We start from the raw sequence: 72089 nt of genomic DNA on the forward strand, positions 1-72089 counted from the left end.
TGACTGCTTGGTTCAGGACAGTTTGTTTTGACATGCCCCTCCGTAGGGTAACCATGGCATTTCACGTCTTTTTACAGACCGGGAAACTGAGGCACACAGGGGTGAAGTGACCAGATCAAGGTGACACAGTTTATGAGGGGTAGAGCTGAGACTAGGGCACCCTGTGCGATTTCCCTTGGTCTTGGCGTTCTGCATTTCCCCCGATGGGGGAGGGTCTCCTCTTGTGCACCCGGCCCTGTGAGGTTGGGAGACCCCAAGAGATGCACGGTGCTGACTCAGGCAAAGGCATCTACTTGGCGCCTTGAGGCAAGGCCACAGGACATTAGCTGAAGGCGGCCTGACTGCTGACCCCGCCTGTGTGGGGACAATGAGGACACTGAGCACCAGAATCAAAGCATGTGTGACATCACGTGAGCGTTTGGGGGACACAGAGTCTGGCTGGGTCCCCAGGTGACAGTGGCCTGATCCTCCCTGCCCTGCATCTGGGGGTCTGGTGAGATAAGCCTCAGAATGCCGTGTCCCAGGCTCCTGGCCCCCCACGTGGAGTGGATCCCTGGCCCCGGGCAGGAGAGAGCAGTGGACAGTGCAAAGCCAGCTCTGCAGAGGTGAGCACGGGCTCTCGGCCCAGCCCCGCCCCTCCCCCGGCACCTGAGTTGTTTCACAGTTCTTCCCACGTGAGCCTTCATGTGGCAGAGAGAATGGGATCTACCTGCTTTTAAAAGGTATTGGCGGTCCAGTGGTTGGGACTCCACACTTCCATTGCTGCTGCTGCTAAGTTGCTTCTGTTGTGTCCGACTCTGTGCAACCCCATAGATGGCAGCCCACCAGGCTCCCCATCCCTGGGATTCTCCAGGCAAGAACACTGGAGGGGGTTGCCATTTCCTTCTCCAATGCATGAAAGTGAAAAGTGAAAGTGAAGTTGCTCAGTCGTGTCCGATTCTTAGGCTACAGTCCATGGGGTCACTACCAGGCTCCTCTGCCCATGGGATTTTCCAGGCAAGAGTACTGTAGTGGGGTGCCATTGCTTTCTCCCTTCCATTGCAGGGGACTTGGTTTCTATCCCCGGTCAGGGAACTAAGATCCCACCAGCTGCAGGGTGTGGCAAAAAAAAAAAAAACAAGATTGCAATTTACCTGCATGACTTTCCCTGGGACTCATTGGAATTGGAGGCTGGGGAAGGTAAGTGCACCACCTGAGCATCTGGGGGATGCCCAGGGATGGGGTCTGTAGCTCTGGTTCACTGCGGAGACAGCGGCTGCACCAGGGTGAAAAGCTCTGCCATTGACAGCTCTGGCATTTTATCTTCTGATTGGTCTGAGAAAGGATCTAGGCCCAGGCTGCACTCGAAGTTAGGGTCACATCCAGGACTAGGGGCTTTCCCGAGGGATGACATTCTGACCCAACTCCCTCATTCCCCCAAAGCCTCTAGTTCTAACTTTTGGATCCATCTGCAGATGAGGTTATGCTCAGAGGTACGGATGGGACGGGGGGGAGACGTCTGTCACATCACCATACCCATCTCCACTTTAAATGCCTCCAGAGCCCTGCAAGATGAATCTGGCCTCCGCCTCTCGGGAGCTCCAGGGCTTGCAATGAGGCCCGGTTAACGCAGACCCACTCAGGAGTGGGGTGTTTGTCACCCGTCTGCCTTGTGACAACAATGATGCTCCTCACCTTACTTGGTCCCACCCCCTGCCCGGGGCCCCCGAGGTGTGGGGACTGGCATTGATTGAAGCCACAGCAAACTGGGCTGGCACTGCCCGTCACACTGAGCAACACACCCAGCTGCTTTCAAAGCGCCTTTCTCTCCTCTCCTTCCTAATGAAAACCCTCGTGTAATCTGTTAGTGCTGCGTCTGCTGGAGCATGAATTATTCAGAGAAGTCTCTGTTCCGTTATCTCCCCTCCCCGGGGACGCCCCTACCATTGTCCGCCCTGATGGGTCATTATGCACTCTGTGAATTTAATCTTTTAGGCTATCCGGCCGCACAGAAAAAATGTATGAATAACAATTTTCCTGTAATAACCTTCAACTAACCTTTCAACCAGAGTGAGTCATTCCAATCCTATTTTCACATCAAGAGGAGTCAGAGGCAGGCAATTACCTCTTATCTGTTTCAGGAGCTGCCCCTACCTCTGCCTCACCCTTAATTTTTAAAGGGGTGTTGAAGAATGTTATGGGAGCCAGGGGAGGGTGTGGTAGGGGTTGGGTGTTAAGGGGTGGACTCTGAAGTCCAGACACAAAGTCTGAGTGAGGGGTCCCGAGCCTCAGCTTCTCCCTGTGGATGGTAGACCGATCTGCCCCATCCAGCTCCCAGGACACTGCGTCTGGCTCTCATTAGCCAGCAGCCTGATTTTCTGTTTTTTGTTTTGCCCCACTGAAGGCAGCCTCTGCCCAGAGACTTCCCCAAAGCCCTTCCACAAATGGCGATTTCAGATCAGTTTTAGCTCCTGGTGACAGCTATGGGGTCACGATGCGGCTAACTTGAGAGAGGATGGGAGAGGGTGGGGGTCATGTGCACACCTAGGAGCCTGAGCACCCCCCGCCCACCCCTGGGCTCCCACAGTGCAGAGATTTGGAAGAAACCTGGAGTTTGGAGTCAGGCAACCAATTCTGAGAGCTGGCTCCTCCTGCTTTGTGGCCTCTGGTGAGTCACTTTCCCTCTCTGAGCCTTGGAAGGGCTCCAAGGCAAAATGGGAGTAATAATACTTTGCAGGGTTGTTTTGAAGATCAAATGCGATGCTGAAACTGTCTATCTGGTGCAAAGCCCTGGGCCTGGGTGGATTTCTTTCCCCGGGGCTGAGGCACCCCACCCCACTTTCCCCATCTCCTTTTCCTGTTCCTGAGTTTAGCTGGTTCTGAGCAGTTTCCCTTCCTCCAGGCTCCTTGACTTTGAGGCAGGGTCTGATACACTCATCCACACTCAAGTCTGAGAACAGATGCTCCCAGTGGCTCAACAGACCCAAAGAGGGTGGAAGAGGGGACAATGCTCACTCCAAAGGGGCCTTGACCCACTGGGATTCTGCGGGATCACCTTTGACTATGTCTTTTCAGTTGGCTTTTCTGGTTTGCCTCATACCAGTCTTCTTCCTTTTTTTTTTTTTTTTTTTAACCAAATGGGAAAAAGCAAACCCAGATGTGAAAGAATGTCTTCAGGTCATAATTCAGAGGGTCAAAAACAGACCCTAACAAGGACCCTGTGTCCTGACTGCCCCCTGGGCTCTCAGATCATCTCACTACCCCTTAAAGCACTTGGTTGGCAGCAGCTGTACAGGCATGGGGGCCTCGGGCAGGAAGGGGACACTTGATCTCCCCCAAATCACCCTATGCAGGCCAAACTTTAGCAAGTTTCTTCTTTGGGGTCACAGACATGGTCAGGGAGCTGGCCTCGAGTTCTGATAGGCTCCTCCATGGGAGGCGGGCACTCTGGGTGATCACACAGACTCTCTAGTCTTCAGGGAGACCCTCGGGGGCTGAGAGACTGGGTCTGCACAGAGAGAGCGAGGGGGTAAAAGGAGAGAAAGACAGGTGAGCAAGCACTTAATAGGAGGCATCTGCCATTAGTTTCCAGACTGTCTGAGTAGTTCGCCATGCTCCTGGCAGGCTGACCTGCTCTCACGGCGCAGGGACATGCAGGCGCTGCCCACACATGCCTCCCTGCCTGCTCCTGGACCCCACCCAGGAGGCTACCACGCAGTTCTTCCACAACCCAAATCCTGCACGCTGGCTTTGGCGCTTTGAGAACCTCCCGTACTCTTACCTGGAAAATCCCATGGACAGAGGAACCTGGTAGGCTGCAGTTCATGGGGTCGCTAAGAGTCAGACACGACTGAGCGACTTCACTTTCACTTTTCACTTTCATGCATTGGAGAAGGAAATGGCAACCCACTCCAGTGTTCTTGCCTAGAGAATCCCGGGGATGGGGGAGCCTGGTGGGCTGCCGTCTGTGGGGTCACACAGAGTCGGACACGACTGAAGCGACTTAGCCGCAGCAGCATCTCCCACTTGACCTCTGCTCCTCCAGAAAACTCGCTCACTTGGTCTCTGAGGACTGCTGCTAAGTCGTTTCAGTTGTGTCCGACACTCTGCGACCCCATAGACGGCAGCCCACCAGGCTCCTCTGTCCCTGGGATTCTCCAGGCAAGAACACTGGAGTGGGTTGCCATTTCCTTCTCTAGAGGGAGGCAATGTGGCCCCAACCCTTCCTTCCTCTTCATTCCCTGTTGGATTCCTGTTCAGGCTTTTCCTCCTGTGTCCCTCTGGTGTATTTGCCAGGCTCACAACCCAAGCCTGATTCCCCTGAAAAAGGATCTTCATGAAAAATTGGTCCTCAAGGGCTAAAAGGAAATACAGAAAAACACAATTGTTGCCTTTGGGCAATGGGGTTCTAAGTGGGTTAAGTCTTAATTTTCCCCCTACTTTTTAGTAGCTTCCAAACTTTAAAAAATGTTTATGATAAAAGTTGACAGAATTTAAGAGAATAACCTTTTTAACATGTTTCCCCTACACACCCCCACCCCCAGATCTGACAGTGATGTTCCATGGCCCATTTGACACAATTCTGGAGAACCTACCGAACGCTGGGCACCCAGGAGCACCCAGGAGCACCCAGGAGCACCACAGCGTTGTGACTGGCAGGTGCTGCTGTTGGTTGGTTAGTTCAGAAGCTTCTGGAAGACACCCTTGTAAAAGAATAAACCCTCCACCTGCCAGCTGGGCCCTGCCCCTCAAGAATTCATACCTGAGGCACGTGGGTTGCAGGTGAAGCAGCTTTGCTAAGCTGCATGAGACTCTGGGTGCAGGCAGTCATGCTTTGGGCTTTTTGGCCAGGCTGTAATGAAAAATGAAGTTGTTCTTCACGCCATAAAAGCAGCCTGGGCTTCTGAACTTCCCAGGTCTCAGCCACGGTAGATGGAAGAGTAACAAGGGGCCGCAAGGGAACTGACTGCCAGCTTGGGTAGGAATTGGCAATGACTGAAGACAAAGGCCATAGCACTTGGCGGACGCACAGAACCCGCAGGGAGTGGGTCCATTCACTGCGCAGAGGACCTGCCATCCTGGTTTAGAGGCGCGTGGGAAACTGCCCTGGGGCTCCTCGAAGTGCTTGGCAGTACAGACTTCCCAGAGAGTGGCTGTGTTGTTTCATGAAGGAGGTCAGGAGAGCAGCAACATCTCTGATGATAGAAACCCAAGCTTGGACAGAGGGTCCACAGGCCGCTGGGCTGCAGCTCTGCGGGTTGTGCGCCTCTCTGCCCCTTCCCCTGGAGCAACTCTTTCAGCTTGAGGGCCAAGGCTGACCCTGCCCTGTTTCCCCACTGTGCCTCGTTAGGGCCCTGGATCTGACAGTGTTTATTACACATGTGTAGCCAGCAAGGTGGAGAAGACAGAGCCTGTCCCAAGGGCAAATGTGAGTGGAGGGACTGGGGCAGCAAGGAGTGCCAGGGCCTTTGAGCTATTTCCGAAGGAGGAAAGAAGCCAGAATAGCAGCAGAGAACACTAGGAACAAGGCACAGGGGCTACCAGTAGGAGATGGCCCGGACTCGGGGCTAAGCCGCTGCCTCAGCATCTTCACAAGCTCCCTGGGGAAAGGAGGCAGTCCCCCAGGGAGAACCTTTCCTAGGTTAGAGTTCTAATGCAGGGCCATCTGTGTCCGAAGCCTGCTTGCCTGATCCATACCAAATCCTTTCCTATACACAAAGACGGTTCTCAGTCCCTACATACTTGACCTTAGCTTTGTTGATTTCTCCACTGCCCATGTAACAGTCATGTTCCTTCACCTCCACTGTCCCTGTCGCCTCCCCCTCCTCTGTCCCATTCATACTTCCACCTTTTAGTTTTTCCTGACTGCCCGCTCTCATGACCCTATGTGAACACGAGATCCTTCACCTTCTGTGCCAATTAGTAAACCCTCCCGAACGGTCTCCACTGCTGGAGAGCTTGCCTTGGAATCTGGAGCATATTCTCCTGTAAGGAAACCACAGAGCAGGGCTAGGGGCAAGTGCTCTGAGCTTCTGGTGCCTGTGTGCTCAGATGTTTCCCATTTTGAGCATCTATAAAAGAGCAAAATGAGCTGAAGAGCCAACATTTGTGCTACAAAAACATGTCATATCAACAACAGCAACCTTTTCCCCAGAGAAAATTAGGTTGTATATATGTGTATGTGTTTTTTTCCTGGGGGCGGAAGTGTTGCATTTTAATGCCTGATTTTGGCACTGGGTGCAGAAAAATAGTTTTGAGATGCCAATGGCCAAATTTTCCTCCATCCCATCTCAGCAAAACTCAAGTTTATGTTTAAATTTCTTGCAACCAAGTTATATACACAGTGCATGAGGGCGGCTGTTCAAAATGTACACATTTATAGCTCCACTGTATTTTATCCCCTTTGCAAAAGAGAACTGAGACATAAACACCACCCCCGCCTGACTGCACACAAGGTATGTATGTATGCGACAAAAATAAACCCCCCAGGATCTCTCCAGCCAGGTTTTTTCGTACACACAGGCACGACACATGTCAGTGCAGATTGCCAACAGGTGTGACTCAGGGGGAGGATACAGCCAGAGACAGGTGGGATGACTGTGCAGAAGCTGGGGAAAGGCTGCAGAGAGCGTGCGCCACCCGCTCTCCCACAGCCCAGCCCGGTCCTCCTCCCAGACCAAGTGCAAGGCACAATTGCCAGCCTATGGCCAAAATGTGGGATTCCAGGCAGTGTTACAGCTCTAAGACTGGCTTCTGTAGGAGAGACCAGGGCACATCAATGTCATCCTGAGTTTGGGGAGTTGGAGTAGCCAATCTGTGGAAAGGCCTGATCCATCCCTCACTGTTTAGTGGTTGAGAAACCAGCTATTGGGGACTCTGTGGAATCCAGGGTGATGTGTACTGGGGTGTTCCAGAAGCATGACTTGTGTCTGAGCCCCATGAGATACGACAGACAGGCATTGCCCTCCCATTTCACAGGAGAGTACCAGAGAGGTTGCGTCACTGGACCACCATCAAACAGCCAGCTGAAAGTGGAAGGGAGCTTTGGAGTCTTTCCCAACAAAGGCAACAGACCCTGAAGAAAGTCTGAAGGGAATGGCATGGGCTCAGGTCAACGAGGGACTGAGGAGGTCTTGCTTTACCCATTTGGAGACCTGAAATTCTTCTGGGGAGAGTCAGCTATTGGGTTTTGATGAAATTTCCTGCAGGTGGTGGAGCGTGAGATTCTCAGAATATGTAAAGGGTGAAAGGGCTTGGTGCCCAAAGAAGTTTGGGAAATGCTGATTGAAACAAACGTAGACTTTTCTACCTTGCAGGACTTCTCAGAGCCTTTAATGTGCTAATAATCCAAGATGTGCTGTGGGGGCATCAGTTGTAGCCTTTAGGGTTTCCCAGCCCTGCAGACTAGGGAAATAAGTTCACTAAGCCCTTAATAGGGGTCTGTAGACACAACTGATAAAATACTAGATTGTGACAGTGATGTGTTTAGAAAAGTGTGTTTCCTTGGGGAGGAGTAAAATATTATACCGATATTGGTTAAATCCTCCAGAATGCAAAGTTGTTTGCAAAATTTAGCTTTAAATCATCTGGAAGGCTCAGAGGAAACGGGACACAGCAGAGGTAAATTTTGATTAGAAGAGCAGAGGGAAGTGAAACCACCTTACAACCAACTTGAGAAAAGCTTATTTAAATATGTTGCTGAAAAAAAACAAAAGAGGTTTCATGTTTTGGAGAAGTTAGATTTGACACCAGGAACTCTTCAGCTGAGCTATAAAGGAGCTGACCCATTGCTCTAGGGGCCCGTGTCCCTGCAAGCAACACGTGGCCAGAGGCATCATGGGAAACATCTGTTGGCTGGGCATGGAGGGAGGGGGAGTTGGAACAGGGAGCGGAATTTTTTTTTTTTTTTTGAAGTTTGTACACATTTTTATGTTTATTTATTCACACAGAAGCCCAGGATGCACCTGCCAACTTCCCCTCCCTCGGAGGGTCCTTGGGCTCAATGTCATGGGAAAGGCTCTCATTTCAGGACTGTACTTTGGGGTTCACTGGGCAGAGGCCAGACCTCAGGCTGAGCGACAGAGCATGCTGTCTGTGCTCTGTGCTTTCACGGGTTCCACAAAGACGCCTGCCCCCAGATGCACTTCCAGCACATTTGAAAGGAAGTAAAATTGCACCACTGGAATTTTCTTCTGTCATTCAAGGATTTATTATCTGTAGGGATACGTTGTTTTATCAATCTCTTCCTTAGCCACACAAAATTCTGTGGGTGATAGCTTGAAAGCGATCCTCCAAATCATATTTTCAAACATTAATTTTCTTTTCACTCATTTTTAAGGTGTGAGAGAGTTCTGTTTCCTTTTGGAAAAAAATATAGTGTTTTTTGAGCGGTGGGGGAATGATGCCATGATTTGAGAACACATTTCTGCTCCATCAAAGGGTGGGTTTTTGTTTTTTTTTTTTTAATGAAATCCTAACGTGCTAGCTCCCAAAGGCAGGGGCTGGATCCCTGTTGCCCGCCTGCTAGTTTAGGGTTGATGGATCTAAGGCAGTGGTCACCAATCTTTTTGGCACTAGGGCCTAGTTTCTTGGAAAGCAATTTTCCCAACCAGCAGGGGAGGGGGATGGTTTCGGGATGATTCAAGCACATTACATTCATTGTGCACTTTATTTCTGTTACTATTATCTCAATTCCACCTCAGATCATCAGGCTACATGCCAGAGGTTGGGGACCCCTGATCTAAGGGAAGTAGTGCTGCTGAACTGGACATTTGACTCCTGTCTTTGAAGAAGGAATTCTAGTGAAATAAGTCAGTAAACCTTAGTTCACACATAGTTCTTTCTGACAGGATTGTCCTATACTTCATGTTGCTGTCCAGAAGACCCTCGGGTAGGGGAGATGACGTGGGGGCCCACACCTCCCTCGGCTTCTCTGCAGCTGAGTGGCCACAGGCAAGTCTCTTAACCTGTCTGAACTTTAGTTTTCTCACCATAAAAAAGGATCCTGAAAGTTGCCTTGCTTATCTCAGGTGTCAGAAGCATTAAAGTAGCAATGGAATAAACACATGTAAAATTAAGATGCCACACAAATGCCAGTTATTATTACAGCAGCATTTAAACAATGTCAGGAAGGCCTCCTTGCCTATCTTGAAATATCTTTTGTCAAGGCTTGTCAAGGGGCTTGAAATTGGATCATTAGAAATGCATTCCCTGGGATGTTAAAGGCTTTTAGATCTTTAAGACATTTTCACTAAAATGCTTTTGGGAGGCATCAATAGGAAGCCATTATCTCTGGGTCCCTGAGAGCCCTGCCAAAGAGATGGCCTTGTCCAGGCTGGCAGCAAACCGGCTGAGGTCGGGTGGGGAGGTGATAAAGAGAAGCTGGTGTTCCAGGAAGGGGGTCCCCAAGAGTGTGACAGACTAGGGGCTTCTTAACCTTGACTGTGCCCACAAATGACCTGGGGATGGAGTTAAAATGCAGATTCTGATTTAGGGGGCCTTGAGAGGGTTCCGAGGATCTACCGACGCTTCTCACAAGAGTCCGGGTGATGCTGATGCTGCTAGTCTGAGGTATTTTGGAGTACAAGTATACCAATACCAAAAATAACTAACAGCAAGTCCAACTCTCCCAAGAACACCTCTCCATTGTGAGAGAGTGACTGAGACACGAGGATGCTGTTTGTTAATTTGAATCTACAGTTTCACATGGACTTGGGTAGTGAGCTGTGTGCTCTTAAGAACGGTTAAGATGTACACGGAGGATGGGTGTTGAGACCTTGCCGAGCTCCACCCTCCCACCTGGCAGTCCAGTGAGAACTAAACCTCCCTGCCTACCCTCACCCCTTGCCCCACTTTCCCCAACCCGAGCTTTGTCACCTCCCCCCAGCTCAGGTTTTCTTAAGCCTCTGGGCTCTAACCTGCCTGTGCATGTTGAGTGGTGTGTATCTATATACATATATTTCTATCTCTATCAATCATTCCCTCTTACTCTCTCCTGCGTCTCCCTTGCCCTCTTCCTCCTCCTCATCGAATCACTCTCTCTGTGTTTCCTCTCCCAGGGCTGGTTCCCAGAGGATGGGTGATGTATCAACTCACCAGGTGATCAGTGCTTACTCCCCTGCAATCCTGGGCATTTTAGCCCCGGATGATGAGCCCCTGAGGAAAGACGCAGGTGTTCTCTCTTTGGAGCTCCACGGGGCTAACCAGGCATGGACCAAGAGGTCTGAGAGCTTTCCCACTACTTGTAACAGCTGCCTGTGGGGATGGGCGTGCAGGTCTCACAACAGGCAGCTCCGAGGCCCAGGAGAAGTGGACAGTGCTCCCAAACTCTGGCTTGTTTTCCCAGATAATGGAAGTTACCATTCAAGGATGAATAAGGAAGACTCCAAATGAGGACAGTGAGACCAGTCATCTATGGCAATGGGAGCCCAGCTGATTATCTGTAGATGTGTGCTTGAGGGACCTCTCCCACCTGCATGCCTGGTGCTTTCTGCAGATAGAATGACTGGGGTGAGGCTAACGCCAGGGGGAAGCCTGGGCCACCAGAAGGGAGTGAGCTTCATGGCACCTCTGAAGAGGGGTGCTAAACATTCTGCTTGAGACATTGGTCTCCCAGCATCCTGGGCACACGGCACCTGATGAGGGGAGACCTGCCCTTGCAGGGAAGGTGCAGCTGCAAATACTTGACTTTTGGAGCTCAGGGATGGGCGCATGAGGGCTGCTCATACTATCCCCTCTATTTATGTGTAGATGGCATTTGCCAAGATAAAAAGGAAAGGAAAGGGCTCCCCTGGTGGTCCAGTGGTTGAGAATCCCACCTGCCAATGCAGGGAACACAGGTTCGATCCCTGGTCTGGGAAAACCCCACATGCCATGAGGCAGCTAAGCCCACGTACTGCGCTCTAAAGCCTGTGCTCCACAATAAGAGAAGTCACCGCAATGAGAAGTCCGTGCACCGCAACGAGAGAAAGCCCTTGTGCAGCAGCGAAGACCCAGCACAGCTGAAAATAAAATTTTTAAAGGAAAGGAGAAAGAGAAAAGAAAGAAAGATCAATACAAGTCGTGTTTCCCATACGACCTCCTGATTACAATCTGCCTACCCATTTTTCTTCTGGTGAAGGTGGTTCTGACCCTGGCCGCATGGTCCTGGTTTACTTGGTGATTGTATTTCCCTTTGCAAATGAAGACTGTAGCATTCAAGTTTGGATCAGCACTGCTCTGAGTGTGGGGTGAGGATCAGAGCTCGTGTGTGACTTGTTACCAGAATACAAGGTCATCGAGAGTAAATATTTAGAAACTCCTGTAGCCATTGACTTTGCCCTGCCATCCAAACTCAGGGTCAGTGACTGGGTCTTGTGAACAGGGCTTGACGGTAATGAGTTCAAGTGGTGACTGTCATGTGGTGTGAACTGGGGCTTGATCATGCACAGTGGGCCACACATCAGACCATGAGGGAGTGGAGACTGAACTCTTAAGTGCTGTGTCACAACACACAGCTCAAGTCCTTGGGATTTCCGGTGGCATCAGTCAGTCCTTTAGAATCTAGTCAAGGATAGCCCTAATAAAGGGGCTTCCCGGGTGGTGCTAATGGTAAAGAATGCGCCTGCCAATTTCAAATCCTGGGTGAGACAGATCCCCTGGAGAAGGAAATGGCACCCCAGTCCTGCATTCTTGCCTGGGAAATCCCATGGATAGAGGAGCCTGGCGGGCTACAGTTCATGGGGCCACAAAGAGTTGGACGTGATTGAGCACATACTGCACAGCTGTAATAAGATCAGATTTCTAGACCGGCAAGAAGAAGACCCTCTGCAAAGACCCTGGTCTGGGTTGTGGATCCATTATGGGGGCCAGCCTGGGCCATCTGCCCATCCTCACGCCCTACCCTCACCCCTGGTTACCCAATTTGTCGAAGAACAACTAATGCAAAGAATCTGCAAGGGCAGGATGCTTTCTCCAGCCAAGCCAGATCCCCACTCTCCCTTTCTTTTTTCAAATTAAAATGGAGATGTGCTATGGCTGCCTCTCCCAGACCCCTCTTCCTGGGAGGACTTGGCAGGGACTGAGGGGCACTCGGAAGCCCCACACAAGCTGTCGAGGCTGCTCTGGAAGGGAGTAATCTCAGGAAGGATGATTTAGAGCATGGCGTGGCAGGGCTGGAGGCGGTGAGGTAGCTGTTCCCCACGGCGCTCATTAAGCTTCCATAGATTGCATTTCCTGCCTCCCCCGCCAGCCCTCCAAAGTGCTTGTTATTAATTCATAAAAACACTGCAAGCGTGATTGAGTCCGCTGATTACTGGAGCAGGCAGACACAAGAGACGGTAAAATATTCCGTGTCTCTCTATCAAGCTCTCAGGGGCTCAGGAGGAAGAAAAAAAATAAAAAGAGAGAAAAGCAACAACATGAAGAAAGGAATATGAAAAAAAAAAAAACCTGTGTTGTGAAATATTAATCAGAGCTGTTTGCCCCTGGGGGCCAAAAATATGAGGCGGCATAATCAATGTAGCAAGAGCTGCCCAGCGACATGTCTTTGAGAAGCTGATTATTGCGGGTAAACACAGCTAAATATTCTGGATCTTTGGACTGTGCCTCTGGTGTTGCTGGAGAATCCGATTCCCTTATCATCCTTCTGCAGGTGTGGCCCCAGGGGAGCGTGGGAGGTGCTGGCGGGATATGGTTTCCTGGGCAGGGAGTCACTTGGGCCCCAGTAGGAGCTGCTTCTGTTACTTTCCAAATGCTAATCAGGAAAGAGGAGAAGTGGGGTTGTGGGGGAAGATACCCAAGGAGGTTTGTGTGTGCACAGAGGCTGGGGCCATCTTCCAGAATTGGCTCTTAACAGCTAATGACCAGATGCTGATCATGCCAAGGAAGCCCCAGTTCTTGAATGGCCTTTCTGAGTGTCCCCCAAAGGAGCCCAGGCGCTTTTAAGGGGAATTGGGCAATGCACTCAGGGATCCCTAGGAAGACTGGGGTCTTTCCTACTAAACTCTGCATTGCAGAGACTTTGGTTAGTTGACTGCAACATAAGCTCACTGTATGCACATTGTTGCATTAAGGGGTCCCCACACCTACCCCACATCCCTTGAGTTCAGTGACTGGGATCTGAAACCTGCATACAAACTGGAAAGGAATGTCACATGTCACTGTGGGCTTGGGTGCATGTGGGGATCATTCAAACCTGGCGGTGGACCTCACCTGCTCCAAATCTGAGACTATCAGCATAGAAGTGACTTTGGAGAACGGGTATCTTCTTCATTGAGAACAGAGGCCCAAAAGAGGGACAGTGACTTGCCCTAGATCACACAGCAGAGATAGGATTCTTGATGCATAGGCCAATCTCCCAGCACATCCCTTGGGGCATGAAGAAGGAGGTGCAGGGGCAAGTGATGGAGATTGGTTTGCATTAAGCTTTCAAGATTAAAGAAAGCTCCCTGTCAGCTAGAAGGAGCTGGATTAAAGATGAGTGAACCCAGAGAAAGAGATGGTGCCTCAGAATTCCTGGGTGCTAGCTTCAACCCCGGAGAAGGCAATGGCACCCCACTCCAGTACTCTTGCCTGGGAAATCCCATGGACGGGGGAGCCTGGTGGGCTGCAGTCCATGGGGTCGCTAAGAGTCGGACACTACTGAGAGACTTCACTTTCACTTTTCACTTTCACGCATTGGAGAAGGAAACGGCAACCCACTCCAGTGTTCTTGCCTGGAGAATCCCAGGGACAGAGGAGCCTGGTGGGTTTCCGTCTATGGGGTCGCACAGAGTTGGACACGACTGACGTGACTTAGCAGCAGCAGCAGCAGCTTCAACCCCACAAGTAAATTTTTTGAGAACCTTAATTAAATCACCATCTCTGAGCCTCAGTTTCCTCACCTGAAAGGAGTTTGACTAAACAGTGACAGCAAAGATCTCATCAAGTCCTGATGAATGATAGCAGGATTTGAAGTAAGCTGTGGCTAGAGTCTTCTCCATGAAGGGCAGAAAAGCAAGGCAAGCTGGACAAATCACAGTGTCCCCCTCTCCAGGAACCAGGAGAGAAGCTTCCATAAAAGGACTCAGGAGGAGAATGACCCTCAGCTCCAAGGTCCCCTGAGTTACTTTGTTCTTCTCTTGGTGTTTATTACAGAAGTTTAGAACTCCATCTCTGTTCTCCATCAATCACAACCCATGCTGGGGGAGGACCTACACAAGTGATGGCTAATTGCTTTGGTAAGTGGCTTAACTTAGGAAAAAAGTATTACTTCTTGGCTTCAAGAGATGGTTGTTCAAGTCAATTGGGAATGATAATGGTAATTGTAACTGTCATTCATGGAATAAGTCCATTACTTCCAATTTTAAGCTAATTCTACCCATTTTACAGAACTGGAGAGCAAGGATCATCAAGGCTCAACAACTTGCTCCAAGCCATGGAGCTGGCCACTCGTGGAGCTAGGATTTGAACAAGGTCTCTATCAGATTCCCAAGGTCTATGACCTTCCCACTATACCTCATATTGATGTCAGAGGACGAAGAGGACATGGATGTTTTCTACTGCTAATTTCTGCTCAGGCCAGGGAAGTGAGCTTCAGACTAGAAAGGAAAGAATTCCCTGAGCTGGTGCAGCTGTGATGGAGGGAGAAGGTCAGGACCCTGAACCTAGTCCAGTCTCCCAAGGCCAGTGAGCTATGCCCTGGATCCTGAGGGCTCCTAGCAAAGAAGACCATCATCAGCTAGTGGTGATCTTAGGAGAACCATGGGGATGCAACAACTTGAATGGTAATAGGAGTATTAGGTATTCATTAGCCTACTATTGATCCAGGGAGGGATTGTAGCATGAGTGATTAAAGCCATGATTTATTAGTAATTGAAAAATGGCATGGTGATCATCAGAGCTCTAGGTGGCTTTACAATGAATAGCTGAATCAAAGTAAGCCTATGTCAAAGCAGCACTCTTTGACAAGGTTACTGGAAAGGTAATCAAAAACACAATAAACGTAATAGATCTAAATTTCCATGAAGTACTTGTCATGGACTCTCAGGACATCCTGATAAATGAGATGGAGAAATGCAGACAGGAACCTTGGAAACCTGAGTTTAGTGTTTGATTAATGCCCAGTGCCTGGTCCTCAAGACACTCCACATCGCTTCCCAAACAGCGTGTCAATGTAGCAACAGCTGTGGCTGTGACTGCCTGGGATCCCCACTGCAGTCAGTAACTTCACCCATCACCTGATATAGACCAAGAAGTCAGGTTTAATATTAACTTGAGAATAAAATTCATTGTATAGCATAACTTTTATAAAGTCCTTCATGTACCTTTGAAATAAAAAATAGTTGAACATCCAGAAAAAGTTCTGGAAGGATACACAGAAAACTCAATGCTCATGGGGAGGGGCCGGGATGGGCATCAAGGGAAATTCTTTCTTTGGGATGGTTATTCTATAATGAGGATGTCATCAGACCTTATTTGAATAGAACTAGAGAAAGAAAAAGAAAAACACGTGATCACGCTCAGCAAAAACTTGGTAGGATTTGAGCATCAAGTATGTTTTGTTGTTTTTGATGATGTCAAAGTTTCTTTCCAACCCTTGCTCTGCCTCCACTTTCTGGAACCTGGTTCCCCATCTCACAGGAGAGTCTAGTTTAGGTTTGTGGTTCCCAAATATAACTCTGATCCCAAAGTATATCACTTTATAAGCTTTTTAAAAACAAGAAATTTGGGGGTCACCAACTCCCAACGATGAAATAGGTGGCACCACTACCCTCTGTAGAGCAGCAAAAAGAGACATTTGAGCAGTGATGACATACTAAGTACCAGGCACTGAGCTCTCCCCTTTCATTCTCATGACAAACTTATCCAGTTCACATATGGCTGCCATCAAAGGACAAGGTCACAGAGGCTTGGGGAGGTGGGGACCTGTCCAAGGTCAAGCAGCTAGGAATTGACAGAGCCACAGTTTGGATCATTTCTTATGCAATATGCTGTGGGGCCCAGAGAAGAAGGTGATGACTTTTCATAGATGAAGGATGAGTTCGGGAAGATTTCATTCAGAGGTGACATTTGAGCAAAGGTCAGAAGGATGAGCATGCTTTGGTATTATAGGCAGGCCTGGCAGAAGAGGAAAGGAGCAGCGTAAGATGTGGAGCTGTGCAATGCAGGCACCTGGGAGGCAGCAAGTGTGCACTCTGGCTCAGGATTTTAGCCCAGTGGGTGGGATGGAGGCAGGGGAGGTGACAGTAACGTTCATCTCCTCTGTTGGTGCTCCCTGGAGAACAGCCACTCAGGACCCCATCTGCCCATCAGTCAACATTTCTTGACCCCCTGCTGTATACCAAAGCCTGTTCTAGGCATCAAAAGTCCCAGATACATGGAGAAGAGGTATCCCAAGAGGCTCTCAGTCAAGAGGAAGCCCAGAGTATGCTTTAAAGGGCTGCCAAAGAGTGATTCAGAAAAGGATGGGCAATGCAAGAAAGCAATTGAAGAGATGCCGTGCTACTTGGAGTTACCAGAAGAACAAATGGCCCAGACTGTACAGTTTGGTTGAGGTCAGGGAGGGAGAGATGCTGTACAACCAGCAGAAACTCAGCTGCTGCTAAGTCACTTCAGTCATGTTCGACTCTGTGCGACCCCATAGACGGCAGCCCACCAGGCTCCCCCGTCCCTGGGATTCTCCAGGCAAGAACACTGGAGCGGATTGCCATTTCCTTCTCCAGAACCTCAGCTGAAGGGTGGGCTAATTTAGAAAAGAGGAGGGAAGCATAGCAAGCACAGCACACAGCACAAGCGAAGGTGCAGAGATCAGGAAACCTCACGTGGCTCTGGGGCCAGGCTGCGGCATGCAGACTTGGATGTCTACTCCTGCCCTGTGAAAGGGGCCTGGAGGTTTTTGTTGTGGAACTCCAAGGTAGCAAATGCCCTAAAGCCAGTGACCAGGCAGCTTTTAGACTTTGGTGTCTCAGGCAAGTAACTGTCCCTGCAAAGGGCTCCAGGCAGTCCAGGCCCCTGGCACCAGAGCACCTGCAGTGCCAGTCTGGGCAGCTTCAGAGCCCCATCCTCTTAAGACAGTGGCTGCCTTCTACCTGCCAGGCTGCTGGGACAACTAATGAGCTCGTGTTTATAAAGGACTCTCAGCTCCTCAGAAGGGCTCTGCAGAAGTACAAGTGGGTTATAATTGCCACCACCGTAATTAATGAGTCCCAACTTCTTAGAGAATATGAAGTGCATAATAGAAGTGGGGAAAGAAAAAGAAAAACTCTGTGCATTTGAACTTGGGATTTTTTTCTTTGTAAAGTACGCTTTGGTAAAATATCAAATGATATTATCTTCTCTCCTTTCAAAACTGAGTGGAATCCCAGATGGGATGCATCAATGCCAAGGGCAGAGTTTCCAAGAATAAAGGAGTGGATTGCAGGTCTTTGAAAAACATTGGGCTGGAAATCAATCCTGCCACTCTCAGTAACTTGCACAGGGAGTCTTCGTTTGTAAGGGGACAGTGCTACCCACCTAACAGGTGCGGGAAGGGGCATCACTGAGCTCAGGAAAGTGAAGCACCGGGTACACAGTTGGCATTCAGTTAATACCAATTCTATGACCTGGTAGATTCCAACCATGGAGGGGAAATAATGCCTCCTACTTGGCCTAAATTAAAAAGAAAGAAAACACATGCTTCCAAATTCCATTCTAATAAATGTAGTTATTTATAATAGATACTTTCTCATTTTTTTTTTCTTTTGGTGATGGTGGGGTATTATTTCCTTAGGATAAATTCCTAGAGTTGAAAAGAAAAAGCATTCTTATGGCTCTCGGGGTGCATTGCTAAAATTCTCTCCAGAGTAATTTATGCTGGGGCTACCCAATTGGGTAAGGATGTGTGTTTTTCCACAACTTCACCAGCCTTGTGTGTTACTATTTTAATGAGTGCGGAAGGGGACATGGAAGGTTTTGCAATGTTTCCATCATGCATGTGGCAGATGGGAAGCTAGGAGTTCTTACTCTGCCTCCTGCTTTCTGCTGGTGTTGGTCATGAAGTTGTCACCTGTAATTCCATAGGGTAAAGTGGATAGATGAAGAATTTCCTTCTATAAAGAAAATTAACTTTAAAAAAAAAAGCTGAACACAGATATGCCTCCACTCATTGAAATTTTTGTAAAGAATTTGAATTATTTGGAAAAATAAACCAGAAATTCATTCTATTTATAAATAATTTGAAATGACTTGCATATATTACCTATTATGCAAATTCAATGTTAAGAAATCCTTCTAAGGGCAAGGAGCATAGAGTGGTACTTCAATGAGATGAAATTCCCTTTCTAAGCTTGGCGTGGTTTATTCAGCTGTCTTTAGAGGCTTCAGGCCTCTTCTTGGCTTTGGGGCTATCATGTCTTATTTACTCTCAGATGTTGGGAAATTTTTTTAAATATTTATTTTGGCTGTGCTGAGTCTTAGTTGTGACCCATGGGATCCTTAGCTGTGGCATGGAAACACTTAGCTGTGGTACATGGGATATAGTTCCCTGACCAGGGATCAAACCCCAGCTCCCTGCATTGGGAGCACAGAGGCTTAACCACTCAGATGTTGGGAAATTGAAGTCCAAGTGATCTTTTTAAATTTTGTCATGTCATTTGCTAGGACCTTCCCCTCCCCCAACCCCCGCTGTCCCCTACCCATGTCTCGGCCAGTTTTCTTAATTTTATCAGCTCTAGCCTATCCTTCTTGGCTAGACACAGCATCTCTCACCTTTGCTCTTGTTGCTCTCATGCATCCAGAAGTTGTCAGGGAGACTCTTCTCAGTTCTCCTAATGCCCAGCGTGTTCAGACTCCACCTGGGCATGTGATGCAGTAGGCTAGTCCCCCGAGTGATTTACCTGGGAGTCATGGGTTTACATGTCAGTCGTTCTTCTCCAGATGACGACCCACTGGGGCCAAGCACAGTTCTGCTCATCTTTGACTTTCCAGCCTTTGGGGGAAGAAAATAAATATAGCAACAAGTGTCAAGGAGAGTTTCTATGCTGTCTGGCGTTGAACCTCAGAGCATTCCTGGAAAGAGGGCCCCTCACATAGAGACTAGTGCTAGGTGTTAGGTGCTCAGTGACTTCAGTTGTGCCTGACTCTTTGCAACCCCTTGATCTGCAGCCCGCTAGGCTCCTCTGTCAATGGGATTTCCCAGGCAAGAACACTGGAGTGGGTTGCCATTTCCTTCTCCAGGGGATCTCTCTGACCCAAGGATTGAACTTGAGTCTCCGGCATCTTCTGCATCAGCAGGTGGATTCTTTACCAATGAGACATCAGGGAAGCCTGGTCATATAGAGACTGGAGGGAGCTTTCCCCACATGTCTGCATGGAAAGCTAGGGTTGCATGAAGGATGGTGAGAAAAGAGCAATGCTGTCTTTGGGTATTTGTAAGGACATATGACCCAAATGCCTGACTGCTCATCTGGGCTGTCCAGGTGATTGCCCCAAGGGGCCTTCCCTAGCTGCATCTGCCCATCAGAGTGGGTGAGCATCTGACCCAAGCTTGGGCTGACTCACGACATCTCAGGGATGTTGGCATTGGGTCATGGAGACTTTGGGTTGTTCCTGTTGGCACTTGAACTGGTAAGTCAGGGTGACCATTTCCTGCTATGTACATAGAGAAGAGAAAGGCAAATATCAGAGAAAGAATTGAAGCAGATGAAAAAATCAGAAGGAATTGGAGAAAGGAGATGATGAAGACCATGAAAAGGGGAAAAGGAAGAGAAATTCTAGGGCCAGTTTCCCTCAGTGGCCTACCAGCTTTCTGCACTTGGCCCTGAGAGAGTCCCATGAATCCTTATAATAGAATCTCTGCTTTACTCAAGGCCTTCAAGTAGCTTTGTATTCCTTGCAACTAAATGATTTCTACCTAAGACACTCATCATTTTAATAACTTGACCTTATTTATTGATGTGTACATTTAAAAAAATGTCAAAGGAAAATAATGGAAGAAGGATTAGGATGCTATTTTCTATTTATTTCTTTAGCAAGAGAAATTTCTAGTTACCTACCCAATATTCATTTTCCTCTTTTCATAATAGAATTCCTATATTTTGGTGGTGCCAATATGACCAACTAAAAAGGTACATATCCCAAACGATCTTGCAGCTACCAGTGGTTATAGGAGCTGAACGTGGAAATCATTGGGTGGAAAGTCCCTTAAAGGGGGCTGACTAGACTGGCAGGTGATTTTCTTCCTTCCTTTCTCCTAGGATCTTCCTGTCTGTAACATGGGTATAATGGCTGGGGCTACGGCAGCAATTTTGTGAATAAGATGGACTCACACTTTCAGGCTGGTGGAGCAGAGAGCTGTAAGGAGCTTGGGTCCCTGATGAACTCATGGACCATGCTAAACAGTCAGCAAATGGTTCACTCTGGCCTACCACCTCTACCTCAGGTAGAGGCTGGGGAACCTCAGTACCAGCTCCTTTTTTCTGACCTGTATCCAGATGCTTTCCTCTCTGGGATCTACCCACAAGACCCCAGAAGCATCCCTTTTCACCTCATTGAATATGCTTTCCTGGCTGCCACTCCCCTCCTTGACTAACTCCATTCTCCAACCCCGGAGACAGCCTATCTTTCCTGCTTGGCGCATCTACCCCAGGTTGGATGCCAACAAGATCCCTGTACTGAGAGCTAGAACCACATCCACAGATCCAGTTGTGAAGGCTGTTAGGCATGACCCTGGTCCTGGGGCACAAATTTGGGATCCCCAAACTGATCCTAGCCCAGGGCTTTCTCATGTGGCTTCCCAGATGCTCAAGCCAGACACTTGGGAGAAAGCCCCTCTCTTACCACACTCCACCTCCCACTACACCATTCAAAGGACCACCATATCCAGGTGAATCCAACTGCTAACCTGTCCCAAAAGGCATTACGTCACTCCACCCTGTTGCCACTTCCTGGGCAGACTGCTGCCCTCTTTCTCTGGATTGTCCTAATTGCCCCTCCCTGAGATATCTCCCTGCAACCTTACTTGTCTCCAACCCAAGCTCCACTCTGCAGTCAGCGTGGCTTTTGCAGAACATAAAGCAGATTGCCTTCCTTCTTTGCTTAGTGCCGTCTGCAATCCCTGGCTTCTGGGGCTTTGTCGCCTGGTTATGTGTCACGCTCCGTCTATCCCGACTGCCACCATCCTCAGGGAACCTTCCCTAACCTCTGGACCAGGTGGAATTTCCTGGCGCTGGGTCCCAACACCCCGTGTACGTCCCTGCTCTCATTGTCAGGCGCCACCCCCCTGCTGTGCACACACTCTGGAGAGGGGCTCACCCTGCCAGCTGCACCCTGTGCCCACCATCTGGCTGAGCCCCTGGCCCAGGGTGGGCTTCAGAAGCTCTTTGTTGAGTGATATAGGGCACAAGCCAGAGCCTGGATCCAGCAGAGAGGGCTGAGATATTCCAGCAACTTCTAGCTCCCTCAGCCGTGACCTTGTGCTGCCTCCATCCATCTGAGACAGCAGCCCAGCCTGGGCTTAAGCGACCCTGCTGGTGAGGGAGGTGGCACAGGCCCTGGGGCTTGGAGGTGCCCCCCGCTGCCTGCTGATGGCCAGGCTCTTGCACACTGGAGGAATGGTGTCTCCCTCTGTTCCTGGAGGAAATCAGGACCTTCCCTCCTTCACCAGAAGTCAGAACCATCCCTGAAGAGCACTGGATGAGAACCTGGAGTGGCCTTGGGAAATAAATCCCCCAAATCCCGCAATCTTAAACTCAGCTTAAGTGACACAGACTCCCTAGGTGGGAATGTCCCAGGGTGGCAGTTCTCCAACTTGAGTGGACGTTGGGATCTCCTGGAGGGTTTGTTAAAACGCAGATCGCAGGCTCTGCCCCTGCAGTTTCTGATTTATAGGTAGAGTTGGGACGGGACTGGGGATCTGCATTTCTAAGAGGCTCCCAGGTGCTGCTGACGGTGCTGGCCAGGGGGTCACACTCTGAGGGGTTTGCCCTACTGGGACCTAGGGCAGCCATCCTGGAGGCTCTGGCACCCTTCAGAGGCAGGGGAGGTGCCCCTGGCTGGCACTGCCAAGCTGGATAGCTATGATCAGATGCCTAGGAAAGTGACTGAGGAGGACTCTCAGCACCCCTGGATGCTCACCCCACACCCACATCCTGGCACACTCAGAGCCTGGTCTCTATTCAGCTGCCTTTGTAATCCCTTCCTAAAACCCTTGAAAAGAGGGAGAAAGATTTAAAGTCCTTACTCTGCACTATGGAAGAAATATTAAGGAATGATGTAGCCTTAAACCCTATATATGTAAATGTACTCATTTGAATAACTGCCAATTTATATGCCTCATCAAATTAGGTTTTCAAATTCTAGCCTGTGTATGTACAGTTGTTCCTCTTCCTGGTTAGGGCTTAAATAGTTGCTTGAAGGATGAGCTGCTGGCTTCTCTTCTGGGCCCCTGTCTCCTTAGGACTGAAAGGCATAATTGGAGATTAGTTTTCTGGAGCATAATTTGTCCCTTTGATGACTGGGCCGGCCCTCTTTTTTTGTCGTTTCTGTTACAGTAATACACCATCTCCTTCTGTGTGGGGCTCCTGGAAGTATGTGTTTTTTTTTCAGTACCCCTGGGTTTCACCACACCCCAGGAGGTGCCAGGGTGTAAAATTGGACCACATCTCACAGGTGGAGAAACTGAGACTCGAGGTTACACAGCCTGCAAAACTGGAACTCCAGCCTGGGGTTTTGGATTCAAAACCCAGGCCTCTCTATTTCATCACATCAGTCCTGGGCATATGCATTTTCTCTTTTTTTAGCCTCAGAAGATCAAAACTGGTGATAATTTAAAGCTCTCTGATTCTTTTCTAAGAGTTCTCTTAAAAAAAAAAAAGGCAAAGTCCTTTGACTCAGTTTCTTATAACCCCTGTGGGGCATGTGGAAATAGTTATTCTTCACCCCATTACACAGATGAGGAAACTGAGGTCTGAAGTTATAGGGCAGGTTAGAATCAGAGCAGCAACTTAGACCAGGTAATGCTTTTCCCCTGTGAGGTGAAGGCAACTTATGACTGTTAGCATTTCTCCTAACCCTAACTCAATGACCCTGCATAGGCAGCTTAACCAATTGGAGACTGACTTTGGTGGAGTATTTACACCACGGGAATGGGCCCAACCTAACTCAGATTCACCTCTCACAGAGAAGATGTTCAGGAGAGAAAGCAGCCTTATTTTCCAGCCAGTCTTGAATCCTCAGGGCTACAGCCATTGGCATCCCATTCTCATCTCTCAAGGCAGGCCAGACATTGCACAGTGGACTCCCCAGAGAGGTGACCAAGTAGCCCTGACTACCTTCTTCAGAGGGACCATTCATCTGCCTATTGGCCCCCTTCCAGGTCTTGCCAGTTCCTGTGTGATCTGTAAGATTCCCAGAAGACAGTCAAGGAGCTGCCCCCATTCCAGAATTTTATACCACCTTCATACTCCCTTATCACAGCTTTTTGACTTCTGGGAGCTTGAACCCCATGAGTTAGGGCATTTAGCATCTGTCTTTTCCTCCCTGTCTCACTAGCTTTTTAGGTAATGAATCCTTCATCTCTGGAGATAATTCAAGGTGAGGCTGAACAGACACATGGCCAAGCTGCTGCAGGGGTTTTCTATTTTACTTTATTTATTTCTCTTTGGCTCTGCTGGGTCTTTGCGGCATGGGCTAGTGGGGGCTACTCTTTACTGCGGTGCTCGGCTGCTCATTGCAGTGGCTGCTCTTGCTAAAGAGCACGGGCTCTAGAGCACAGGCTCAGTGGCTGTGGTGCACGGGCTTTAGTTCTTCTGTGGACGTGGGATCTTCCTGGACCAGGGATGGAACCCGTGCCTCGTGTATTGGCAGGCGGACTCGTTACCACTGAGGCACCAGAGAAGCCCCACTGCAGGACTAAATTCAAGCATCATGCAGAAGGTAAGGCCAGATGTTTTCAACCTGAAAAGCCATGATCGTCCTCTCTGGTCTTGACTCTCGACCTCAGCTGACCTTTAGAAGCTGCTGCTCCCTCCTGCTAAGTTGAACTCGTGGGCCTCTTCTCTTTCAGCTTGCCCTGTGGATCATTACCCAGGACCAACATGAGCTGTCTGGGTACCACTATGGAAGCTCTCCCCCAAGCTCAGAACCTAGACAGCAAACAGGGCCACTGAAATCTCAGATTTCCCACTGGCATTCCCACTGGTAGAAACTCACCTCTGAAACAGGATGCTGGTTTGAAAAAGCTGCTGTTGACAGGCTGGCGTGCCCTCATCAGCCTCAAGGACGCAGCAGGCCAATTATGCAAGGAGCATCAGGCTGGGAGGGGCTGGGAGATGCAGGCTCTGAAAATGTCTTTTCCTTTTTCTCTAGGTGTTGGTGTTCTCATCCCTAGGTTGTAAATATTATGAAAGGACTTGGGATGGTTAATAATGTTAAGCCCTTCCTTTTTCTGAGACCTGTGGCCCATTTCAGCTCCAACTCACCCAGTCTCAACATTGCTGGTGGTTATTTTTTTTATCATCTAATACAGAGAAATCCTCCAGCAAAAGAGACACAGAGGCATTTTAATGGAGGTCGAAGGAAAACTTTGGTGCATTTGGGGTTTATTTCTTATGACTTACACCCCACCTACTTCCTGCAAATATTCCAAGGAGTTTACAATATTCAAATGTATAATAAGGTAGCTAAAAGTAAAACCAAAAAGAGATTTCCAGAGCCATTTAGAGAATTGGGAAGAACCACCCTTCAGGAGCCTGGAATAAGATCTGATTTACTTCTGAGACTCCTGGCAGCCAAAGCAAAATGAAGTAGTCAAAGGAAGGTAATGAATGGGCAATCTGGAGATCCTTGTAGAGGAAAATCTGACCCTTTCCTGGAGGTAGGGCCAGGCTTCATATTTCAGGGGTGGGGCTCACCACCTCACTTTTTGCTTGATCTTCATCCAGCTATCCCCAGCAAACGTCCACTAAAGCCCAGAAAGTAGTCATGCCTGCTGTGTTTCCAAACCAGCTTCATAAATAAACATGGGCACCTAGGAGGAATTCCCCAAAGAAAGTTAGGAAATCAGAGTCATGTTTATACTAAGGAGCAGGGCATGCAAATACAGCAGCTGCCTCTATCCGTAAATAGGAGAGGAGAGGCATTTGGTGGCTGTTTGCGATGATCAAGTGTGGTCTAGACGAAAATAGTCAAGTGTATTTGGGCTGGGAATTAGGTACAGATAAACATGAGGTAAGTTGCTTTAAGCGATAACTTTGCCTGGAAACATCACGGGCAAGCTGGCCCCTTGTAGAGTGAGCATCATTTTACGTGCGTTCAGGCAGGCATCTGTTAAAGAACTCTAAGGGGTAATCTTTTGTTGAGGTTTAAAAATATCTATCTTGTATCCTGTATTGAACATAGACTGGCGATTCGTTTCTTACATGATAGTATACCAGTGCCATTCTCCCAAATCATCCCACCCTCTCCCTCTCCCTCAGAGTCCAAAAGTCCATTCTATACATCTGTGTCTCTTTTGCTGTCTCACATACAGAGTTATTATTACCATCTTTCTAAATTCCATATATATGTGTTAGTATACTGTATTGGTGTTTTTCTTTCTGGCTTACTTCACTCTGTATAATAGGCTCCAGTTTCATCCACCTCATTAGAACTGATTCAAATATATTCTTTTCAATGGCTGAGTAATACTCCATTGTGTATATGTACCACAGCTTTCTTATCCATTCATCTGCTGATGGACATCTAGGTTGTTTCCATGTCCTGAAAAATAAAGTAAAAATAAAAATTAAAAAAATATATCTATCTCATGTCCATTCTCTACGTCTGTGTCTCTATTCCTGCCCTACAAATATGTTCTTCTGTACCATTTTTCTAGATTCCATGTCCACATATATGAGATAATATACAATATGGGAAGAAGGGGAGGGTGTAATGAACTGGGAGATTAGGATTGGCATATATATGTGTGTGTGTATATATATACTGTGTGTAAAACAGATAGCTCATGTGAATATGCTGTGTAGCACAGGAAACTCTACTCAGTGCTCTGTGATGACCTAGATGGGTGGGATAGGGGGATGGGAGGGAGGTTCAAAAGGGAGAGCATATATGTATACATAAAGCTGTTTAACTTTGTTGTACAGCAAAAATTAACACAACATTGTAAAGCAATTACACCCCAATAAAAATTAATAGAACAAGTCTGTCTCCTTTATCCATTTGGTACAGGTGGCTTTCTAGGATGCTCTCCTTGAAGAGAGAATGTGCAGGTTAAGCAGGAGTGCATTCGCTTCCTCACGCCTGGATGCCATGAGCTGCTTGTGCACCCTTCACTTCTCTCGTCTATGCCTCATCTTGTTGTATCTCTTGAGTAAATCAGCTAACTGTTCACACTGACCAAGTCAGGAAAGGGATGCTAAAGGACCTGGGAGGATCTGTGCTGCTCTCAAGGAGAAGATGAGACTGCTGACTGTGAGTGCAGCTCCTGCAGAGACAACAGAGCCCAGAGTGCCTACCAGGGCAGAAGTTCCCCTTCAGGGTATTGCTGAGGCCTCAATACAGGTGGATAAGGCGAGAAATCTGCAGCCACCGGAAGGGCTCAGGTGAGCAGAACAGTAACTTCCGGAATAATTTTCAGAAGCCTGAGCTAAGCATATGGAGCCCTTCATCAGGGCCCTGAGTATGAACTCAGCCTCATCTACCCCCATTCCTCGGAGGACATCCCACTTGGTGCAAGGTACCCAAATGTGTCCAACCTTGTCCAGGGCACTCTTTTCCTAGAATGCCTCTCCTTTCTTCCTCTAGTAGTTCTCAGTGAAGGCAAGTTTGTTCCCCAGGGGACGTTCGGTAACATCGAGAGACATTTGCGTTGTCATCACTTACTTGGGGCTGGAGTTGCTGCTGGCATCCAAAGAAAAGAGGCCAAGGATGCTGCCAAACATCTGTTATCCACAGGACAGCCTGCACAAGGAGGTATCCATCCTGAAGGTCAACAGTGCCCAGGCTGAGAATTTCTAGGTGACCGGGGCTTGCCCTCCAAAACTCAGCAAGGAGCACACCAGCTGAAGGAAGGCTCCTAGCTTGCTGGGCCCAGCTGGGTTCCCAGGCCAGCAGAGAGTTGGCCGCAGGAATGAATGAGAGATCAGGAATAGATTCGGTCATTCATGTGTTCTTTTCTCTCCTGCTCTTTTTTCCCCCTGCCTGAGTTGGCTCCTGGCTGGCAGGCAGGCGCAACTCTTTGCCAAGAGGGCTCTAGTTGGTCCCTTCCAGACTCAGGTTCCCCACCAGTAATGGAGCACAGACCCTTCCAGGGCTGACCTCATTCTGACCCAAGCTCCCACTCCCCCAAAGTGACAGCCGCCCGCTTTGTCAGCAACCTCAGCATCAACAGCAGAAGTGCGGCAAGAAACTGAGATTAACTCCACTCCAGAAAAACCGCAGGAGCCAGAGAACCTTGTTGAAATGCCTGCTTACTGGAATGCCTGCTAGAAATGACAATCACAGTTTAATTACTTCTCAGAGAAGAGCTTTCTTTTCGGGGCTGTGGATTTGTACCCTTCCAGCTGCTGCTTTCTTGTCATCACCATCCTCTGGGCTAGCTGATTTGCCCCAGGCAGCTCCTCTCGAGTAAGATCAGGAGCCTGAGCCCCCATGGCAGGAGCTGGGTAGGGACTATCTGAGGCACCAGCCTGGAAATCAGGTGATCTGGGGACCAGGATGGACCTCATAGCCATGTGACCTTGCACAAGCCTCCTTATCAGTCTGGGCTTCAGTCTATCCATCTGTACAATGGGGTGATAATGCTTAGACTACCTCAGAGTTAATAGAAAATCAATGGAAAAGGGAAGAACAAGACAAAGGATGTGGCTAATATGCCTGAAACCCTATCATATACCGGGAGCCTAGTGGCTCAGATGGTAAAGCATCTGCCTACAGTGTGGGAGACCTGGGTTCGATCCCTGGGTTGGTAAGATCCCCTGGAGAAGGAAATGGCAACCTACTCCAGTACTCCTGCTTGGAAAATCTCATGGACGGAGGAAGTACGTCACTGTGCTGTTCTTTGTGCGGATTCCTCTGTTCTACAGAGGAGGAGACTGAGGCTTAGAGATGCTGATGAATGCTCATGGTCCCATGGTGGTGGAATTGGGATGTGAGCCCAAGTCTGCCTAATGCTGAGGACCTTGTTCTCCCCTCCAGGTTGCATTGTCTCCATCGTGTGGACTGCCTGTAAGACCTGAGACTCCTGTCCACATGCAAGCCTTTCCCAGAATCGTAATCCCAGCACACAGTCATCCTGCATTAAGGGCGGATGTGTATGGGACTGAGGCAACCCTGGAGGAGAAGAGGAAAGAGAAAGCCGTGTGAGCTGGAGGAGGTGGGATTTGACCTGGGCTTTGGATGGTGGGACAGAGAGGACCAACAAGGACCTTGCAGGCAGAGAGAAGGACAAGACCTAAGGCATAGCAGCAGGGATGGGCCTGGGAGATGCAGGTGGTAGTGAGAAGAGCATCTGACTAGTGTAGGGGCCACACAGGAAATGAGGGAGAAAGGGTAGCGGAGCTGGGTGCATCGGGGGGATGGGCCATCTTCTCTGTCCTCAGCCTATGAAATGCCACTCTCAGATTCCTCACCCACACTCTGAGGTCAATGGTGGACTAGTTAAAAGAAAAAGTCAAAAGTAGAACCCTTGGAGATAATTAGCATTTTAATTGGGATTGGTGCTTCAGGCTGGAAGGAGAAGGTTTTAATGTGGCTCAGCTGGTAAAGAATCTGCCTGCAATGCAGGAGACCTGGGTTTGATCCCTGGGCTTGAGAAGATTCCCTGGAGAAGGGAAAGGCTACTCACTCCAGTATCCTGGCCTGGAGAATTTCATGGACTGTATAGTCCATGGAGTCTCAACGAGTCAGACACGGCTGAGCGACTTTCACTTCACTTTCATTTTCTAGTTAGCAGCTGGCAAGTCCAGTTGGAGCTGAGAGGCGATCACACCACAGCGATGCAGCCAGACCATCCTCTTCCTTCTCCCCCACCTTCCTGTTCAATGAACCTCACTGGTGCCTCCCCTATAGCAGGCCTTCTGGTAGGTGATCTCCACACTGTATTTCACTTAATTCTCTAAGAAGCCCCAGAGCTGACAGTGAGTTATTTCTCTCCATCCCACTCTCAGGCTGCCCAGGGTTTCTTCAACCCCATTTGCAGATGTAGCAACTGAAGGCTAGATGGTTGAAGTTACTTGCGTGCAGTCCCCTGCCAGTTCTTACTGGCAGAAATGACACTAGTTTTCAGGTCCACTCAGCTCCCTGTCTGGTGCTCTCTTGCTGATAGCCCTTGGTCTGATGGAAAGAAGAAAAGGAAGGCCATGCCTGCCTTCACCAGACCTCAGTTTGGAGTCTCAGTTGGTCACAGTCACCATGAATCCCCCTTGGCCTAGGGAGCAAGGAAATTGACCAAAAAGCCAACTTCCAGTCAATTGCAGTTTCTCACTTTAAGGACTACATTGATTTTTAAAAGTATTAACCATTTCATATGGAAATCATTGTAAAATATCATTCTTTCTGCTCTGGCATTTGGGGGACCCAATGTTTAGTCTATAGAAACGGAGGTACCTGGAATGTGAAGGGCTTTGTAGTTTTCTGACCTTGTCCTGCTTGGGTGGGCAAAGTCCATGACTCACCTGCCTGATTACTAATAACAATAATTTATTAGTAATAAATTATTAATAATAACAATAATAATTGGAAAGGTAAAGTAATAAAAGTTGTAACTATCTTGAGGACCCCTGGCTAACTTGGATGTGTTGGATTACCTAGAAGCAGCCACTGAACGGTCCCCAAAATGCTGGTTGATGAAACTGTGCATCATTTGCCCATAAAATAAGCAAATTGGGGATGGGGGTGTTGCTTATGCTTTTTGTTCAGTTTACAGTCAGTCAGGAGGCCCCCAGTGAGAGCCCTTCATGAGTCTCACCTCTGATGATTTCCAAGCTGCCCAGTAAACACCCTTCTTGCCTAGGCTCTCCCTTTGGTTACAGGTTTAGAGAGACTTTCAGGAGAGGGGTAGCTACCCTAGCTAGGAGCAGACCCATGGCCTAGGCTATCCCAGGCCACAGCCCCTCCCAGGGCTTTGCTGCTGGAACAGGTGAGAAGGTAGGGAAGGTCCAAGAGCATCTTTGCCCACAGTTCCTGCAGCCTGACACTCAGGACACACTGGTTATTTCCCAGACTGTTTCCCCTCTCTGAGCTCCCTACCATCCCACTAACAAGGGCCCTGCCTCACCAAGTGGTCCAGAGCTATTCTGTGGTTTGCAATGAATGTTTCTGAATCAAATGTTGCTGTGTCCTCCCTTGGAACTGGCTATCCTGGCACTTTCGTGACCTGCCATCAGCATTCTGTCCTTCGGAAGCCCTCCCCTCCTGATCTGAGTTACTCTGATGGGCAGTCTGAAATGCAGTACTTGGGTGCAACCTCAAAAACAACAGAATGATCTTGTTTTGTTTCCAAGCAAACTATTCAGCATCACAGTAATCCAAGTCTATGCCCCAACCACTGATGTTGAAGGAGCCGTTGACTGCTTCTGTGAAAATGTACAAGACCTTCTAGAACTAACACCAAAAATTAGGTCCTTCTCATCATAGGAGATTGGAATGCCAAAGTAGAAAGTCAAGAGATACCCAGAATAACAGACAAGTTTGGCCTTAGAGTACAAAATGAAGCAGGACAAAGGCTAGCAGAGTTTTGTCAAGAGAACACAATGGTCATAGTAAATATCCTTTCTCAACAACCAAAGATGACTCTACACCTGGACATCACCAGATGGTCCATATTGAAATCAGATTGATTGTTGTTTGCAGCCAGAGATGGAGAAGTTCTATACAGTCAGCAAAAGCAGGACGTGAAGCTGACTGTGGCTCTGATCATAAGCGCCTTATTGCAAAATGCTGGCTTAAATTGAAGAAAGTAGGGAAAATCACTAGGTCATTTAGGTGTGATCTAAATCAAATCCCTTATGAATATACAGTAGAGGTTACAAATAGATTCAAGGGATTAGATCTGGTAGACAGAGTGCCTGAAAAACTATGGACAGAGTTTTGTAACATTGTACAGGAGCCAGTGATTGAAACAATCCCAAAGAAAAGAAACACAAGAAGGCAAAGTGATTGTCCAAGGAGGTTTTACAAATAGTTGAGGAAAGAGAAGTAAAAGGCAACAGAGAAAGGGAAAGATATACCCAACTGAATGCAGAGTTCCAGAGAATTGCAAGGAGAGATAAGAAGGCCTTCTTAAATGAACAGTGCAAAGAAATAGGGGAAAACAATATAATGGGAAAGACTTGAGATCTCGTCAAGAAAACTGGAGATATCAAGGGAACATTTCATGCAAGGATGGGCACGATGAAGGACAGAAACGGTAAGAACTTGACAGAAGCAGAAGACATTAAGAAGAGGTGGCAAGAAAACACAGAAAAACTATATCAAAAAGTCTTAATGACTCAGATAACTACAATGGTGTGGTCACTCACCTAGAGCCAGACATCCTGGAGTGTGAAGTCAAACAGGCCTTAGGAAGAATTACTACCAACAAAGCTAGTGGAGGTGATGGAATTCCAGCAGAGCTATTTCAAATTCTAAAAGATGATACTGTTAAAGTTCTGTACTCAACATGTCTGCAAATTTGGAAAACTCAATAGTGGCCACAGGACTGGAAAAGGTCAGTTTTCATTCCAATCCCGAAGAATCGCAACACCAAAAAATGTTCAAATTATAATACAACTGTACTCATTTCACATGTTAGCAAGGTTACACTCAAAATCATTCAAGCTAGGTTTCAGCAGTATGTGAACCGAGAACTTTCAGAAGTACAATCTGCGTTTAGAACAGACAGAGGAACCAGAGATCAAATTGCCAACATTTGCTGGATCACGGAGAAGGCAAAGGATTTCCAGAAAAACACCTACTTCTAGTTCATTGACTATGCTAAAGACTGACTGTGTGGATCACAACAAACTGTGGAAAATTCTTAAATAGATAGGAATACTAGACTGCCTTACCTGTCTCCTGAGAACCTGTATGAGAGTTAAGAAGCAAGAATTAGAACTGGACATGGAAAAACTAGTTCAAAACTGGGAAAGGAGTACAAGGCTGTATATTGTCATCCTGCTTATTTAACTTCTATGCAGAGTGCATCATGTGAAATGCTGGGCTGGATGAGTCCCAAGCTGGAATCAAGATTGCTGGGAGAAGTATCAACAACCTCAGATATGCAGATGACATCACTCTGATGGCAGAAGGTGAAGAGGAACTGAAGGGTCTCTTGATGAGGGTGAACAAGGAGAGTGAAAAAGCTGGCTTAAAACTCAACATTTAAAAAACTAAGATCATGGCATCTTGTCCCATCACTTCATGGTGAATAGATGGGGAAAAGTGGAAACAATGACAGATTTTATTTTCTTGGGCTCCAAAATCACTGTGAATGGTGACTACAGCCATGAATTTAAAAGACGCTTGCTCCTTGGAAGGAAAGCTATGACAAATCCAGACAATGTACTAAAAAGCAGAGACATCACTTTGCTGGCAAAGGTCCATATAGTGAGAGCTATGGTTTTTCAGTAGTCATGTATGGACGTGAGAGTTGGACCATAAAGAAGGCTGAGCGCTGAAGAATGGATGCTTTCAAATAATTGTGATACTGGAGACCCTCTTTTTTTTTTTTTTGAGGCTTGAAAGATTGTCTTTATTGACAAAGAAGTCATTGTTTTCTTTTTTAAGTTTATTTATTTTAACTGGAGGACAATTGCAATATTGTGGTGGTTTTTGCCATACATCAATATGAATAGGCCATAGGTATACATATGTTCCCTCCATCCTGAAACCCCTCCATCCTAAATCCCCATCCCACCTCCCTCTCCACCCCATCCCTCCAGGTTGTCACTGAGCCCCCGCTTTGGGTGCCCTGTGTCATACATCAAGCTCCCACTAACTACTTTACATATGATAATGTATATGTCTCGATGCTATTCTCTCAACTCAATCCCACTCTCTACTTGGAGAAGACTCTTGAGAGTCCCTTAAACTGCAAGGAGACCAAACTAGTCAATCGTAAAGGAAATCAACCCTGAATATTCACTGGAAGGACTGATGTTGAAGCTGAAGCTCCAATACTTTGGCCACCTGATGTGGCCAATTCATTGGAAAAGAGTGGGGAAGGAAAGATTGAGGGCAGGATGAGAAGGGGCAGCAGAGGATGAGATGGTTGGATGGCATCATTGACTCAACTGACGTGAGTTTGAGCAAACTCCAGGAGATGGGGATACCAGACCAGGACAGGGAAGCCTGTCGGGCTGCAGTCCATGGGGGTGCACAGTGTTGGACATGACTTGGCAACTGAACAACAACAATGGGCCATAATAGCAACAAAACTTCGACTAGCTCATTAGAGGCATGTGCAAAGTAAGAGTCCAAGGGACCCAAACAGGGCATGGAATCAGCTACATAATCCGTTAAGACTTATTCAGCAGCTCCTACCATGTGCCAAGGTTAGTACCAGCAGTAGAGGGAGGCTCTGTGGCTTCCCTCTGTCAGTATCGACCACCCAAGCCCTGGGAGCTCTCCATGAAGGGGACTGAGGTTTGAAATAGTGGTCCCTGCAGGGCCCTTTGATCTGGAGCCCAAGTGCAATTTACCGGAAATTTTAATAGCCTTTTATCTTTACAACAGGAAGCTGGGTTACGACCAAGGGTCCCTCACATGTGGATGCTAGGCTGGTTTGGAACAGAAGCTCCATCTAGAAAGAGAAACACACACTAGACTGCACACGGGTTATGTGTTTCTCTATTTAACAGGCAGTTTTTGAACTCCTTCTGTACCAGGTCAAGTGTGGACACTTTAAATGATCCTCATAACTTCCATAGTGAAAGCGCCCAGGCAAGGACAAAGCATCCAGCAAGGGCCCCAGATCTGAGTGGAGCCTCTGCTGTCTGGCTAGAAACTCCACTTTGCACAGAAGATGCCTGGCTCCTTTTTAGCTCTGAAATTCTATGACCAGTTTGTTCAATGTGCTCCACCACACTGGCCACCCCCCCCAACTCCCACCCCCGCCCCGCCCCACAGCTCCCCAAACACTGCTCAGAGCTAAGGTCAGCAACAAAGAAAAAACATGTTGTCCTTATTCTGCCTCCCATCTTCACCAGTTCCATTTTCAGTTCCTGACAAGAAGTAGGCTTGGGTCTTCTTCCATGGAGGTGGTGGGGTTGGGGACTCTGTTTCCAGCATGGGCAGGGATGGGCTGGGTGGAAGAAAAGGAGAGCTGCACTTGAAAAGGGAGGCTTTGTGGAGGCCATGCTGGACCCAAAGGGATGACCTACAATAGCAGGGTGCTGGGTTCACAGCCCATTTCTGGACAAAGGGGTGGGATGGAGCAGTGTCCTTCCCTGTACTCCAATCTGCTCTGTCCTTAGACCTGGGAAATGGGTCAACGGATCCACCCCGGGGGCAAGCGGGCCACAAGCCAAAGGGGCCATGTCCATTGCAAGCTGATAGCCCTCTCCTTCCAAGACCCCACAGTTCCCCGTTCAAATGCTTCTGACTGTGCTCTGGAGTCTGAAATTTTTCTTTTCTGGTGTTCTTCTCCCCTGAGGTCTGACCACACTGCCAGTGTGGGCCCAAGAGGTGATCTGGTTTGGGGGATCTATTTAGGAAGAGGAGGGTTGATGGCAAGCAGAGCAATCGCAGGCATAGCTGCAAGGCTTCTCACAGTGTGGGGCTGGCCCGAGAAGCAGGTGAGGCTGTCCTCTCTGTTCTTGCTCTGGACACTGCAAACATTAGGGGTCTCCCATCCTGATACAAATGACAGGAGGGTGACAGAAGATGCCTTAGCACCCCTGCTGATTATCAACATACTGACTGCTCCGTTTTGATCAGTTCATTAAACCAGACTTGAAACACTCCAGCTTAGAGTTTTTTAATTTAAAAAAATAGCTTTCACAGATCAGGGACTTACTCAGCCATTGACAGAGGACTGGCCCTGTGGGGTGCTGGCCACCTGGAGCTTGGATCTGCTTGGGGACGATGGCAGTGTGCAAGGAAGGGCATGAAGGACAAGGTGTTATTTAAAGAGAAGTGCAGACTTGTTAATGGAGATCTCAATGCCAGGGGTCAGAGGCTTCCCTGAGGGAGGGAGATAAAGTTACAGACGTTGGTAAACCAAGGCCCTGGAGAAGGAAGTGGCAACGCACTCCAGTACTCTTGCCTGGAAAATCCCATGGGTAGAGAAGCCTGGCAGGCTATAGCTCATGGGGTCCCAAAGAGTTGGACGAGACTGAGCGACTGAGCACAAACCGGGGCCCAAAGGTAATATGTGTATTAAGCTTTGTGTGTGACTGTCATGATTAAGTGTCAGTTTTCCCAACTCTGAGCTCAGTGGGCTTGGGGGCACCCTTCACGGCCTACTTTTCATGTTTGTGTAAGGGTGTCACATGCCAGCCTGTCTGCACAGAAAACACAATTTACACCCATCGTAGATGCTGGCTGTGCATGCGTGTGCATGCACACAAACACACACGCACGCACACACCTGCTTCTAGTCTGAATGTGATGATAAGCCTGAATGGCAAAGCAGATGCCGGGACCTGCCTGCAAGGCATTCGGAAGAAAACGAGACCTGCCGGCCAGTTACAGACATCGTCAGTGCAGCTTTGAAATCTGAGTCCAGGCTCCCAGCCCTGCCCGCCTGCGGTTTTCCTCCGTGGGCCTCCCCAAGGGAAGCAGGACCTGCCTGTGAGCTGGATTTGATCAAAGCCTCCACAAACCTGAGCCGAAGCCACAACTCCTGGCATTATTAAAGTGTTTAATAACTTTCCACGACCCCTCCCTCACCAGGCCCCTGAAAGGCCGCCTGTTTCTCCTCCATCTTTCCTCTGCCTTTTCATAAGGAGAGGAGGGCCCTGGTGGGGGGTGGGCAGTGGTTGGTTATGGGGATCCGATTTCCCTCACCGAGTTCACAACCATAATCACCATGTTCATAATTTCCATGTTCTGGAAAGCTCCTTACAGTAATAACAAATGCCCTAATTACCATGCTTGCGGCCCTTAACGTCATTTTAAACATGCTGCTGTTTCAGTCACCCCGAAATGCAGCAGAGAAGCTGCCAGGAGAGCTTCCTGTGTGCAGAGCGAGTCTCTGGCCTGCCTGGATCCCAAGGTTTCAATCTTATCTGGCAGGCAGAGTAATTTGAAATTTAATCATCTTTTCCCCCCAAGTGAGAATGCCTTCGTATTGCTTTTATAGAGAAAAGAACAGGCTCAGAAATCAATCTCCAAAATTTTGGGGTGGAGGTGGGGGAAGGGGGTCCATTCACGTCTGCCTCATTAGGGGTTTCTGTTCTTGGGACAATCACTGTGACAGTTTCCAGCTGGAGCCAGGGAGCATCCGCAAGCTGGGATGCAGGCGGGCAGGATCCTTCTGTCTCAGAACTCTCTCCTCCACCAGACTTTCCTGTGCTCAGAATTCACAGGGACAGTCCCTACCCCCACCCCCCAACCCTTGTTGAAAGGTGATTGCCTTGGAGAGATAGTCTAATGCCCAGATTAACTGGCAGGATCTCAGGGGAGCCACCTGGTACTCAGGGTCTCCAAATGGTCAATGAAGGTTCTTTAACAGCCAGCCCACAGCTGAATGAGAGAAATAAGGGTGCAGGAGGTTTGGGATCTAACCAGATTCTGTCCATGGATAGTGGAGGAGAAAGAAGGTTTGAACATATAGAGCCAGAAGCTAATCTAAGGTAAATTCTGCCTGTCATCAGCTGTGTACACTTCTAAGTGGAGAATCTGGTTCTCATCACGTCTGGTCAAAATGGAAGTTCCTTCCTGTCTGGAATATCCTTGATAATCCTGTGTATACAATTATGAACACAGGATACACTGACAGCTCATCTGTGCAGGAAATTGGGTAGAGGTTTTTCCCAAATTTGGCAACAGTCTGAAATTTTAAATGACCTAATAGCAACTAGTTATGAAGCCAGGAGAAATTTTTCTAAGTGATCAACAATAATAATAAAAAAAAATCCAGTTGACAACATCTATAGAAAATGATACAACTGTTAACATATGAAGAAGGGATTGAAGAATATGTAGAAAAAAAATCTTTAAGGCATGTCAGGCAGTCAACTGTTAAACAATGTGAGGTTTTTTTCCCCTGAATTTGTTCATATTTGTGGGTAAATACCCACAAATGTTGGCTTTCTAAGATGTGATTTGTGATTTGTTGCGATTTCTCATTCTAAATAACACTCATTCTGATACCTAACTTTGTATTTGAAACTTAATATTATTTTTCTTCCTGAGCAGAGCAGCTAAGTCCTGTTGGCAGGTTGGGTGTGGGTGCAAGAGAAGGGTGGTCAATGCTGACTCCAGGATTTTATCTTTCCAATGTTTAGGTAGTTTGAAAAAGAAAAAAAAAAAAAACCCTTACTTTCTGGAATAATGAGAATAACTGAGTTTTTGCTTAGCAAAGGAAGCATCCTGCCCCTTATGTTGACTTCCTGTTACAACTACATTTGGAATGCCACTGGTCTGTGAAACCTCAAGCCAAGGCTGGGCAATGTGGTAACTGGCAGGACTCCCCAGGAATGAGACCTGCAAAAGCATCCTGGGACAGAAGGGCTGGGGAGAGAGCTGACTCTAAGAGCCAGAGACTCAGCTGAGCCGTGGAGGGGCCCAGAGCTGAGAACTGGAACAGGGTCTGGACTGTTTCCCAAAGGCTGGCTCTGCCTGTCTCTGGGTTCCCATCCCTCATGACCCCGAGACTGATGTCTTCCCCAGCAGGCCTAATCCCCACTTTCTTTTATTTTTGCTGTTCAGTTGCTAAGTTGCGTCTGACTCTGCGACCCCATGGACTAGAGCATACCAGGCTTCCCCGTCCTTCACTGTCTCCCAGAGCTTGCTCAAACTCATGTCTATTGAGTCAGTGATGCTCTCTAACCATCTCCTCCTCTGTCACCCTCTTCTCGTTTGCCTTCAATCTTTCCCAGCATCAGGGTCTTTTCCAATGAGTTGATTCTTAGCATCAGGTGGCCAAAGTATTGGAGCTTCAGCATCAGTCCTTCTAAAGAATATCAGGACTGATTTCCTTTAGGAGTGACCAATTTGATCTCCTTGCAGTCCGAGGGACTGTCAAGAGTCTTCTCCAACACCACAGTTCAAAAGCGCCTATTCTTTGGCACTCAACTTTCTTTATAGTCCAACTCTCACATCCATACACGACTCTGGAAAAGCCATAGCTTTGACTACACAGACCTTTTTTTAAATTCAGAACTACAGCTTTGACTTTTGTAAAGTAAAAATTAAAAATAAATAAAATTAAAAAAAAAATTTATCTGGCTATGTCCGGTCTTAGTCACAGCAGATGGCATCGTCCTCACATCATGTGGGATCTTCTTTGGGGGACACAGACTCTCTAGTTGTGGCACGTGGACTTAGTTGCTCCTCAGAATGTGGGATCTTAGTTCCCCAATCAGGGATTGAACCTGTGTCCTCTGCCTTGCAAGGTAGATTCTTAACCACTGGACCACCAGGGAAGTCCCCTGACCCCCACTTTCACACCTCTCCCCTCCAGGCTCCCAACTGGTTGTGGTTCAAACACTCCAGGGTTTCTCTTGCTCACATTGTGTCTCCCTGTTGCCCAAATGCCTTTCATGTCTTCTCAGCATCTTTGCACAGTCAAAGTGGTCCCTGCTCTCCCCTGGTCTCCTTGCCACTCCAGATCTCATCTTGGCTGATGCTGACTCATAGCACCACCTATGCCTGTGTGCACTGACAGATGGGACTGAGTGGCAAAGGCATGAGAAACCCCTGTAACAGCAGGCCACACTCCTGAAACCTGGGGAATCAGCAGTTGTGTCCATTACACCTGTAACGCCTCAGCTAATCAAGTTTGCTTTACTTGTTATTGCAAGAACCTGGATGTCCTCCAAGCTGCACGGAACCTAAACAAGACACTTGCCTGAGTTGTTCTTTTTAGAAACTCAGAGTCAGCTGTGTCCAGTTTGAGCGAGAGCAATTAAGATTGGTTGGGACCATGGACCCTCCAACTGGGCACGTGCAAGAGTCCTCACTGTGATCTTTTGACATCAGAGGATCAAAAGTCCACCCTCAGATCACGCTCACCACCATCTTCTGAACGTGCATTCCGTGAAGACGCCTGTAGCATAGTTACACCTGCACAGAACTACGATGACCTCACCTTTTTATTTCCCACACGCCCCGCACTGCACTCCTCATGCCTAAGACCAACCCGTTCCCTCATCTCATAAACACCCCTGGCCTTCCGGGAGGCGGCCTGAGATTTGCTCCTCTTCTTCTTGCTTGTGTGTCTCCTAAGCAAACCCTTCTCTGTTCAAGTCTCAGTGGATCAGTACTCAGCTAGCAGCTTGTAGGGCAAATGAACTTAATCGCTCTCTGAACTCATTCCTTTCACCTATACAAGACAATCAACTGTTCGGCCACTTTGGGGAGACAAACTCAGCCTGTTTCAAAATTATCCTTAGTTGCTTGTAACTTTTCTTGCCTCTCAGGCATGTGGGCAGCTGCCAAAGATGCCTGCTGACCTTCACTGGCTCCAGCCCCTAGATGAACCTGGAACGATGGCACTACCCCTGTGGTGGGGACACGGTGCTGCGGGTCCCTCAGCACATGCCTGTGATCTCCGCAAAGCCGATCCTCCATCTTCAGACCGTCCCCGCACGGGAGAAAGCAAGTTATAATTCAGCTATTAAATGGGATGGTGCTCATTTCTGTGTCCTGCTACTCTAAGCACTCGAAATTGGCCTCCGTAATCCTCCCAGCAACCCTGATGATCCCCAGTTGAGAGAGGGAACACCGAGAACAGTTCCTGTTTGCTGGAAGTGGTGCCACACCAGCTACTGGCTTACTCACCCGGGTTGACTGTGGGGTCTGCGACCACAGGGCAGACACGCAAGAAACATCGTGCTCCTCTCCATCTTCTTAAATCTGAGTCAGAAATCTGTCATCCATCGGGGAGGGGGAAATTCTTGTTATCTACCCTTCCCTCACCCCACCAGGGAGCCTTGGGTTCCAGCAGGTTCTGTGTGGCCAGGGCAGGCATCCCCACATTCTAGGCTGGGTGAACTCACATGACTCCGGCACCCAGACACTTTCTGCCTCCAGGCTACAGGAAGGGCAGAGGTCCTTGCCAGGCAGGAAGCCCTGACCCAGGGCCCAGCCTCGTGTGTGTTGCCCAGGGCTACACCTTCTGGGTCCACCCTCTTAGAGTTGGAGGGAGGTACTCATGACCTGGGGACCCATCCCCATGTGGGGCAACTCCACTTGGTTTCCTCTCTCTTACTCTCAAAATCGAGCCGTTTTCACTGTCCCTTGCAGAGAACCTGGGTTAGACTGGGAAAACAAGCCGCTAGAGAACAGACCAAAGTTACTGTGACACATGTTATTACACGTGTGTTATCTCATTTTTCACCTGCACTGAAGCCCTATAAGGTGAATAGTATCTCCACAGATGAAAAAACTGAGCTTAAAACTGAAGTGACTTACCCCTGTTAAAGTCTAAAACATTAAAGTCTCTCGTCTTTTTAAGGGCAGAGCTGGAGCTGAATTCAGGTCTGTCTTGATCATGCCTCAACGACTCCTCCAGGTTCTATGTTTTTTTAAAAAAGGTTGTCTAACCCTGAGAACAAAGCCCCCAGAGAAGGCTTCCCACTCCCCCAGTTCTGGCTAGGGCTGCCTCTGGGAGGTCTGTATGGGCCTGCCAGGACCACTTCCCCTCCCATGTTCCATCCAGCTGGGTTGGTGGCAGTGACCCTACTTCAAATTAAATAGAAGAAAGAGCCAAGGAGACAGCATAGGGGACCTTCTGGGTGAGGAAGGGCCGCCTGCCTTCATTGTGCCCCAGGCAGAGTCTGCCCAGATGTTCGTGGGGGCTGAGGCACCTCTTTTAATTTAGAGACAAAGCCAGGAGAAACGTAGCTGTGTCAGGAGGAGGCTGGGCAAGATGACCTCAGGGGTCCCTGGAAACTCCCGGGCCCCTCCCCAGTATGTGATGGTGCAAGAAGTCAGCTTGTCTGAAGGCAAAAAGGGCTCCATGTGAGAGCGGGTGGCGACAAGCTCAGGTTTGCAAGGAGGACCATTTGAGACCTGGAATTTCACATCATCTGGGTGAAAAATCCTCTTTAACCAGAAGAGGGAAAGGGGCTTGCCCAAGGTCACAGGGTGCTTTAATAATGCCAGGACCTGCTGTGTCCCCTGAGGCCCTCTAACTAGGGGGAGCAGTTTATAAACTAAAACAAGAATGTGGGTGCTTCTGGAGGAGACAAGGAGTATGGTGAGGATGCAGGGCGGGGGACTTGGAACTCAAGGGGACAAAGAGGAAGCAGAGGAGCCAGAAAAGCGGCGATGAGGCCGTCACTCCGCAGGCGCCTGCCAGGTTGAGTCTGTGCCCTCAGGAGGGAGGCTATGGAGTGAGGCTGGTGACCAGAAGGGGGCAGTTTCAACTGGTCCAGGGCAAATGTGAGCGGTGGGCTCTGAGTTAAGCCCAGGCCTGTCCCTCCCTCTCACTGATGAGGACACAGGAGCCTTGAGAAAGCAGCCTGCCTGGGATCCCTCTGGGGGAGAGGCAAACTCAGGCTGGAAGCCAGGCCTTCTCCAGGTCTCATGAGGCTACTGGGAGGAGTGGGACCTCCCTGCTTGCTCGCTTGCTTCCAAGGAGTAACCGGCACTTTGTCCTCCCACCTCAAGTCGCTTTCTTTTTCTCCTCCTTGCCCCTGGTAGCGGGGAGGAGTCCTGGGTAAGGCAAGGTAAAGCGAAGACTGACACTTCGTCAGCCAAAGAAAATATCCAAGCTATATTGCAGCAAAGATGTGGGTAGCCTTCCCTGAAACGGATCCCAGAGTGAACTGTGAGGACCATTACCCAGGGTCAGGAAGGCCATTGTCAACACTCAGAGACCCATCGGAGAGGGGAAACCAGAAGAAAGAGAGCTGTCTCAGGGATGGGCAAAGGATGATGGAAACTGCCAGAAACAGACCTGCCATGAGGGGAGCTCGGCAGCTGGCTGAGGACACCTCCAATCGTCAGGAAGGGACGAGCAGTAATCAAGGACACCTGGAGGCTTAATGGCCTCACAAGCAGTTCTCATCACACACACAACTGTGTCCAGCTGGATTATATTATAGAAAACACAGGCTACCACAGACATATCACATACTCCTACAATATCTATCATCACGTAGCATATCTATATAATGTCAGGGTGGGGAATGATTCCTTAACGAGGTACAAAAATCACAGTCCACAAAAGGTTGACTAGTTATAAACTACTTCAGTATGGCCAACGAAACAAAATGAAAACACCAAAACAAAACGGATAAGCCATTGACACTGAGAAAATTATCTCAATGAGAAATTATCTCTAAAATATTGAGAAATTTTAAAAAATAATATAAAATATTGAGAAATTATCTTTGCTATGTGGAAATTTTCCAATATCCCTTGAAGTTGAAATCATACTTAAGTTCCTGCAACCTAGATTAGGAAAAGGCAAACTATGGCCCACAAGCCAAATCTAGTCTGTCTTCTTTGTGTGGTCTCCAATCTAAGAGTGATTTTTATGGTTTTAGAATGGCTGAAGAAAACTAAAAAAAAAAAGTGTTTTTTACGACACATGAAAATTCAGATTGTCAACATCCCTAAATAAAACTTTATTGGAAATGGGTCCATTCATTTACAAATGTGTATATTTGCTTTCATGATACAACTGAGCTGAGTAGTTACAAAAGAGACCATATCTGAGATGTGAGAAAATACTCTTGGCCCTTTAAAAAAGTTTTTCCTCAAATTCTACAACTCTATTTTACTGCACATGCTTTATTATGAATCCAGCTATTGAAAAAAATTTGCAAAGCAGATACTAGCAAAAGATTCATATGCAGAATAAGTTGAGAAGGAGAGTCTGGACTCTTTGAGGAGGCCTTGAAGGGATGTGAAAAGTCCAAAGATAAGGGGAATGGTCCCTTTCCTCACTTCATCTGGGCTGCATGTGTGTTTGGAATTGCCTGACAGTGAAACTATTATCACCCTCATGTCTTTTCTTGGTAATGGGCCGGGCCAGTTGGATGTTGCAAACATGAGTTTCTGCAGTGTGTAACTGTATTTGGAAGATTATTTGATTCTTTATGCTCCCCGGAGGCAGAGTCCACGCAGCAGCTTTGCATATCTAAGTGTCGATCACAGCGTTGGGCCATATCTGACCTCCATCAGTGTTGGTTACATGAATGAAGGACAATCCCTGAGACGTGAAATGAGTCACCAACCTGTGCTGGCAACCCTTTGCTTGCCTGTGATGGGCATCTCTGGCCCACCCTGTGACCTGGAATAACCAGGGGTGGGTGGCCTCAACCTAGAAGAGATGGGAGAGAGAGAAGGTGCCAGTTTAGCCCTTCATCCTGGTGGGAGCCATAAGGGGCGATGTGGGATGCTCCCTAAACCTGAGGCACTATCAGATGCGTAAGGGCGCCACCATCCTCACAAGTCACTAAAACACCAGGAGGAGTGGGAAGCATCCCCTCCAGCAGGCACCACAGAGCAGCATGTTCCTCGCAGGTGTCAGCTATATCATTCTGGTTTGTTGGTAGCTCCTGAAGACAAGCTTCAAAATAGCTCCATAAAAGGCAATGTGATTGCAAACAGGTGTCTCAAAACGCATAATATGGTCTACTGTTTGAGTAACATTTTTTTAAAAGAAAAGAAGAGCAGTCGGTTTGGGGTAGTGAAAAAGATCAGAAAAGTAGTGTAATTGGGTAATTCAGGAGAGGCTGGCAAGGCATCCAGGCTCCAGATGCCGGTCCCTCTGCCATCTCTGAAACAGAGTGAGCTGCTCTCTGATTGCAAGGATGCCTTCCCCAGGCACCGAAAAGTAACTGGGCATTCCCTTGGCAGGCCTGTATTGGCTACATCTATGGGTTTTTGCTGTTGTCGTTTGTCTTTTTATTTTGGCAAGTTGGAAATACTGGGGTGTGCTCTGTACGCTCATCCAACAGCCATTCCTATGGGAAAGGAGCAACCGCTGGACGTACTGTGCTCCATGTGCCCACGATCTTATTCATTTATGCCTTTATTCAGGAATCTCATGGTCCTGTATTTTAAGGGTTGCTGAACTGGAGGGACTTCTGATTGACTAAGCAGCAAAATTCCTCTTCCCTTGCCAATGACTGGTTTAAGAATGATCGTGTAACTCAATTTGTGTTGATGAGACTTGCAGGGACACCTTTTGAGCTTCTGAGAAAGGTTTCTTTAAAAATGGACACAAGGATTCTCTTTTAGGGCAGTATAAATGTTTTGGAACCCGATACTGGACAATATTGAGTGTATTATACTACTGCCTGGAACAATTCAAAGTGGTTAATTCTGTCATGTGGATTTCATGTCAAGAAAAAAAAACACCAAGGAGGAACTTTTGCCTTCTTGGCTTTTTCCTAGTGTCAAATGAGGATGCCAATCTGGAGCCTCAGCAGCCATCTTGTGACCATGAGGGCAGGGGGCTGGAGAAAAACATCAGTGTGTTGAGGATGGCAGAGCAGGAAGGTGGGAAAAATTAGCCCTGATTATGCAGGGGTTGTGAATAAGCACTCTGGGATAGTCCTGTTTGGGGGTACATTATGTAGGATGTTTAAATACCTGGTTTGTTGAAGCTGTTTGGAGGCCGATTTTATGTTACTGGCACCATGATTGTACATGGTTTGGGTTTGCTTTCTCCAATCCAAGAGGGGCAGGTCTTTTGTCTCTGCTTAGCACCTATTCGTATCGCCCTACAGTCATGTCTAGCACAGAGACATGCTGTTAGTTGTTGAATAAATGGTGTTTTATCTAAATTATTTCACTGAATTTTTACAACTCTGGGAGACAAAACCACCTGATTGTAAAGCAGAGGAAGCTGAGTCTCAGGTTTAGTAACTTGCCTAAAGTCATGGAGGAATAAACCCAAGTCTGTCTGACCACAGTGCCCCTCCTTGTTCCAGTCTGCCTTGCAGCCTTTAAGTGGTAGACCGTGGACAAAGGGCTGCAGAGTGCGTCTGAGAAACTTATTATGTGGCTAGATAAAAGATTTAGCTTTGCACAAGTATAGGTACAAATGGTTACAGAGCTTCCATTTGTGTGGTCTTGCGGTGATTACAGTACTTTCTAACTGACGTTCTTGTGGGATTCTCGCTGCAGCCCTGTAAAAGGAGGGTGTGGAGGAGGAATTGTTCATGTTTTAGTGATGAGGATGGTGTGTCTAGAGCAGGAAAAATGACTCTTCTCCCCTGTTAATAACTGTGAGAATTCAAAGGGTTAATAGAGCATCATCCCGGAGTTTGGAGACTCTCTACATAATCTGTCTCCCAGGAGGGGATTTTGAAAATGAAGAGCTCAGAATCACACGAACAGCAAGCAGCAATGAGGCCCACTATGTGCTGGGTATGGCATTAGGCACCTTACATGAATCATCTCATTTCATTTTTACAGTATTATTGAGTAAGTATTGTTATTATCTCAGATTTACATATGAGATAAGTTGAAGCCCAGAAAGGTTAAGTGAGTCTACAAAAGTCACACAGCTATTCTCAGAGGAGCCAGGGTTTGAGCCCAGGCAGTCTGACTTCGGTCACTATAATAAAATACCCACCTGTTCCTGAGTCTTTGACAGGTAGCTGTGGTCTCTGATACGACTCACCAAATAGGAAGGATTTTCTTCAAGGATGACCGAAAAGGAGAAGGGCACCCCATAGGTGATTTAGACCCTTATCTCTCTGCCTGTCATTCTCCCATGATAGCTTTGCTTTTTGTTCTTAAAGATGATTATAAGAATTGGCCCATTCAAACAGACAAATAGCCCCATGGAAAGGGTGCTCTTGTTAACTCAGAAGGTATCAACTTGGTTTAATAGTGAAAGTGTTATATAAAAAAGTTAAAACATCCCTCCTCAAACACACAAGGACACAAGTGGAAACTTCAGCCATGGCTTCTGTATGGGGTGGGGTGGGGTGGGAGAGCAAGTGTACCTACTTACAGGAACTAGAAAATGGCCAAAGTATAAATGAAGGGGTCCTGTATATGGAGTAGATTTCTTTCCATGTGAAAAGCCTAGAAGGTTCATAAGCCCCACCCACCACTGCAACACAGGTAGAGATGGCCATTTTATGCCAACATCTATAGGAGACATGAGTACCGCATTGGAAGAAGGGCACAGCTTCAGCTCTTGCAACAGGTTAAAATAGGAGCAAAAATAGGCAAGACTTTGGATATGCAGCTGATGAAAACTCTGCCCTTGACATACGGGTTTTGCCTCATTTTAGGGGCACTCTTCTGCCCTACTCAGGCCAGCCCTGAGGTACACTCACTGGTACAGTGTAGACAGTCCAAACTGGGGCCAGGGGAGAAGAGAAGTAGAGGATGACCCTTGCTCTAGGTGACCGAAGACAACCCAGGGCCTTACCTGACCCAACTGAGTAAGGGGTTCCCCCCTACTCAGGCAACCTCAGAGGCAAGGCTGCCATTAACGCAAGACAGCATTGTTTATTTTTGACGTACCCCGACCAGCGATCGAAACCATGCCTCTTGCATTAGAAGGCAGAGTCTTAACCACTTTACTACCAGGATGTCCCTATAATTTATTTTTGACTCATATTTATGCTTCAGTCTTTGGTTAGAAACTCTACACAGTGACTCTATGGTCTGTATTCAGTGCTTGGCCAATTGCTTTTGCTTTCTAGAAAGCCAGGAATCATTCCTGGCATTATCAAAGGACAGGAATCCAACCAGGCAGACTCTACAGCAATTCCAGTTCACGACCTGGTGCTTACCCGTGTAAACTGGTGGCAGAGACATGAGCGGCCATGAGTCAGCTGAATGGCAGTTGAAATCCATGGATCAACGTCTTTCAGACTTCCTAATCTGGCCATTCTTTTCCAAAACTATACACTAATCAATATAGGGAGACATTCCATTCATATCATTTATAACATTATAACAAATGTTATGACATTTATAACAATCTGGAAACAAGATAAATATCCAGCAATAGGGGAGTTCTCAGGTAATGAGGGAGGACAGTTTAAGGGACCATCAGCTGTTAGGAGTTATGCTTATGAGGACTGTGATAACGTGGACATTCCTACCATGTAGAGTGGGGGTGAGGAGCACTGGAAATTGAATGCACACTGATAGTGTTCTTTCTTAAAAAAAAAAAAAAAAAAAACAAACCTGCATGCTACAGTGAAACCTGAGTCACATCTGTGTGAAATCCGGGTACTTCTAAGCAAGCTTGGTCTCATCTTGTGGGGGTGGGCGCCCAGGACTGCATCAGCACTTGCTGGCATGCATGAAGCCTGGAACTAGGCATGCCTGTGAGTGTGTGTGCCCCAGAGGTGCAGGACCCCGGGGACTCAGCATCAGCTGCTTTCAGTAAACTGTTCCGCAGACTAAGCCCCAAGGGGAGAGAGCTGCATGGGTTGGGGACATCGGGTGCCGTCATGTAGAATACAGAACAAGCACATTCTCTGCCTCTGGGAAGAAACCCGTGTGGCAGCTTCGTGCTGGCTGGCTGCAGCCTCCTGAGCACCTGGAAGTGTCTGAGCGGGTGTGAGGTGCTGTGACCCAGAGGAGATCTCTCCCAGGGCAGCACTGTAACACTGCGGATGCGGGGTGATAGCAGGCCAGCCTGGGTTGTGACTCGTGCTAGATATCTCTATGGGACTCCAAAAAGTGTGTAGTGTGTGTGTTTGTGCACAAGTGTCTGTGTGTATGACTTGACAAGTTGAGTTACGGCCAGAGAAACAAAGTGACTCCTTGAGGTGGGGTGGCCTGCAGAAATCTGAGTGACCCAGTACATGTGGACCAAAGCTATCAAAATACGGTGGAAGAGCAGGGGAAAGGATTCTGGAGCTTACAGTAGACAGATGAGGTTAAATAGCACCCCTTGAAGGTAGTGTGTAGGAGAGGGGTCTCAGTTCAGTTCAGTCGCTCAGTCGTGTCCAACTCTTTGCGACTCCATGGATTGCAGCATGCCAGGCCTCCCTGTCCATCACCAACTCCCGGAGTTCACTCAGACTCACATCCATTGAGTCAGTGATGCCATCCAGCCATCTCATTCTCTGTCATCCCCTTGGGTCTAGTTGTATGCAAAAGAAGACCGTGAACTTCCCCAGACCGGGGATGGCTAGTGACAGCCTCAGGCATTTCTCAGATACTTGGCTCCCAGCTTGAACTAGGGAGTGTCCTAGGAACAAGAAGACTTAATGCATCCAGCCCTGACCTTCCTGGAGCTCCCGGACCAGCACCAAGCCCCTGCCCCTCTCTCTAATCTCAGCTTTGTCCCTCTCCCCCTGGCTCTGTGCCCGCTCACTCAGGGTTTCTTCCAGCTCCCTGCTGCCTCAGGGACTTTGCAGTGTTGCTCCCTCTGATGAGAATGTTCTTCCCTTCCCTCCCCCTGGTTGACTCCCACTTGAGGTCCAGGTCTCAGCGCACAGACCTCTTCCTCTCAGAGCCCATCTCCACACCAACCCAGTCAACCCCATAGTTCTGGAGGCTTACCACTCCCCAGTCTCTCCCTTCATGGTGCTTCTTGTCTATAACCTTGGGTGTAAGGGTGTAAGTCATTTAATGGGGTCGCTGTCTAGCCCCTGTCCTCCGCTAAACTGTGAGCTTTATGGGGGCGAGACTGCAGATATTGGCTCCCTATTGCATAATCAGAGCCTTGCACAGTACTCAGTGGCAGAGATTGAGCAGATACTTGGATGGCTGGCTGAATAAATGAGGCGTGAAAGAACATGTCGTGATAGGGACAGTGAGAAGCATAGCATGACAGGAGGGAGGGGCACGTGAATCCTGTACGGTAAAGTAGGGAAAAAGTACGGAAAGCCATGCCAAGAGCAAAGCAGAGACGTGAGGCTGTTAGGGAAGAGGTTAATGAGTTTATTTAGGACTGGGGCAGAGAGGAGCGGCAGCTTCCCCGGTGGCTCAGTGGTAAAGAATCTGCCTGCTAAAGTAGGAGATGCAAGGTTCGATCCCTGGGTCAAGAAGATCCCCTGAAGAAGGAAATGGCAACCCTCTCCAGTATTCTTGCCTGGGAAATCCATGGACAGAGGAGGCTGGTGGGCCCCAGTTCATGAAGCTGCAAAAGAGTCAGACACAACTTAGTAACTAGACAACGAGAGGAGGGGACAGCCAGGAGACAGCAAGGAGATGTGGCCTGCAAGTCCCTAAGTGTCTGTCCATCCTCTAGATCTCTTCAGCCTACCCCATGCCAGGCTGTGTGTGACTAACTGGGGCATGGCAGACCCCCAAGACTGACAGATCCTGCCCATGCCTGACCTGTACCTGCCCTGCTCCCCAGCTCCTGACTGCATGTTGGCCCCCAGGCACTGGGAAGCTGGTGCACAGGGCTTTAGCTCTGGCTGCAGGGTTCCAGCCTGGACATACTTCCAAGGCCTTGGGTGGATGCCTTGGCCCAGTCCTTGCCTCTAGCAGCCCACCCTGGAGGCTGGAACTAGTGGAAATTGTGGAAGGGAGACCTCTCTGCACCTCTCAGTGTGTTCGGGTGACCACTGTCCCTGGAGCACAGCAGGAGCCAGGAGGCTTGACTTCCTCTCCCCTGACCCTCGGAGCTTCGCAAGGCCCATCAGTGAACGTGTTACAGTGGGCTGGCCACAGTCCTAGTCCACCCAGGCTGCCATAACAAAGCCCCATACGTGAGGGTAAAAGTGAAAGTGGCTCAGTCGTGTCCGACTGTCTGTGACCCCTATGGACTGTAGCCTCCCAGGCTCCTCTGTCTGTGGAATTCTCCAGGTAAGAATACGGGAATGGGTTACTATGCTGTCCTCCAAGGGATCTTCCCGACCCAGGGATCGAACCTGCATCTCTTATTATGTCTCCTGCATTGGCAGGTGGGTTCTTTACCACTAGCACTATCTCGGGAGCCCCGTCTTTCTGCACATGGGTCCTAATTTCTTCTTAGAAAGACAGCAATCACATCGAATCAGTTGCCATCTTCATAAACTTGCTTTGATGTAATTACCTCTTTAAAGACCCTATCTCCAAATATGGTCACATCCTGAAGTCTTGGGGGTTAGGCCTTCGCCATGTGAATTTAGGGGGACATGAGTCAGTCCATCGCAGAAGCTGGGGATCAACATGTACACACCTCACCCCTTGAGGCCCATTGTGTAGACTGGAACCCAGGGCCTGCACTGGAGGGAAAGCCGAGGGAAAGCCAAGGGGAATCCAGATAAGCCAGGGCTGCCTCTGATGGGGCCACAACCAGAGGGCATTCCTGACCCTTCAGCTCTCCCCACCATAGCCCTGCAGGGACCCACCTCTTCCAGGTGCCATGTCTCAGGCAGCCGAGAGGCTAATTGCTTGGCAGGGATGCTACAGGGGGAGAAAAGGCCTTCAACAGGCTTTGAGCTCCTGCGAGATAGGGCGTCTCCAACCCAGAGCTTATCAGCATGCTGCTGGGTCAGGATCCAGTAATTAGAATGACATTCCTGGAGCAACACGCGGGAGCGTCTGCCCTCCCATTCACGCCAGCCAGACGGGGCCTCTGGTTGGCAGCTTCGGAAAAACAAGTTCTAGTAAGGGATTAATGACTTAATTATAAATGTGGCTTGGAAATGGAAAGGTTATTAAGAAGGGGAAAAGATACATGCTAATAAGAGACATGCTATTAACAACAGAATAAAGATTCATTGTTGGCGCCGCCATAAACTTTTCCAAGTTCAGTAATAAAAACCACCTGGTCTTCGGAGGGCTGGCTGCCATGGTGACAGGACCCGAGGCGGCCAGGCTTGGGCCTGTCTAATGAGGTGTGTCTTCCCTGCCCTCCGATCATGTTTCCTGCAGGCCTTGGGCTTGTTGGGAAACTGGCAACAGGCCTTGAACCACCTTGGAAGTGCTGGGTCCATGCCCATTGGTCAGAAGAGCATACTGAGGCCTTAGAGAAGCCACTGGGTGTTCTCCAGCCCCTAGGCTGAGGCTGACTCTAGGAGTCCCTGAAGGCCCATCCAGGAGGAGAGACAGGCAAGTTAGAGCTGGATGGAAACGGGTTCTGAGAAGGGACTTCAGCCAACACAGGTCAAAGAGCTGACAGCCCCCATCCTTGGTGATAAAGACCTTGCTCTGAGCTCAGAACCTTGCTGCCGCATCTGAGAATGAACTTTCACTCATCTACTAAAAGAGCCTTGGAATGGAACTGTCCCTGTGCCAGAGACTATAAGAGGTGCTTTATTCACATGGAGTTATTTAATCTTTGCAACCGTCTTGAAGTATTACCGTTTACACATCCCACTGACAAAGCAACAGCAGTTCAGAGAGGTTAGGAAAGGCGCCCAAGGTCACTGACCTATCAAGAGCAGAGCTGGGATTCACAGTTGATGGAAACAGGGGTGGAAAGGACCCCCAGGCGTTGAGCTGTTTTCCTGCTTAGACTAAAATCTCCTTGAGGGCAGGCGGCCTTCCTTTCACACAGACACAGGGCTCAAGCCCCAAGTCCTGGAGAAGTTTCTCAAGGACCCGAGTCACCAAGTCAGGCTTCTGTATTAGCTAATCAGCTGTGCCTACACTCTGTCCCCAGGACCACCAGGCCTCCTTCCCAGTGCGCTTGCCCAGGAAGAGGGTCCCCAGGGACACCTACGGGGTTAATTACTCCTGATGATCATTTGAGGGCTGGTGTGGTATAAGGGGAGGAGAGAGAGGGAGGGGCAGCTCGTCCCACCTAAACTCTCTTCTGCCCCCAGGGTAAGAATCCTGGAATTCAGGTGGAGTTGTGCAGACTCTGGCAGGCAGGGTCAGGAGTCTTGGGTTCCAAGGAAGTGGGTCCTAAGGGAGGGACATGGGGCAGATGGGCCCACCTGGGAGAAGAAAGGGAAGAATCACCCAAAGGAGATGGGAGGCTCTCAAGCATAGCCAGCTCCATGTGGAGGGACCATGCCTGTCCTGTTCACCCCAGTGCCTGAGAGAGCACCTGGCATACAATGGGTGCTCAATAAATACCAGTGGAATGACTGGCATGGCAGAGGAGAGCAGCCTGACTTGAAAGTCATTCAGTCGTGTCCAACTCTTTGTGACCCCATGGACTGTACAGTCCATGGAATTCTCCAGGCCAGAATACTGGAGTGGGGAGCCTTTCCCTTCTCCACGGGATCTTCCCAACCCAGGGATTGAACCCAGGTCTCCCGCGTTGCAGGCAGATTCTTTACCAGCTGAGCCACAAGAGAAGCCCTCAGACTCCCTAGAGATGCTCAGATCAACCCCTGCTTGTACCTCCCCAATGACAAAGAGCTCACTGAACCCTGTAGTGCCCATCCACGGTGGTTAGTGCCTCTTTCATACCCTGAGCTGAATCCCACCCCTCTTGCCATCACCCTCCGTGCCCCTGTACCCTCAGAGTCTCCAGAGCCACTACCCACAGGAGACAGCACAGCCTCTTCCTGGCTGTGCAATTCCACCCATGTTTCTCAACCTCTCCGAGCCTCAGTTTTCTCATCTATAAAATGTGGAGGTGACAACATCTTGCTGGTTTGTTTTTTCCTTTTTAAAGGTAGACACACAACCATTTAGCACGTTATGGACTGCCTCCTTCAGGTAACCCAACACCCAGCCCCCACTTGTGAGTGGCCTCACCATCACAGTGCCCAGTGCCCACTCCTCATCTTGGCCCCTCTTACCCCAGCCAGTCCAGAGGCTCAGACATCCTAATGCAGGGCATCGTTGGACTGCCCTGGCTCACTCGGGACCTGCCTGCCAGCCCTTGCTGCTTTCTAGAGGACTATACTGGGGAAAAAAAGAGAATGAAAGGGTGGGGCTTTTCGGGACCAAATGGGGGAAGCCCCCAAGAGAGCGTGACATGAGGGGATGGGGCCAGACTGTGCTGGATTTGAGTCGCGTCTCTACTCCTTGACAGCTGCCTCTGAGCCTTGGTTTCTTCATCTGTAAAGCGGTGATAACTCTTTATTTGTAGGTTTCTTAAGGAGACAATTTGCAGGGGGTCTGACACTTAGTAGGTCCATCTAGTCAGAGCTATGGTCTTTACAGGAGTCACGTACAGATGTGAGAGTTGGACCATAAGGCTGAACACCGAAGAATTGAAGCTTTCAAACTGTGGTGTTGGAGAAGACTTTTGAGAGTTTCTTGGACAGCAAAGAGATCAAACCAGTCAAATCTAAAGGATATCAACCCTGAATATTCATTGGGAGGACTGTTGCTGAAGCTCTGATACTTTGGCCGCTTGATGTGAAGAGCTGACTCAGAAAAAAATTCTGATGCTGAGAAAGATTGAGAGCAAGAGGAGAAGAGGGTGACAGAGGATGAGATGGTTGGATGTCATCACTGACTCAGTGGACACGAGTTTGAGCAGCTCTGCGAGATGGGGAAGGACAGGGAAGGCTGTCATATCCACGGGGTCGCAGAGTCAGACACAACTTAGCATTGGTGGTGGTGGTTGTTCAGTTGCTACTGGTAGTTTTCCTATTGTTTATTGAATGTGTTTTGTTGCTCATGGCCTCTAACTGGGATCCTTGTCTTGCTTTGCTTTGTTAACCTGGAGTTTCAGAAACCCCCAGGAGCCCCAGCCCCAAATCGGATCTCAGGCACAGACGACTCCTTCAGCCCAGGCGGGGGCTTAGCCCTTTCATCTCCAAGATCTGCACAGTCTGTCCCATGCGGCAGTGCCCTCTGGCCAGCTTCTGACTGAATCGGGTCAGCCCTGCCACCAGCTGCCTTAGGAAAAGCGGGTGCTAGCAGACCATGAAGAAAGAAGACGGTTGAGAGCAGAGAAAGGCGGCTGTGGGAGGGGAAGATGCTCAAATAAATGGGGAAACTAATGAAGGAATCTCCATCTAATTAGACAGGCTGCAGTTTTAATCAGATTGAGTTTCCTTGGCAAAACCTGTTTGCATGTTTTCTGTCATTCAGCCAACGTGTTAATTAGGCAAATAATATTAATAATGATATTCACTTCAGGGAAGTTAAGAGGGGAGGGAAAAGGTGGCAGCGATGGTTTGGGGCCAGGCATGAGGGGGTTGGAAGGGGGCTGGAATGCACAGGCAGCCTGAAGAAGGTGAGAAAAAGCAGCTTGGAGTGGGCTGAACGTGGGCTCAAGTCCTGGATGGGTCCTGTAGCCCAAGAATCTGCTCCTCTCCGAGCCTCAGTTTCCTCATCTGTACAATGGGAATGCTGACACTCCAGCCCTTCTTTGCAAGCAGTATGATGTGTGTGAAAACCAGAAGGCTGTATGCAGCCCTGGCACAGAGCAGGTGCGGAGGGTTGAGGGTGGGCAGTCAGGAGAGCTGATGCTTCCTGGTTTCCGCACTTCCTGCATTCACCACCTCTCTGACCTGCACCTCTGCACTTTTAACCCAAAGAGCAGGTCCTGGTAGACTGTGTACTGCATCAGTGGGTGCTCAGTAAGCACCTACTATGTGCCTGGGCGCAGGGTCTGGCATCTTCTACACAGTGTGTCTGCCATGTAATCCTCCTTGAGGCCTCACTGCCATAAGCGCAGGGAGCAGAGCAGGGGTGTGACGGGAGAGGCAGGGGCCTTGAGCCCCACTGAACACTCCACTTAGCTTCCCAGAGCCCCGCACAGGGAGCACGCCAGCCAGCCCTTCCCCGGCACGGTCTCAGGCAGGAGCTTCCAGTCTACTGAGTCCGGGCCTTGGGATGAAGGGGAGGAGGCTTGTGCAAGTCCACCTTGCTTCTGCCTTACACCTGAGCCTGCAGCACCACCCCCTCCCCCCAGCCCCTAGCATCCCAGGTCAGAGGACCCCCAGGGCACGAGGAGCCGGGAGCCCACTGCACACCCTCCAGGCTGGGCTCCTAGAAGGGCACTTCCTCCCAACTCGTGATCACAGAAGGAACCTTAGAAATCAACCAGTGAGCCTCCACCCTCCCTGGTACCAGAGCCCCTCGAACACAGTGGTGAGCCTCGTGTTGGATACACCCTGTGACAGGACACTCATGCCCACCACAGCTGCCTGCCCATCAAGCACTCTGGCTCCTCTTGACTTTGGGTTAAAATACTTCGAGTTGCAACACTTAGGCCCTGGACCCAGCTCAGCCCTCCTGAGATACACAAGTCGAGGCTCTCTCCCTCTGGGAAGTTGGCCCTTGAACCATTTGAACCAGCTGTCCTGGGCCCCTAGGTCTTCCTCTCTCTAGAACCCCTGGCCCCAGCCTCCAGCAGGTCCTGGTAGACTGTGTACTGCATCAGTGGGTGCTCAGTAAGCACCCACTATGTGCCTGGGCACAGAGTCTGGCATCTTCTACACAGTGTGTCTGCCATGTAATCCTCCCAGCCAGCTCACCAGACAGGGCTCAGTATCCCCATCATACAGTTGGGAAAACTAAAGTTCAGAGCCACGAAAGTTACCTGAGGTTTCTTATAATTTAGTCACCAAGGAGAATTCGAGTCTTAATATTGTACTCCACGATCTTTCTAGAAGAAATCCCAGTAATGGTTCACGCAGCAACTCTTTATCTGAGCTCTGTGAGGCGACCATTGCCATCTTCCCTGTTCCGCAGGTGAGGGCCTCAGCATCGGAAGTCACAAAGGCTGCCCGTGTTCCATGTCCAAAAGGTGCCAGCTTGCCTAGGTCTGCCCTTCTGCACTTGGGTTGAGAAGAACTGGACTATTCTGGCCCTCACAGGACACCATCCAAACCCAAGGACTTGAATGATGCCAGCTTGTTGCATTTGCAGGGTGGGGGCAGGTACGCTGGCCCTCACAATGGTTAATGCCTCCTCTTTGCCTCTAAAATCCCCACCCAGACTTTTGCAGCTCACCTTCAGGGAGAGGCTGGTGAACACTCTTAACTGCAGTCAGAGAACTTGGCTGCGTTCCCCTTGCCCGGGGTCAGACGCATTTCACACCTCCCAGCCAGCCTCGAACAAGGTGATTATAAGTTAATAACCTCTGGTTCCAGAACCCCAAAATGAGCACTGACCAGGGGTAACCCCGAAGGCAGTTCCTGGGGTAGGCGTGGGAGCCAGGGACTCACCTCAGCTTTGCAGCCACAAAAGAATTCTCTTCTTAATGACAGGGTGCCCTGGCTCCTCTCCTGGCCTGCTGTCACTACCCAGAGGCTGGATGAGTCCAAGAACACAGAGGGTCCCACTGGGGCCCTCCCTGTTGCCAAAAAGGAGACGAGCCCTGAGATGCGATGAGGTGTGGGCCAAGGTCCCCGAGAGTTTGTGGCAGGCAAGCCAGGAAGAAAAACATCCACCTGTGGGCCTCTGGGCCTTACCAGCTCTCAGGATCTAGAGGGTTTTGTTTGTTTGGGGGGTCCAGCCCTCTACATGGGCTGCCTACCAGCTTGTTACTGGCCTCTTTCAGACACTTGAATTTTCTTCCTCTAATATTATTATAATTTAGATGTCAGGCCCAGTTGCTGAGGGGTGCAGAGGGGCCGAGGCAAGGGAAAAGCTCAGGGTGGGAGAGCAGAGTTGGGGGTGGGAGGGGGCTGCCAAGGAGCCCCGTAGGCTACAGCATTAACTTGTTATGTAAATACCTTATTCAATTATTCTTCCTCCTCCACCTCCAGCACACAGCCACTAATCACTCATGCCTGGCTGACTCATGAATATTAAACCCAGCTCCCCTGACAGAGCATCTCAGTGGTGGGAAGCCACGGCCTCCGGGGGAGGGAGAGAGGAGTGGGGGCCCGGAACCCTATCTTTAGTGCCCTGGAACCCGAGAGGAAGACTTGGGCACCTCATTTTCATATCCCTATCATGGGGCTGGCACAATCCATCTACAGAGGCACTGTGCTTGCTTTTGTGGAGATATCAGGCCAGATGCAGGCCAGACTGGCTGTGTGCCCTGAGGCAAATGATTCAGTTGGTCCAGGCCTCAGTGTTCCCGTCTGTAAAATGGGATAAGAACATTCACCTCAACAGTGGTTGTGATTCATGAACCGATGTGTAGAAAACTTGTGTGTATATCATATGTGCAGTTAGGAGTTCCTAACTGCTGAAATCCTCTCTGCATGGTATGGAGCCCAAGCTTGCCCTTCTGGAGCTCAAGGCCTGGTTTGTAGGGTCATCCACCGAGGAGAGAGGAGGGCAGAAAGCAGGTAGAAAGGGATGCTGAGGAAGCAGAGGAGCCCACAGTCCAAGGGGAGGGGGTGGAGGGCTTCCTGGCAGAGGCAGGCCTGGCTGGACCACAAAGATTTTGTCTCTTCTTTCACTTAGTACATAATTATTGAACACCTACTATGTGCTAGACACATGGAGTGTTCAGTTCAGTTCAGTCACTCAGTCGTGTCCGACTTTTCGTGACCCCACGGACCATAGGACGCCAGGCCTCCATGTCCATCACCAACTCCCAGAGTTTACTCAAACTTATTTCCATTGAGTCGGTGATGCCATCCAACCATCGCATCCTCTGTTGTCCCCTTCTCCTCCTGCTTTCAATCTTTCCCAGCATCAGGGTCTTTTCAAATGAGTCAGTTCTTCACATCAAGTGGCCAAAGTATTGGAGTTTCAGCTCAACATCAGTCCTTCCAATGAACACCCAGGACTGATCTGCTTTAGGGTGGACTGGTTGGATCTCCTTGCAGTCCAAGGGACTCTCAAGAGTCTTCTCCAACACCACAGTTCAAAGGCATCAATTCTTTGGCGCTCAGGTTTCTTTATAGTCCAACTCTCACATCCATACATGACTACTGGAAAAACCATAGCCTTGACAAGATGGACCTTTGTTGGAAAAGTAATGTCTCTGCTTTTTAATATGCTGTCTAGCTTGGTCATAACTTTCCTTCTAAGGAGTAAGCATCTTTTAATTTCATGGTTGCAGTCACCATCTGCAGTGATTTTTGAGCCCCCCAAAATAAAGTCAGCCACTGTTTCCCCGTCTATTTGCCATGAAGTGATGGGACCAGATGCCATGATCTTAGTTTTCTGAATGTTGAGCTTTAAGCCAACTTTTTCACTCTCCTCTTTCACTTTCATCAAGAGGCTCTTTAGTTCTTCTTTGCTTTCTGCAGTAAGGATGGTGTCATCTGCATATCTGAGGTTATTGATATTTCTCCTGGCAATCTTGATTCCAGCTTTTGCTTCCTCCAGCCCAGTGTTTCTCATGATGTACTCTGCATGTAAGTTAGATAAGCAGGGTGACAATATACAGCCTTGACGTACTCCTCTTCCTATTTGGAACCAGTCTGTTGTTCCATGTCCAGTTCTAACAGTTGCTTCCCAACCTGCATACAGATTTCTCAGAGGCAGGTCAGGTGGTCTGGTATTCTCATCTCTTTCAGAATTTTCCACAGTTTATTGGAGTATAACAGTGAACAAAACAGCCCTAGGGATCCTACTGTTGGGAAGCATGTGCTGCCGGATTGAAGATGACACCTCTCCCATTGAGAGATAGGGTCTCTTCCCCTCTTGGAATCCAGGTTGGCCTTTGTGATATTATAAAGTGAGGCAGAAGTGATGTTCTCGGGCAGGATCTAAAGAGGTCCCACAGCTTCCAATTGTACCTCTTAAAGCACTCAACCCAGGGGCCCTGGGCCTCCAGAGAAAAAGTCCAACTCCAGGCATGTTGTCAAGGCCACATGCAGGAGCTCGTCAGGCGCAGCGTGCCTTCTCATGCTCTTCCAAAGCAGCTGGCAGGCATGCAGGCAGCTCGGATGTCTCCTTCCAACCAACTGCTAAAGACCCCAGAGCCTGTGAGACAGAAGAGCCACCCACTGAGCCTTGCTTGAATGCCTCAAAACTGTGAGATAAATAATAGAAGTCCTGTGTTAAGAAAATGCACAGAGGGAAGCTGTGAGGAGAGAAGAGAGCCCAGTGCAAAGGACCCGAGGGAGGGGTGGACCTGGCTTAGACACAGAGCAGCTAGGAGGCAGTGGGGGCAGGAGTGGCGAGCCTCCCCCACCCGCACATCACACCTCCCTCCCCTGCAGCCGTCTTGCACCACAGTCCCATCGCCTGCCCTGAGAGTCCCCTCATCCGTTATGAGCAGTAACCGTCTCCTCACACCAATGTTCCCATTCCACAGACTGGGCAACTGAGGTCCAGTAAACAACCCAGAGGCCCACAGCTTTGTTGGGAGAGCTGGGTGAGAGGCCATTCTGTGACTGCAGGGTTTTCCAACCATCTCTCCTCTCCTTTCCTTCCAGAACACTCACCCTCCTGGTGCTGCCCCAACTCCAGCTTTCTCCTCTGGGAGCTGCCCTGCCTCTGGCTTCTTAGCCTCCCCAAAGCACTGCCTGCTGAAGACCTGTCACAGACAACCCTCCAAGGTGGTTCCACAAGGTCCAACCTGAGAGTACTCCCCGACCCTCCATCCCCCTGCTCCTGTGCTCAGGTTTTAAGGCCATCTGATCCCCTCAAGAGATCGAGGGTGGGGGCTTGGCTCTGAGGCATCAGAAGTCAGAGGAAGGGACTTCTATAGACTGACCATCCACCAGAGAGGGCGGAGCCCACCCCGGGAGGTGAGACTCCCCGCTGCTGTCACTGAATGTGCACTTGTGTGCAGGGCCACGCTGGCCCCTTATCTCGTGAACCCTCACCTCTCTGAGCTCAGTGTTACTATGTCCCACGTCACAGATGTGGAAGCTGAGACAGATGAAATATGTCCCCCAAGGTCTTCCAGCGAGAAAACAGGCGGGCATGAGGGGCCATCTCGCAGCTCAGAGCCCTGAGCACTTTCCTAATCTCAAACGCGTCAACCCCAACGTAAGGCTGTCCACAAATGGTGGGATGTGTCACCACTATAGACAGCAGGTGAAGAGACACAGACTTTGTAGAGTGAGTCCAGTCATGCCGTGAAAGGGGCCTCTTCTCCCTTCTCCTTCACAGCCAGGTCTGTGCCAGCCCACGGGGAGCCGAGTGAAGGCAAAGCGGGAGAAACACTGGCAGGCTAGTCAGGTGATGGTATAGGAGACCCTGACTCTATTCGACCAGACAGTATAGAGGAAAGGGAAAGTGGAGTGGAGTCAGCAAGATCCGCTTCTCTGTGAGTCTGCTCTCAACAAGCTCGGAGAGGAAGGGAGGAAGGAGAAGAAAACACTACTCTCGGTTAAGGTCAGTGTTGTTAATAATTGATTGAGGATGATAATAACATATCTAACATTGATTGAGCTCTTACCTTCTACCAGCATTTCAACACCGCTGATTAACTCTTCACAATAAACCAAGAAGTAGGGATGCCTACGTGACATGAGACACTGTGGCTCAGAGAGGTTAAGTAACCTGCCCAGAGTCACACAGCCACCAAGCACGCTGAACCCAGCTCTTTTCAATACCAAGGCCCATGTGGTTAACCACTGTGTTACGTACGGAACAACTAGCAAAACATGGCCCCTGCATTAGGCCGTCTGCATTCAGCCATATACAAGCTGTGAGGGAAGGAGAGCTATAGATGGAATTCAGGCATCGACCTCCACGACTCACAACAAGGCTCCATTTTTATTTGTGCAGTCAGGTTTGAGCCTCACAAGAGGCCCTTGAAGTTAATATCACTCTTTCCTTTTACAAGCAGGTAGGCCAAGAGTCACGGGTACTTAAACAGCCTCAGAGAGTTAACTGCGAAGTTGGGACTGGAGCCCCAGCTGCCTCCCTGCCGCCCGGCTCACGTAGCCCATGGTCACCCCTTCTTGCAGCTCTGGCCACAGTTACAGCCTGGGAGAAGTGTGCCCACCAGGAGGGCAGCACCCTGTGGTTGTGCTTCTGTGTGGAGGGACAGACAAGCCCTGGCAGAAGTTCTAGGCAGGCAGAGCTTAGTTTAGGCAGACAGGTCTAGGCTCCTGGGCTGCAAGGAGCCTAGAACGCCTCAAAGCCAGCGCTACGTGCCAATGTGTTCAAGCATGAGATGGGGACAGATTCGGGCCTGGGGTGGGGGCTCCCATGCTCATTTCAGGTCCTATTATACCACTGCATTTTTTAATCATGCAAAACAAATGCCTTACGTTCTTTTCTAAAACTACTAGAAAAGCTAAGTCCCAAACGGATCTCACTGATGGTTGTACATGTGTGATCAGTCACGCCCGGCTCTGTGTGGCCCCGTGCGCCGCAGCCCTCCAGGCCCCTCTTTCCGCGGGCTTTCTCAAGCAAGAATACTGGGTGGTTTGCCATCTCCTGCACCAAAGCATCTTCTCAGTCCAGGGATTGAACCATGTCTCCTGCACTGGCAGGTGGATTCTTTACCACTGGTGCTGCAAAGCAACTGATGAAAAGATGTTTTCACCTGTCTGTTTGGCAGAGTTAAAAGAATAGTATCTAGACTTGGTGGGGGTTGGCAGTGTTGTATGGAGAAAAAGCCGCTTAGAGAATATTGGTGGGAAAACAAGTTGGTAAGGTTAGCACTTCCTATCTGTGTGTCCTGCAGACGCAGATTCAGCTAATTTCAATCTGCAGCAGGTTGAACCCACAGATGGGGGGAACCCACAGATACAGAAGCCATGGGTATGAGAGCTGACTATAGGACAACATTTTATATGAGGGACTTGAGCATCCATGGGTTTTGGCATCTTCAGGGGGCGAGTCCTAGAACCTCAACTCCCCAAAGATACTGAGGGCTGACTCCAAGTAATACATTTTTGAGAACCAAGTGGGCAATATAGACTAAATATAAAATATTTTTACCTTTCATCTAGCAATTTTACTTCTAGAAAGGCATTCTACAACCATTCAAAGGCACTGAGTTACGTTTGCTGAGATGTTAGTTGCAGTGATGTTTAATTTTTCATGGTTACAGACAATACCTGACTATGATCTATGGGGAATTCATAAATTAATTCAATGGAGTAATAATAGTTATGAAAAAGAACGTGGAAGATCTGCCTATAACAGAGCCTGTGTAAGTAAAGGCATGTAACTGCTCACTGGGGAGAAAATGTCACAAAATGTTGTTACTTTTTTTTTATTATTTTGGAGGAGAGTCTCCGGCATAAGGAATTTTATGATTTCTTTGTTGCTATGTTTGAAAAAGTTCACCATGAGTTCTTTTATATTTGTAAGTGGAAGAAAAATATGATTAATAAATCATGAACTAGAAAAGAGGGTCAGATCCATGAAGCCAGAGGGCAGGAGAAAGACATTCTGAACAGGAGGAAGAGCCTTCATGAAGCTGAAGGCTGGAGTCCACGGGGATGCCTGAGCCTAGAGACGGAGTGGAAAGGGCTGGTGTGAGGCATCTCTGAGGATCTCAGCACCGCCTCCCAGTGCTCAGGGGAGGGGAGAGAGGGAGGGAGGGAAGCTGACGTCACAGAATGAGGCAGGAGGGGAGGAGAAAAATGCCCCACAAGGAGGAGGAAGTGAGACCAGAAGGCCTGTCCCATAGAAGAAATTCCAGGCAAAGAACAGATTACCTTGGGGGTATGGAGGCATTCTGGCTGGGGTAGAGGTGCCGTGTGCAGGGGGGCAATAGAGACGAAGTAAGCCCAGGGTCAAGGGATCTTTGAGCCCACCCAGCTTTAGATAAAACGGTCATCACAATGGGTCCTAGGAATAGACCCTCATTCCCAAATCTCTGAGCATCAAGACAGGAAACTTTCATTTTAACACAATTCCCCTATGAGTGTCTGGTACTCTGAAGTTTGAGGACCAACAAGTTGTTGTTGTTCAATTGCTAAGTTGTGTCCAACTCTTTGTGACCCCATGGACTTCAGCATGCTAGGCTCCCCTGTTCTTCACTCTCTCCTGGAGTTTGCTCAAATTCCTATCCACTGAGCTGGTGATGTTATCTAACCACCTCGTCCTCTGCAATCGCCTCCTCCTCTTGCTTTCAATCTTTCCCAGCATCAGGGTCTTTTCTAATGACTCGGCTCTTTGCATCAGGTGGCCCAAGTATTGGAGCTTCAGTATCAGTTCGTCCAATGAATATTCAGGGTTGATCTCCTTTAGGATTGACTGGTTTGATCTTCCTGCTCTGCAGGAGACTCTCAAGAGTCTTCTCCAGCACCACAATTCAAAAGCATCAATTCTTTGACACTCAGCCTTCTTTATGGTCCAGCTCTCACATCTGCACATGACTACTGGAAAAACCATAACTTTGACTATATGGGCCTTTGTTGGCAAAATGATATCTCTGCTTTTTAATACACTATCTAGATTTGCCATCACTTTCCTTTCCAGGAGTGAGTGTCTTAATTTCACGGCTGCAATCACCATCCTCAGTGATTTTGGAGCCCAAGAAAATAAAATCTGTCACTGTTTCCACTTTTTCCCCTTCTATTTGCCATGAAGTGATGGGACAGGATGTCATAATGTTCGTTTTTTGAATGTTGAGTTTTAAGCCAGCTTTTTCACTCACCTCTTTCATTCACCCTCTTTATTTTAAAACGGGGCACCTAAATCGCAGAATCCTGAATATTCATTAGAAGGACTGATGCTGAAACTCCAATACTTTGGCCACCTGATGCAAAGAGCCAACTCATTAGAAAAGACCCTGATGCTGGAAAGATTTGAAAGCAGGAGGAGAAGGGGGTGACAGAGGATGAGATGGCTGGATGGCATCCCGGGGACTCAATGGACATGGGTTTGAGCAAGCTCCGGGAGATGGTGAAGGACAAGGAAGCCTGGTGTGCGGCAGTCCACAGGATCGCAAAGAGTCGGACATGAGTGAGTAACTGAACAGCAACAAGACACAGAAAGGCTGAGCCACTTGCCTAAGGTCACATGGTGAATGCGTAGCAGAGCTAAGGAAGAAGTCATGGACTCTGTCCCCTGGAGTGTCAACAACTCTTTATCTTGTCATCCTTCCCCTTTGAAAGAAGGCCCAGCCAGGCCATAGAGGCAATGGGACAACTTGAGACCCCTGTTGCCCAGCGCTAAGGTCCTCTGCTGACCACCTCCCTGCCATTTCTCTTGCTCCCCAGCCTCCAGATAAACACTGGGGTTGGAACTTTGAGCCCACAGAATTAGGTGCTTGTACCTCAACTATCTCAACTCACTTTTCCGTAAATCAATTTCCTTATATCAATTTAGAATCTACGTTGGCAGAAAAAGTAGCTGGTCAGTTCTGAGTCTTCTCAATCATCCCAGTGTTTTCTGAGTTAGGTCAGGGTGTTCCTGGCTCTCTCTGCTCCTTCCTCCATGGTTGATGTACGTGGGGGTGAGGGTGATATAGAGTCAAAGGCCAGCCACCATCTGCTGGGCACTCTCCCCACCGTGAGGACCCTGCCAGTTTACCAGGCTGCAGTCTCTGAGGCATAGGCTCTGCTGGGTTGGGGAATGCCATTGATATACCTGGTCCTATCTGTTTAGACCTCACCCCCAGGAACCTACTCCTCTGCTACCATTGCCCAGCCCTCCATGGATGTTGTGTGGCTGTGGCAGGAAGAAGGCTCCAGATCCCCAAGCTTACCTGAGGGGTGGGGTCTATGCTGACTAGCTCCCTCTGGCACAGAGCGAGATAGGGTGGGTGCCCACAGAGCCCCTCTCTCTCGCATTATCTTCTGCTCCCCACTCATGACTGTGACTCCTCTCCTCCTAAACCTCCATTGCCCCTTGAGTGGAAATCAGAAAGAGAAAGCATCTCTTCCAAATACACCGGTTTCGGTTTTCGAAGCTCAGAAAACCAGGAACCTGTTGTTGTCACTCCCTGGCAGCTTGGTCCAGCTGTCCAGGGGAAGATGGGGCATGTGGGCAGGAGGAGGATGAGAAGAGCACCTGCAGATCAAGGCTTCACCGAATCTGCCTCCTCTCTGCCCTCAAGATGCTCCTGACCCTGCCAGCTTCCAGCAGGAGGAGCGTCCCCTATGCTCTTCTTGTCGCATTCCCTCTCCTCTAGGGCCAAACCAAGGGCCACCTAGTCCAAGGCCTCAGGAGAGACCCCGAGGCCCCCTCTTCAGAGCTCCCACAGTGCTAGGACCCTCAACAGGCGCCACCCTGCAGTCCACTCATCTTGTTATTGTAGATTCCATGGGGTGTCTATAGTGTGTATGCAACCCGGGTTTCACCTGCCCCCGAGGACACAGTACTTCCTCACTGTTCCCGGGCCTAGTGGAGTGCTGGGGTACCATGGAAGCCAGCCAGGGTATCAGGCCAGGGCTGGGCCTGATATCACTGTGCCATTCTGGCGGAGTTAGTCCCCCTTCTGGCCAGCCTCCTAGTCCGTAAAACTAGGAAGGCAGACCCTATGTTCTGCAAGGTTCCTCCAGGGTACATAACTCATCTACACACAGCACCAGAGCTGTGACTCATCCTGAACCACCCCCGCCTTCCCCCCACCAAGTCTCTGGCTCTGTGCTGGGCAATTGAGAATTCAATAAATATTTAGCTGATTGATGTAAGCAAAGCATAAAAGTCACTGAAAGGGACGTTAAGCTTCCAAGAAACACTGGAACCGTCCATGGTATCTCTCTCTTGTGAATTCTCTCAGAGGGCAGAAAGCATAAATAAAGTAGGCAGCCGATTTTTTTTTCTCTTTAAAGTCAAAGGCCCATAAATCATGCATGTGCAAATTCACTTCATAATTAACATCTCTGGGTATATGTCTGTGAATGTTGTGCTTCAACTGAGTGCGATATTCTGTTAATTAAAGGCTTATTTTGTGATGGGAATCATTTTGTGGAAGCTGCTTCACATGCACTGGTTTAGATTTTTTTTAATGACCCATAGGCTCTGCAAAGTGACTCAGCTGATGGCGCCGAGCCACTCACGGCTTATTAGACAGTAACGCAGCATGCACTCCAGAGCCTCCATTTTCAAGCACAGCCAGTGGCGAGTTTGTTACCAAAGCCACAAGGATCACACGCAGAGAGCCTCTGAGCAGGAAGGGAAACATAGCAGGCCTTGGAGATGACGGAGGCCCAGAGAGGGAACGCGATGTGCTCAGGGCTTCCCGGCAGACTCGCCAAACCCGGGCTGAGAATCCCATTTCTCACCAATCCCCACACCTCCGTCCCTTGCTCCCACGCTGCACGCGCTCACGTGCCCCCCAGGCATCTTGGGAGCTCCAGGTTCTACTGCTGGGCTCTGCCTCTCCATGAACGAGCGCTCGGTAGGTAAGCCTGCTCGCTGCCTTGCTGAGCACCCCCTGGAAGCAAGAAAATTGGAAAGAGACAGCTGGGATGGAGTCTTAACTATTTTAATAATGTTCGTACCATGGCTGTTGCTGGGAGATTAGCAAGGAAATGTAACGGTGTGTAATTTTTCCTAAGAATTCCATTAACAGAATCAAATGGGCAGACAGAGGCAGAAGCTGGTAGAGGGGGGTGGAGAGCTTTCTGGACCTTGGCTTCTAGGCTCAGGACTTCCGCAAAGCTCTGGGGTGTAAGTGCCATCTTTCCTACCCATGCCTGTCATCCATGTGGGATAGACAAGGCAGGCTAGGGGAAGAAAGAAGGGATTTTCAAATATCTATACTGCTGCTTTCTCAACGTGAGGCCTTAAGTAAGTGGATAAACCTCTCTGAGAATCAGGTTCCTGGCCTGAAACTAGGGCTGTCCAAGTGGTGGTATTCTGAGGGTCAGGATAATGAGCATGGCACCTGATGCAAAGTGGCCTGGGATGGGTACCTGTCTGGTTACTCTCCAAGTATTCACTTGGCAGCCCCCCAGATCTGTAGCATCTACCTCTCCTCCACTTCCTAGAACGGGAGCATTCTCTCTGCATGCCAGGCCAGGGCTGGGGCTGAGAACAATGCCAGAGAGAGCAAGACATGGTCCCTGTCTCTGGGTACTTGCAGGGAACTGAGGAGGCCAGATATTGACATCCTCTTTTCTCCAGCTTGACAGCAGACGTAAGATACTACAGAGTGTTTTCCCAGCCAGCATCACCCAGATCCACCTCAAAAACCCGAGGGAAAGGGATTATCAGGTCCCATTTTACAGATAAGAAAACTGAGGCTCAGACAGGTGGTGACTTCCCTGAGGCCACAGCTGGTCAGTAGCAGAGTTAAAAATAGAGCCCAAACATCCACATTGGTGGTGGTGGTGTTTAGTCACTCAGTCATGCCCTACTCTTTGCAACCGGGTGAACTGCAGCCCGCCAGGCTCCTCTGTCCATGGAATTTCCCAGGCAAGAATACTGGAGTGGGTTGCCACTCCCTTTCCCAGGGGATCTTCCCCACTTAGGGATGGAACCCACGTCTCCTGCACTGGCAGGTAGATTCTTTGCCACTGAGACACCAGGGAAGCCCAGGTATCCCCAATTCTTTCTCCTACACCCCTTTCCTGTGTCGGTTTCATCCAGCTTCACGTTATTTTCTCACTTTTTTGGTTTGGTTTTGTACTATCAACTAGACGGTAAGGTCTGTGAGGGCAGATGTTTATTACTTCCCCTCTATCTTCCATGAGACTTGGCACACAGTAGGTGCTCAAGTAAAACATTGAATCAAATGGACAGAGACCCTGTGAGACACCGTTTCCTTAATAAATCCAGACTCTGAGTTGTCCTTTTCTCCCATCCTCCAGCCTACACACACATACACACAGACAAACACACCACACACACACACACCCCCCACACACAGCTTGCAAAATCTAATAACCACCAGTTTAAAAACATACTAAAAACAGAAAATTTATGTAGCATGACCCAAATTGAATTATACATTACAGCACTATAATTGATTTTTTAGAAGAGAGATTAAATTTATTTTATGCCTCACTAACTAACAGCTAGATTTACCTAATTGCTTGGAGTGCAGAGTTACTATGATTCATTAAACTCCATACATGCTTGGGTACACTGTGCACTGAGTAAGGCTTCCCTGCTCGCAGCAATTAACGAGGAGAAACCCTAGGCCGCACCAGTAATTGACGAGAACAATTCAGCCTGAAGTTTGCTCTGGGTGTTTTATTAAGTTCTTTGAGCGAAAAGCGGATACTGCTCCTCCTGCTAAAGCGGTTCCAACAAATCAAAGACAACTCATGCTCGCTCTCTCTCTCAATTCTGCCACAATAGGGAGGGGAGGAAGGAAAGGAAAGAAGGGAAAAAGCAAGATGGAAGCCTTGTCTCGATTTAATTATATCAATCATAACAGTGCTTTAAAAAATCTCACCAGCATCTGACAGCATACAGGCAAAGTCAGCCAGCCTAACAAAGAGTGAGTTTGGGTGGAATCAGGGAGCATTCAGTAATTATATACACATTATCTAAAAGGTAGCAATTTAGGAAAATGGAAAAAAATATGCTAATTTTTGAGAGCAAGAGAAAATTAGAAATCCCTGAACCATTGGTTTATTATTATTATTATTAACACAGGACATTTAAAGTGGCAAACATTCAAACAATAAGTGTCATTTCCTCTTTTTGATGCCTGTCTGGATATACTTTTAGGTTCTGTGGATGCCATACACACACCCTCTCCTCCTCATTCAAAGGCACACTCAGATTTTTCAAATTGACTACTCCCAGGACCAGTGAGGTGTATGTTTTGACTGGTCTGTCTATAAAATGGATTAAATTGCTCTGCCCACATCATAAAGTTGTAGATTTTTGCAGTTGTGGAAACAGAGAAAGAAATGCTCCCACCTGCCACCCCCCCCAACCCCCCACCCCCGAAACCAAATCTCTGTGCCTGTATTTTGGACTTGGAGCAATTTGCTTTGCTCTAGGAGAGGCATTTTAAAATGTAGACTTCAGCCATGACTTTTATCTTCCAGGAATGGACAGTATAACTGGGGTATATATCCAGTATATATACCAGTGTATCCAGCCAGTGATAATGCTGCCATGATACCAGGACTTCTCTTTCTCTGGAAGTCTCCCAAGATATGCAAGTGGTATCCCACAGCCCTGACTAAAGTTGATTGGGCCAGGGGTGAACACCTGACCCTGCTGGATCAATCACATTCTCTTTTGTGGGGACCTGAATCTGAACAAGAGACACAGAGATTGGTGGCTGTTTGTGGTTAAGGCACATTGGGGGCAACACTCAGGGATGTTCTACCACCTTCCTCTTCTGAAGCCTCCAAAGCTACTGAGATCCAGAGGTTCTGCACCTCTTTCAAGTCCGTGGTGCCCCCAAGTCTTCCTTTTGTCTTCTGTCACCCAGAGCCATTTTCATTATTTGCACCCGAAGATCCTTACCTGATCCCCAAGGCCAAGGCAATGTAACCACACGAGGCAGAATGGGAAGCTGGTTGACACTCGAGGTACCACTGAAACTGTATCGTCCCTGCTAGAGGATTCAGGATGTTTGGGCTGGTCCAGCACCTCATAGACCCTCTCCCCCACAATTTTGCAGACTGGATTCCCAGGAGCAGGGAGGCTCGTGCCTCCAGATCAGCAATGACATCAGCTCATAGATCCTTCTGCCTCCCAAAGCATGTGCTGCTGAGCCCATCACACATTTGAAAGCCTCTGTTCTAACTGAAAACCATCATTGACAGACTGGAAAATGGAGCACAGAAGAGCTTAAAGTGACTTCTTAAGGTTATAAGAGTGGCTTCCCAGATGGCTCAGTGGTGAGGGAATCTGCCTGCCAATGCAGGAGACATAGAAGACGAGGGTTCGATCCCTGCATCTGAAAGATCCCCTGGAGGAGGAAATGGCAACCCACGCCAGTATTCTTGCCTGGGAAATCCCATGGACAGGAGCCTGGAGGGCTACAGTCCACGGGGTCACAAAGAGTTGGACACGACTCTGAGATAAAACAACAAGGTTGTAAGAGCTGCATCCAGGCAGAGAAAAGGTTCAAGCCCTTGTCTCCAGGCACTGACACCATCTCCTGTTTTGTCTCCACTGCTTGTAATGCATTCCAAAAACCCCCATGCAGGTGCCTCTCTGGCACCATTCACACACATCCTCCTCCTCACTTCTCTCCCCAGGATGCGTGTGACTGGCTGAGGGGAGGTCCATCTTCCTCATCTCTGGTTATTGGGAACCTCCTCAAGTGCACAGTATACCCCAGTGTCAGGGGCTCGGAAAATGATCTTTAAGTTCCTTTAGGGGTGATTCTCAGTAGAGGTTCTGTTGATCATGAAGGTCCTCACTGTAAAGACAGGAGTGTGGGAGGCCAGAGTCCCTGCCCCCTCTCCTCACTCAAGCCCTGAGCCCAAGCTAAAGGCAGCAAGCAGGGGCCTCAGGCTCTGCTCCCACAAGATACTGGGTCCTGCCAGGGTTTGTGCTTGGGGTGTGAGGGCCCCAGGAGGGATGGAGAAGGAAATGACAACCCACTCCTGTATTCTTACCTGGGACATCTCATGGACAGAAGGAGCCTGGAGGGCTGGTAGACATGACTTAGCAACTAAACAACAACAACTCACAAGGCTCAGTCCTCTGCGCTGGGAGCCGGGTCCACACACCCCTGCCTGTAGCTCACCCATCTCTGTACCTGTGTGATATAGGCTGAGTGCCCTGTTTCAACACAGCCTCCAGGTGGGATACCTGGAAGGACTCAGCAGGGCTTTCCCTTGGCTTTGTGGGACAGCTTGTCCCATGCCACAGCCCGGCCACTCAGCTATCCCACGATGCCCAGACCCTAGCCACACTGGCCACAGTAACAACCAGCTGGAGTAGATGGCTAGTGTAGAATCCTGGCAAAGGCCCTGCTATGGACCTTGTCTGTCCTGTGTTATGTGATCTTGGGAAAGTCATTTCATCACTCTGAGCTGCAAGCTTGAGCACAGTGAGGATAAAAATGATTAGTTCAAGGGACTTATATGAAGATGTGTATTTCTAATGCCTGAATTATTAGCTAAAGACTCTTGAGAGTCCCTTAGACTGCAAGGAGATCCAACCAGTCCATTCTGAAGGAGATCAACTCTGGGATTTCTTTGGAAGGAATGATGCTAAAGCTGAAGCTCCAGTACTTTGGCCACCTCATGCGAAGAGTTGACTCATTGGAAAAGACTCTGATGCTGGGAGGGATTGGGGGCAGGAGGAGAAGGGGACAACCAAGGATGAGATGGTTGGATGGCATCACGGACTCGATGGACGTGAGTCTGAGTGAACTCCAGGAGTTGGTGATGGACAGGGAGGCCTGGCGTGCTGCGATTCATGGGGTCGCAAAGAGTCGGACATGACTGAGTGACTGAACTGAACATTAGGAGTATTTTTCCCCCCACAACTTTCTCACCCTGCAAATGTTCTAGAAAGTTTGTCAACACACCTGCTAATCAGCAGTGTGAACCAGCCAGTCCAGCCTCTTCAGAGGGTCAGAGCCTTCTCTGCATTCCAGTCATCTATGCCATGGGGACAGGAAGCTCACCTTGCCATCACTACCCAAGTCTTATCAGGGAAACAGAGCTCTCGTTACCAAGGGCTCCTCAGGTAGAATCGGGGCTTCACCAACAGAAACCAGAGGTTTCCTTGTCTCCTCCTAGAGACCAGCAGAATTCTGAGCTCTCATGTAACTAATCCTTAGTTGGGAGTAATACCCTTCATGCCAACCTTGGAGTCTCTCCCTTTCCCCAGCAGATTGAGGGGCTCTCGTCCTCCAGGGGCTGGCAGACTAGCCAGAAGTTTTCTTTCATTCACTCCCATGGGTCCCTGAAGCCCTTGAGGCAAATGAAGCACAAACCAACCCTCTAGGGAAAACTGCTGGAGGTGTTTAGTCGCTATGTCATGTCCAGCTCTTTGCAACCCCATGGACTATAGCCCACCAGGCTCCTCTGTCCATGGGATTTCCCAGGCAAGAATAGTGCAGTGGGTTCCCATTTTCTTCTCTGCGGATCTTCCCAACCCAGGGATCGAACCTGCATCTGCTGCATTAGCACCAGGAAAAACCATGGGTAATGCAAACTAATATGTAGTCGTTTGGACAGAAAGAACAGTCCAAAAGTCCCTCAGTTCTTGCTTGGTATGAGTGTTAGCTGTGATTCAGACTAAAACATCAGAGGCAAGCGGACAGGAGAAGACAGCGGGCAGATAAGATAGAGAAACCTTTCATCTGTGTAGCACTGCACAGTTCCCAGGACAACATCCACTTCTGTTTCATCCCAGAGCAACCCTGTGGGCAGGTCAGACACCTTGCCCAAGGGCACCTCAACTAGCCAGTGGCCCAGGAGTTCTGGCATTGACCTCCATGCCCTGCCTCTACAGCAATGCAGCCCTCAGGTAGAGTGCGGATGAACACGGCAGGCAGAGGGGGCCTCAAAAGCCATATGATTGACTCTGAGTTTCAATAACAAATTACCGGAACATCAAGCCCTTTGTGCTACAGCACACCTGTAAAGTCACGCTGAATGGGGAGCTTTTCTGTGTGAAATCAAATCACGTTCTCTGCACAG

The sequence above is a fragment of the Oryx dammah genome, unplaced genomic scaffold (genome assembly GCF_014754425.2).
Source record: "Oryx dammah isolate SB20612 unplaced genomic scaffold, SCBI_Odam_1.1 HiC_scaffold_11209, whole genome shotgun sequence".
In the NCBI taxonomy this organism is placed as follows: Eukaryota; Metazoa; Chordata; class Mammalia; order Artiodactyla; family Bovidae; genus Oryx; species Oryx dammah.